This window comes from Oncorhynchus gorbuscha, linkage group LG20 (genome assembly GCF_021184085.1).
Source record: "Oncorhynchus gorbuscha isolate QuinsamMale2020 ecotype Even-year linkage group LG20, OgorEven_v1.0, whole genome shotgun sequence".
Classification (NCBI taxonomy): Eukaryota; Metazoa; Chordata; class Actinopteri; order Salmoniformes; family Salmonidae; genus Oncorhynchus; species Oncorhynchus gorbuscha.
In genome coordinates, this window is record NC_060192.1 from 37,364,217 (window position 1) to 37,425,164 (window position 60,948).

The following is a 60,948-nucleotide window of genomic DNA, read 5'->3' on the forward strand; positions in this document are numbered from 1 at the left end:
ACACTGTTGTAGTTCAGTCAGTCAGCTCTAGTCCTCCCCAGTAGAACACTGTTGTAGTTCAGTCAGTCAGCTCTAGTCCTCCACAGTAGAACACTGTTGTAGTTCAGTCAGTCAGCTCTAGTCCTCCACAGTAGAACACTGTTGTAGTTCAGTCAGTCTGCTCTAGTCCTCCCCAGTAGAACACTGTTGTAGTTCAGTCAGTCAGCTCTAGTCCTCCCCAGTAGAACACTGTTGTAGTTCAGTCAGTCTGCTCTAGTCCTCCTCAGTAGAACACTGTTGTAGTTCAGTCAGTCAGCTCTAGTCCTCCACAGTAGAACACTGTTGTAGTTCAGTCAGTCTGCTCTAGTCCTCCCCAGTAGAACACTGTTGTAGTTCAGTCAGTCAGCTCTAGTCCTCCCCAGTAGAACACTGTTGTAGTTCAGTCAGTCTGCTCTAGTCCTCCTCAGTAGAACACTGTTGTAGTTCAGTCAGTCAGCTCTAGTCCTCCACAGTAGAACACTGTTGTAGTTCAGTCAGTCAGCTCTAGTCCTCCACAGTAGAACACTGTTGTAGTTCAGTCAGTCAGCTCTAGTCCTCCCCAGTAGAACACTGTTGTAGTTCAGTCAGTCTGCTCTAGTCCTCCCCAGTAGAATACTGTTGTAATACAGTATGATTTACTGTTACTGCTACTGGTGGATCACTGACAAGCTGGCTGTGAGTGTGTGTAACTGAGTGTGTTACTGTGTGTGTATAACCTCACCTGTACCCGTAGCTCAGTGAGTTGTGAGAGGAGGTCCTGAAAGGCATGTCTGTCTACTGCAGGCAGTTCAGAGGACAGCACAACCCCTACGTAGGACCCGGGTATCCCCGCCATGGTGTCAGGAAACATAAAGATCCCAGAGGTAGACAGAAGCACTGGGGTGTCTGGAGTCAGGGGGTACAGCCAGTCACACACCTGCAACACACACACACACGTTAGGAAGGAGCACAGGGTGTCTGGCGTCAGAGGGTACAACCAGTCAGACACCTGCAACACACACACACACACACACACACACACACACACACACACACACACACACACACACACACACACACACACACACACACACACGTTAGGAAGGAGCACAGGGTGTCTGGAGTCAGAGGGTACAACCAGTCAGACACCTGCAAACACACACACACACACACACACACACACACATCCTCATCTGCACATTTATCACTCCAGTGTTAATTGCTAAATAGTCATTTCTTCGCCACCACGGCCTATTTATTGCCTTACCTCCTTTGCACACACTGTATACCGATTTTTCTATTGTGTTATTGACTGTATGTTTGTTTATTCCATGTGTAATTCTGTGTTGTTGTTTGTGTCGCACTGCTTTGCTTTATCTTGGCCAGGTCGCAGTTGTAAATGAGAACTTGTTCTCAACTGGCCAACCTGGTTAAATAAAAGGTGAAATTAAATACATTTAAATAAAAACACACACACGTTAGGAAGGAGCACTGGGGTTACTAGGATTACAGTGTGTATGCCAGAGGTATTCAGTGTGACCCTCGTCAGGGTTCAACCGAAACAACAACATGGATGTAGACTATATCACTGTTTGGCAGTTGGCATCGTCAGGGCTGGGAAACTGCTAGTTCAGACCCTATCCATGGTACATTACCACAGCCTGCAACACAACAGAACAGCAGAGTCATCTGTTAACTGGCCCCTATTGTACTGCTGGGACACTGAGCTACCCAGAACACAACAGGGTTAGAGTGAGACACCACAGGCCAGTCAACACACTGGGTTTAACACGTCTGACTAGACCACATCCCAAATGGCACCCTATTCCCTACATAAGGGTTAGAGCGGTGGACTAGTAACCGAAAGGTTGCAAGATCAAATCCCAGAGCTGACAAGGTTAAAATCTGTCGTTCTGAACAAGGCAGTTAACCACACTGTTCCCCTGAACGAGGCAGTTAACCCCACTGTTCCCCTGAACGAGGCAGTTAACCCCACTGTTCCCCTGAACGAGGCAGTTAACCACACTGTTCCCCTGAACGAGGCAGTTAACCCCACTGTTCCCCTGAACGAGGCAGTTAACCCCACTGTTCCCCTGAACGAGGCAGTTAACCCCACTGTTCCCTGAACGAGGCAGTTAACCCCACTGTTCCCCTGAACGAGGCAGTTAACCCCACTGTTCCCTGAACGAGGCAGTTAACCCCACTGTTCCCTGAACGAGGCAGTTAACCCACTGTGCCCCTGAACGAGGCAGTTAACCCCACTGTTCCCTGAACGAGGCAGTTAACCCCACTGTTCCCCTGAACGAGGCAGTTAACCCCACTGTTCCCCTGAACGAGGCAGTTAACCCCACTGTTCCCCTGAACGAGGCAGTTAACCCCACTGTTCCCCTGAACGAGGCAGTTAACCCACTGTTCCCCTGAACGAGGCAGTTAACCCACTGTTCCCCTGAACGAGGCAGTTAACCCACTGTTCCCCTGAACGAGGCAGTTAACCCACTGTGCCCCTGAACGAGGCAGTTAACCCACTGTGCCCCTGAACGAGGCAGTTAACCCACTGTGCCCCTGAACGAGGCAGTTAACCCACTGTTCCCCTGAACGAGGCAGTTAACCCACTGTTCCCCTGAACGAGGCAGTTAACCCACTGTGCCCCTGAACAAGGCAGTTAACCCACTGTTGTCTTTTGGGTGAACGGATGATCTCTGCATGTGTGGTTCCCACCGTGAAGCATGGAGGAGGTGGTGTGATGGTGCTTTGCTAGTGACACTGTCAGTGATGCATTCTGCAGCGATACGCCATCCCATCTGGCTTGCGCCTAATGGGACTATAATTTGTTTTTCAACAGGACAAGGACACAAAACACACCTCCAGGCTGTGCAAGGGCTATTTGACCAGGAAGGAGAGAGATGGAGTGCTGCATCAGATGACCTGGCCTCTACAATCACCCAACCTCAAATCAATTGAGATGGTTTAGCATGTGTTGGACCGCAGAGTGAAGGAAAAGCAGCCAACAAGTGCTCAGCATATGTGGGAACTCCAGGTGAGAGTGTAACACTCACAATTCCAGGTGACTTCCTCATGAAGCTGGTTGAGAGAATGCCAAGAATGTGCAAAGCTGTCACCAAGGCAAAGGCTGGCTACTTTGAAGAATATAAAATAGATTTTGATTTGTTTAACACTTTTTTTGTGTTATTTCATCATTTTGATGTCTTCACTATTATTCTACAATGTAGAAAATAGTAAAAATACAGAAAAACCCTTGAGTAGGTGTGTCCAAACTGTTGACTGGTACTGTATGTTTTTACGTGGTCCTTGTAACCGGATTTAGTGACCAACAGTTTTTACTGTGTAATTGGTTCCACGAGTTGAACCTCAGCATCATCAGGACTAGAAAAACTTCTCATTCAGCAGAACCTCCCACCATCCTCCTCTCATCTGCCTAATGGAGTGGCATGCATTGTGACCTCACCACTGGGAGAGAATTCTAGAATTCCATTTAGGTCTGGGAATTATTCGTTGTCATAGCAACACCAAACAAAGAGAAATGGACGGCAGGTTGCCTAGCGGTTAGAGGGTTCTAATAACCAAGTTGAAAAGGTGGAGAATATGTCTGTCTGTCTGTCTGTCTGTCTGTCTGTCTGTCTGTCTGTCTGTCTGTCTGTCTGTCTGTCTGTCTGTCTGTCTGTCTGTCTGTCTGTCTGTCTGTCTGTCTGTCTGTCTGTCTGTCTGTCTGTCTGTCTGTCTGTCTGTCTGTCTGTCTGTCTGTCTGTCTGTCTGTCTGTCTGTCTGTCTGTCTGTCTGTCTGTCTGTCTGTCTGTCTGTCTGTCTGTCTGTCTGTCTGTCTGTCTGTCTGTCTGTCTGTCTGTCTGTCTGTCTGTCTGTCTGTCTGTCTGTCTGTCTGTCTGTCTGTCTGTCTGTCTGTCTGTCTGTGAAATGCTTGAGCACTGGGTTGACACGGTATCAATCTATGGCATCTGCCATTCGTCTCACTAATCCTGAACTAAGAGGTATGGTTACACTTCGGTTAGTCTCACGCATCTGGAATAAGAGATATGGCTACACTTCGGTTAGTCTCACTCATCCTGAACTAAGAGATATGGTCTATGATGTTGCTTGTTCTGAGACAAGGGGAAACAACTTCATCTGTAAACAACAGATCTTATCTGGAGATAAGAGATCTGGGGCATATTCAGTAGGGCACAACGTACCAAAACTTTATGAAAACGTACAAATATGAGGTTTCAGACCATTGGGTGCCTAATGAACACAACCCTGAACAAGACTGAATCCAGACAACCCCGACCAGCCTAAAACAGTTAGATGAAACTACCTCAAGCTGCCACAACCACAGTCACCCTCAACTCTTTTCTCTACCGCTCTTCTACAAACAGGAGTTTCTTTTCCAGTCATTATGCAGTTACTCTCCATACACCTGGTAATACGATAGGTGTGTTGGAGACGATACACTATCTTCTATTGGTATTTTAAACACACGCACACACAAGCCAACACCCACCCTCACCCTCTCTCTCATACACACACACACACCAACACCCACCCTCACCCTCTCTCTCATACACACACACACACCAACACCCACCCTCACCCTCTCTCTCATACACACACACACACCAACACCCACCCTCACCCTCTCTCTCATATACACACACACACAAGCCAACACCCACCCTCACCCTCTCTCTCATACACACACACACACCAACACCCACCCTCACCCTCTCTCTCATATACACACACACACACACACACACACACACAAGCCAACACCCACCCTCACCCTCTCTCTCATACACACACACACACACACACACACACACACACACACACACACACACACACACACACACACACACACCCTCACCCTCTCTCTCATACACACACACACACACACACACACACACACACACACACACACACACACACACACACACACACACACACACACACAAGCCAACACCCACCCTCACCCTCTCTCTCACACACACACACACACACACACACACACACACACACACACACACACACACACACACACACACACACACACACACACACACACACACACACACACACACACACACACACACCATCTCTCTCATACACACACACCCCCCAGTGGTTTCCTCACGTGTAGGAAGGCTGATGCTCCTCCGTTGGCCATGTCTTTGAGCTGGCTGCTGAACCTGATGATGCGTAGATAACCCGGGTACGATGGGGCGCTCACCTGGCCATCCGACGACACAAAAAACATCTGCACCCCCCGAGGGAGGAACAAAAGCTCCTCTCCGTCCCCCCCTACCCCTCCCTCTGGCTGTGGAGGTCCCCCCACCCTCTGCCCCCCCAGCCCCAGACCCCCTCCTCCGGCTGGGCTATAAACCAGGCTGTGGTGCCCATCGGTGGGCTGGGGGGTGTAGGCTGGGGGCTGCTCTCCTGGGAGCCCCAGGGGCAGGGCAGGGAGGATGGGCAGGGAGGGGGCCATGGTGATGCATGTAGAGAGGCTGTCTGTTGGGGTAGCCCCGGGTGGCAGTGTGGGGTAGAGATGGGGGAGGGGGTTGGAGGAACCAGGCAGTGGCATAGGGGTCACCAATGGCCCCAGGGTGGGGTAGAGGCACTGGGAAGAGAGATCCACTAGATCCACCAACGCTGGGCCTCCCTGGCCCGCCATCCCCACCCCTGCTGTCTCCATGTTTGCTAGTCGGGTGCTGATGTTAGTTAGAGTCTCCCTCATCTTCTGCTGCAACTGCCTGGCCGTGTCCCAGGGGGCTCCCTGGTTCTGTGGCCCCCTGGTAGGGACCTCCAGGCCCAGGGTTAGGTGCTGCCGGCCCCTCCTGTACAGCTCCAGGGCCTGGGGCCCCTGCCCTGCCTGGTCAGCCGCCAGGCCCCTGGTCAGACACTCCAACGCACGGTCATACTGGTCCCTTATCAGCAGCAACTCTGCTGGCTCTGCCAACGACATGTCTTACTGCAGGCTGGAGATCTAGACAGAGGAAAGGAGAGGGGGAGGAAGAGAGGAAGAGAGGGAAAGAAGGGAAATGAGAGGGAGGAGAAAAGGATGAGACAGGGATGAGAGGAGAAACATGAGAGGGAAGACAGCGCAATGTGAGAAAAGAGGAGAAAAAAATAGTTGGTGAGATGAGGGCGAAGGACGGGAGGATGGAGAGGGGGAAATTAGAAGGGGAGAGAAGAGGGGGATAGAGGAGAGGTGAGGGGAAGCGAAGGAAATCAATAAGAAGGCCAATTGTCACTATTACTGTTTTGTATCTCTGTGAAACCAGCCTGGTCTCATAGACTAGACGTAGCATAGTGAAAGTAAATCCGAAACACTCAATTTAGCATGATATGTTACGTTTGGTTACACAAGACAGATGGTTACTTATTAAGGCAACAATTAAAATAGGGTGGTTTGTCGGGGTAAATGGGTGGGCATATAACGCAAACGTCTAGCAAGCCAAAGGTTGCGAGTCCGAATGTCATTACGGACAACTTTAGCAACTTTTCAACGATTTACTTCTTTTTAGCTACTTTGCACGTTAGTTACCCCTTCCCCTAATCCTTTAACCTAAATCGAAAACTTAACCCCTAGCCTGGCTAACATTAGCCACCTAGCTAGAATTCGTAACATATTGTACGTTTCACAAATTCTGGACATTTAATACGAATCGTAATTTGTAATATATCATACAAAATGGGTGATGGACATCCACAAATGAATACCTACTGTACCATATGGAACTCAACATATCATTCTAAATGGCGTGTATCGGGTTTTACATACAGAATAATACGAAATGCTCTGAGACCATGTTGGCCGCCTTTCGTTCCAGTTCTCTGCTGCCTGTGACTGGAACGAATTACAAAAATGGCTGAAGTTGGAGACTTTTATCTCCCTCAGCAACTTCAAACATCTGCTATCTGAGCAGCTAACCGATCGCTGCAGCTGTACATATTCTATCGGTAAATAGCCTACCCAATTTGACCTACCTCATCCCCATACCATTTATATTTATTTACTTTTCTGCTCTTTTGCACACAAATATCTCTACCTGTACATGACCATCTGATAATTTATCACTCCAGTGTTAATCTGCAAAATTGTAATTATTCGCCTACCTCCTCATGCCTTTTGCACACAATGTATATAGACTCTCTTTTTTTCTACTGTGTTATTGACTTGTTAACTGTTTACTCCATGTGTAACTCTGTGTTGTTGTCTGTTCACACTGCTATGCTTTATCTTGGCCAGGTCGCAGTTGCAAATGAGAACTTGTTCTCAACTAGCCTACCTGCTTAAATAAAGGTGTTCTCAAATAGCCTACCTGGTTAAATAAAGGTGTTCTCAACTAGCCTACCTGGTTAAATAAAGGTGTTCTCAAATAGCCTACCTGGTTAAATAAAGGTGTTCTCAACTAGCCTACCTGGTTAAATAAAGGTGTTCTCAACTAGCCTACCTGGTTAAATAAAGGTGTTCTCAACTAGCCTACCTGGTTAAATAAAAGTGAAATTTTTTAAAAGTTATAAAAAGAAAAGTGAAACCGGTTGTCAAATACACTCCCCAAAGAGAATGACAGTAGGTGCTATTAAGACGACACAATATTCAAATCTCTCATTTGATATTAAAATAAAAACAATCCAACACATGCAGCACTTTATTAGGTATTATAACTAGACATTACAGTTTAAAATTGTTTAGGAAGTAATCGTGACAGCTTTTTCCTCCAACTCCCTTAGCTATGCTTTTAGGGGGTTTGTCTGGCTGGTTCCACCTGTACGACAACATTCAACATATGTTTTGTAAAGCGTGATGTTTCTTTCAACAATAATGAAAACTCTTTGAATAGTTGAATAGTTATGTAGACTAATTCTTGTCTTTTTGAAAACAAAAAAATGCAGTTTTCTTAGAGTCAAATAACGACCGAGTAGGCTACTGTTGTCTACATAACTACTCAACTTTACGGACAGTCGAACACAAACCGAACCCCAAATAAACCTACCTTTAGCGACAAACCCGTGATTTCAAACTACTCCAGAAATGGAAATAAGACGACAATGTTAGTTGATGAGAAGTAACATTGTAGCCATTTATCAAAAATACGTTTTTCTTTCTCGGATCAACGTGCGCTTATCCTGCTGTGTCTCGCTGTCCCCAAACATACGCACATCTGACATTCGCGAAACGCTGACAGATTGAGGGTCGTCACTAGTTACCACAGCCACAAAGTCATAAACCCCGCCTATTTATACAATTGTATCTTCTTCAAATCTGATTTAAAACTTAACCCTAACCTTAACCCTGACCTTAACCACACTCCTGTCTAACACTAATGCTTGACATGGGATGAAAAACGCCCAGTAGACTGCATTCACACACAAATTCCCAAATGACATTATGCTATAGAGGCATGCGATTATTCCCTGTTAAGGGTTCATAGACATTTTGGCAGATGGAATTTCATGACTTCTCCATGACCAATAATTAGTGTTGTCTCTATATAGCCTACATTAAAAAGTCAGCATATGTGTCTTATTGACACTAGAAGGCTGCTCGGCCCTACCAAGCAAAAAGGCAGTAACTGCTCATTGGGTCAAAAAATGAGTTAATGTCATTTTTTGCCACATTAAATACATGCTTAATAATGTAGACAGGTACCCTGCCTCTATTGTATTGTGTTCAGGATAAATGTTAGCAGTAACTGCAGTGTGGTGTATTAGACCAGGGCTGATGTTTAGGCTACAGTGTGGACTATTAGACCAGGGCTGATGTTTAGGCTACAGTGTGGTGAGATAGACCAGGGCTGATGTTTAGGCTACAGTGTGGTGAGATAGAGCAGGGCTGATGTTTAGGCTACAGTGTGGACTATTAGACCAGGGCTGATGTTTAGGCTACAGTGTGGTGAGATAGACCAGGGCTGATGTTTAGGCTACAGTGTGGTGAGATAGACCAGGGCTGATGTTTAGGCTACAGTGTGGTGAGATAGACCAGGGCTGATGTTTAGGCTACAGTGTGGTGTAATAGACCAGGGCTGATGTTTAGGCTACAGTGTGGTGAGATAGAGCAGGGCTGATGTTTAGGCTACAGTGTGGTGAGATAGACCAGGGCTGATGTTTAGGCTACAGTGTGGTGAGATAGAGCAGGGCTGATGTTTAGGCTACAGTGTGGTGAGATAGAGCAGGGCTGATGTTTAGGCTACAGTGTGGAATATTAGACCAGGGCTGATGTTTAGGCTACAGTGTGGTGAGATAGACCAGGGCTGATGTTTAGGCTACAGTGTGGTGTAATAGACCAGGGCTGATGTTTAGGCTACAGTGTGGTGAGATAGAGCAGGGCTGATGTTTAGGCTACAGTGTGGACTATTAGACCAGGGCTGATGTTTAGGCTACAGTGTGGACTATTAGACCAGGGCTGATGTTTAGGCTACAGTGTGGTGAGATAGACCAGGGCTGATGTTTAGGCTACAGTGTGGACTATTAGACCAGGGCTGATGTTTAGGCTACAGTGTGGACTATTAGACCAGGGCTGATGTTTAGGCTACAGTGTGGACTATTAGACCAGGGCTGATGTTTAGGCTACAGTGTGGACTATTAGACCAGGGCTGATGTTTAGGCTACAATGTGGACTATTAGACCAGGGCTGATGTTTAGGCTACAGTGTGGACTATTAGACCAGGGCTGATGTTTAGGCTACAGTGTGGACTATTAGACCAGGGCTGATGTTTAGGCTACAGTGTGGTGAGATAGACCAGGGCTGATGTTTAGGCTACAATGTGGACTATTAGACCAGGGCTGATGTTTAGGCTACAATGTGGACTATTAGACCAGGGCTGATGTTTAGGCTACAGTGTGGTGAGATAGAGCAGGGCTGATGTTTAGGCTACAGTGTGGTGAGATAGAGCAGGGCTGATATTTAGGCTACAGTGTGGTGAGATAGACCAGGGCTGATGTTTAGGCTACAGTGTGGTGAGCTAGACCAGGGCTGATGTTTAGGCTACAGTGTGGTGTAATAGACCAGGGCTGATGTTTAGGCTACAGTGTGGTGAGATAGAGCAGGGCTGATATTTAGGCTACAGTGTGGTGAGATAGACCAGGGCTGATGTTTAGGCTACAGTGTGGTGAGCTAGACCAGGGCTGATGTTTAGGCTACAGTGTGGTGACAGACCAGGGCTGATGTTTAGGCTACAGTGTGGTGAGATAGAGCAGGGCTGATGTTTAGGCTACAGTGTGGTGAGACAGAACAGGGCTGGTGTTTAGGCTACAGTGTGGAGTGTTAGAGCAGGGCTGGAATAAAAGCCTGCACATCCAGTAGGTCTCCTGGACGACGGTTGGCCACCACTGAAATTAAAGGTTATCACATTAACCAAATACTTGTATGTCTTTATACAATGATTCACTCATTCTATGAATCAGGGATACAATGGTTACAGTAGGCTACTTCAAAGGAAGGCAGCTAACTAAAACATGTTATCTATAACTTTACAATACTAAAATATTAATGTTTCAGGGGAGATCTATGCACAGCATGGAAGTTATTTGTCAATTAGGCTTTTCTGAGAATATTTGTTTTATAGAACGGTGACAATGAGTCAATGGCATTAATGCTTAGGCCTACAGCTAAAAATACTGAATATAAACACAACATGTAACAATTTCAACTATTTTACTGAGCTACAGTTCATATAAGGAAAACAGTCAATAGAAATAAATTAATTAGGACCTAATTTATGGATTTTACATGACTGGGCAGGGGCACAGCTATGGGTGGGCATGGGAAGGCATAGGCCCACCCACTGGGGAGCCAGGCCCAGCCAATCAGAATGAGTCTTTGCCCACAAAAGGGCATTATTACAGGCAGAAAAACTCCTGAGTTTCATCAGGTGCCTGGGTGGCTGGTCTCAGATGACCCCGCAGATGAAGAAGCCGGATGTGGAAGTCCCGGGGTGGCGTGGTTATACGTGGTCTGAAGTTGTGAGGCCAAAATTCACTCAACTTATTGTGGGAAGCTTGTGGAAGGCTACCCAAAACGTTTGCCCCAAGTTAAACAATATAAAGGCAATGCTACCAAATACTAATTGAGTGTATGTAAACTTCTGACCCACTTGGAATGTGATGAAATAAATAAAAGCTGAAATAAATCCTACTATTATTCCGACATTTCACATCATTAAAATGAAGTGGTGATCCTAACTGACCTAAGACAGGGATTGTTTACTAGGATTAAATGTCAGGAATTGTGAAAAACTGAGTTTAAATGTAGTTGGCTAAGGTGTATGTAAACTTCTGACTTCAACTGTATGTTTTGAATTGGCTATATAGCTAGTCTATCATTATATAGGCTACCTGCTGTACACATGCAGATGCTGCACAGAGAGAGACTCGCTGAAGGATAGGCCTAATTCTGATCATGGTTCAAATGTAGAGTTTTTCAAAAGTGATTGATACTATCTTTAAAAAGGAAAAACACAATATTACAATTCCATGATTTTCTGACCATAAGATGGAACAGCACATCCTGCGCATTCAGGATGGCGCATTTCTCCATCTGCTCATTCTCCATCTTCTCCATCTGCTCATTCTCCATCTGCTCTCTCCATCTTCTCCATCTGCTCATTCTCCATCTTCTCCATCTGCTCATTCTAGGCTGTATACAGCCGTGTATTAATTTCCACAAAGTTTTCTGCTTCAGTGTCTTGAAGATATTTTTGTCAGATGTTACTATGAGCCCTAGGACCATGCCCCAGGACTACCTGACATGATGACTCCTTGCTGTCCCCAGTCCACCTGGCCGTGCTGCTGCTCCAGTTTCAACTGACCTGAGCCCTAGGACCATGTCCCAGGACTACCTAACATGATGACTCCTTGCTGTCCCCAGTCCACCTGGCTGTGCTGCTGCTCCAGTTTCAACTGTTCTGCCTTATTATTATTCGACCATGCTGGTCATTTATGAACATTTGAACATCTTGGCCATGTTCTGTTATAATCTCCACCCAGCACAGCCAGAGGGGGACTGGCCACCCCACATATGCTCTCTCTAATTCTCTCTTTCTTTCTCTCTCTCGGAGGACCTGAGCCCTAGGACCATGCCCCAGGACTACCTGACATGATGACTCCTTGCTGTCCCCAGTCCACCTGACCGTGCTGCTACTCCAGTTTCAACTGTTCTGCCTTATTATTATACGACCATGCTGGTCATTTATGAACATTTGAACATCTTGGCCATGTTCTGTTATAATCTCCACCCGGCACAGCCAGAAGAGGACTGGCCACCCCACATAGCCTGGTTCCTCTCTAGGTTTCTTCCTAGGTTTTGGCCTTTCTAGGGAGTTTTTCCTAGCCACCGTGCTTCTACAACTGCATTGCTTGCCGTTTGGGGTTTTAGGCTGGGTTTCTGTACAGCACTTTGAGATATCAGCTGATGTACGAAGGGCTATATAAATAAATTTGATTTGATTTGATTTGATTACAAGCATTTCATACGTGTCAAAGGCTTTTATTGACAATTACATGAAGTTGATGCAAAGAGTCCATATTTGCAGTGTTGACCCTTCTTTTTCAACACCTCTGCAATCCGCCCTGGCATGCTGTCAATTAACTTCTGGGCCACATCCTGACTGATGGCAGCCCATTCTTGCATAATCAATGCTTTGAGTTTGTCAGAATTTGTGGGGTTTTGTTTGTCCACCTGCCTCTTGAGGATTGACCACAAGTTCTCAATGGGATTTAAGGTCTAGGGAGTTTCCTGGCCATGGACCACAAATATCGATGTTTTGTTCCCTGAGCCACTTAGTTATCACTTTTGCCTTATGGCAAGGTGCTCCATCATGCTGGAAAAGGCATTGTTCGTCAACAAACTGTTCCTGGATGGTTGGGAGAAGCTGCTATTGGAGGATGTGTTTGTACCATTCTTTATTCATGGCTGTGTTCTTAGGCAAAATTGTGAGTGAGCCCACCCCCTTGGCTGAGAAGCAACCACACACATGAATGGTCTCAGGATGCTTTACTGTTGGCATGACACAGGACTGATGGCAGCGCTCACCTTGTCTTCTCCAGACAAGCTTTTTTTCCAGATACCCCAAACAATCGGAAAGGGGATTCATCAGAGAAAATGACTTTAGTCCAGTCCCCAGCAGTCTAATCCCTGTGTACCTTTTGCAGAATATCAGTCTGTCACTGATGTTTTTCCTGGAGAGAAGTGGCTTCTTTGCTGCCCTTCTTGACACCAGGCCATCCTCCAAAAGTCTTCACCTCACTGTGCGTGCAGATGCACTCACACCTGCCTGCTGCCATTCCTGAGCAAGCTCTGTACTGGTGGTGCCCCGATCCCGCAGCTGAACCAACTTGAGATGATCCTGGCACTTGCTGGACTTTGTTGGGCGCCCTGAAGCCTTCTTCACAACAATTGAACTGCTCTCCTTGAAGTTCTTGATGATCCAATAAAAGGTTGATTTAGGTGCAATCTTACTGGCAGCAATATCCTTGCCTGTGAAGCCCTTTTTGTACAAAGCAATGACGGCACGTGTCTCCTTGCAGGTAACCATGGTTGACAGAAGAACAAGCACCACCCTCATTTTGAACTCAATCAACATGACAGAGTGATCTCCAGCCTTGTCCTCATCAACACTCGCACCTGTGTTAAGGAGAGAATCACTGACATGTCAGCTGGTCCTTTTGTGGCAAGGCTGAAATGCAGCGGAAATGTTTTTGGGGGATTTAGTTAATTGGGGACTTTGCAATCATTGCAATTCATCTGATCACTCATAACATTCTGGAGTATATTAAAATTGCCATCATACAAACTGAGGCAGCAGACCTTGTGAAAATTAATATTTGTGTCATTCTCTATTTTTGTCCACGACTGCAGTGTATGAAATATACTAATTAGGGAAGGGGGGAAATCAGGAGAACATTTAGATACTAGGCTACTTGCAATATAGCCTAATAAAATTGTTAAATTGTCTTATCACACAAACTTAAGGCAATAGCCATCTACTAGACATTTATGAGTGCTTTTTTTTAAACACAAGCCATCATGTATTACAATGGTCAAATCGGGGACTGAGAGTATTTTGTTTTATAAATGTTTATTCACTTCCGAATCAGTTTCTTCAGTCCAGCGAGTGTGTTTATGAGCTGTTTTAACGAAGTGACTCGTGTCAGATTACATTACATAGCCACCGCTACTGAAGGCTGAAAAGTCCTGCCTATTTCCCCTCTTATTTCATTCGCCGAGAGGCCTGTCACTTCTTGGCAGAAAAATAAGCATACGTGCGTGAGGCTCATTTATAAAGTATAAACAGAACTCACATTCGGGACTGCAAAATTACTTTACCCATGATTAGTAAATGGTTTATTAATGTGTCAAACGAAGCACAACCCTGGTAATCTGCATCCACATAAACTAGTCCCGGCATCGTACTATGACAGGAAGTGTGGTTCCCCTGGTCTCAGGGTACCAGTGCTGTGGGAAAGGATGCTAGGCTTAGCAGAGATGGCTCAGATGTGATATGGCTAAAATGCCAGGGTTGGCTTTTTGTCCCAGTCTGACCCTGGTAGTCTACGCCAAGTACACGTTGACTGATGTCAACGTCACGTTCAACTATAGCTAGAGGTTTCAAATAAAACGGGTGTGGTGGGCGATATGAAGACACGCAACTGTAATTGTTCTTTGCTTTTCATTACAATCGGACAAATACGTCATCTTTATCAGGGGAAAACAGAAAGATAACCACGACTCCAATTCTGATGGAGCTTTTGCTGTTCTTTCTACGAGCGCGTCGTTTTCATTCCTTTTTAATGATTGATCATTTTGACTTTGTGGCTGTGGTAACTGTAGTGACGACCGCTGTATAGCACTTAAAATCAAGGCTGTGTATTGTGTAGGCTAAGCCTGGTATGACGTTGATAACCACGTAAATATTTTCCAGACAAGGTGTTTTAACGTAGTCTGAGCTATGTATAGTCAAATTTGCTTAGCGTCAAATTAGACATCATGCTAGACTACAAATCTACTAACAGGAATTGTCCAAAAAAAAGCGCTACAGTTCAGAAGTGTTCAAATTTAGGTAACAGGTCATCAATAGTCCATTGACTTGAGTCTGCAGTCATGGCATCTGTAGTTCTGAGCCACATTAGATGGGGGTTAAATATAGGCAAATAATGATTAGTCCTCTTGTCCGAGAGCTCAGTCAGCGCAAGTCTACATGAAAACAGCCATTAAGGGGCAAAATCCCCTGTGGGAAGACTGTTGGAACAATTACCCCATTGGCCCGCTGGGTTACGGCTTTTACTGTAGTGAGCTGCAGCCATCTATATGGGGACAGTGACAGTATGGCAGACAAGTGAGGATGCTGTGAAACCATTACTATGCTCCACTGGGACACGTTCAATATTGCAGTGTAGGAAGGTTCATTTTATGTTCTTCTCTTACCAATTATGAATGTAGCTAAATGTAATACAGCCAAATCCCCAGAGCAGTGGAGAGCCCACAGCCATGACCAAACTGATAGAAGGAAAGCATGAAAGCTCCCCGTGTCAAGGCTGAGGACTGAGAAGCGGAGTAATGCAATGCAGAGGCCAAACTATAGGCAACTTGTTTCCTTTAATCACATGATGCAACATACAAGATGCAGCCAGAGGTCCATGATTGTGTGGCAGTGACCAAAAGCAAAAATGACTTCGTACAGTAAAAACAAAGATTCAACCACCCGTTTTGAAAAAAAAAAGATTAAAAAAGGTATTGGTTAAGTCCTGAGCTTACAGACTAGTACTAAAACACTTGAAGTAGGCATTCTAGAGTTAAGTCAACAAGTTACTATTATCATTGCGTTTACTTGATAGCTACCTACACAAATAGCTAGCTAGAACAAAGTGTTAATAAGATAAATTCATTTAAAAAGATTAAAAGCAATACCAATAAGTTATCCAGTAGGCATCTACTGAGGGAGCTAAGAGCTGTGTTGTCAGTCATTTCCCAGCCACTTCAGTAAAAAGGCAGATCCCCAGGAGGACTTAGCATAGACACGTTGCCAAACCTGCAGAGAGGAGAGCCAATAGCAGATGTTCATGGTAGTATAAAAAATAACCTAAAAGTTTGGCAACAGGTGTTATTGGACAGGTTCAGGTAGTGAACACAACCCAGGAGTATTGCTGTGGCTAAAGACAGACATGGTTAAAGGTTAGACACCATGGTTAGGTTTAAGGAATTAAAGTAAAAAATAAAATAAAAATAGTACAGATTACCAACTCACTTTGAGCACTTGTACTTCTCCCTGATGGCCTGTTGGGGGCGACTGTAGGCACTGAGGTACATCTTGTGGAGGTCCTTGAGGCAGGGTACAATCTCTGCCAGGGTGTAGCCAGTGAAGGTGTACAGGGCGTCAGGCTGGAAAAACAGATGCCACACGGTGAGTTAAGCGAGTCAAACCAGTCTAACTAGGGAATCAGGTAGCCTAGCAGTTAGAGTAATGGGCATTAACCGAAAGGACGCTTTGCAAATACCCGAGCCGACAAAGTGAAAAATATGCCGATGTGCCCTTGAGCAAGGAACTCCACCCTATCTTGCTCCTGCGTGCCATACTAGGACTGACACTGTCAAACATGTCACTGCACCCACCTGGTGTAGAACTTTCTAAACTCAAAAAAAAGAAACATCCCTTTCAGGACCCGGTCTTTAAAGATAATATATAAAAATCAAGTAACTTCACAGATCTTCCTTGTAAAGGGTTTAAACAGTTTCCCAATATTGTTCAATGAACCATAAGCAATTAATGAACATCCACCTGGTCGTTAAGACACTAACAGCTTAGTGATAGGCAATTAAGGTCACAGTTATGAATACTTACGACACTAATGAGGCCTTTCTACTGACTCTGAAAAACACCAAAAGAAAGATCGCCAGGGTCCCTGCTCACCCCAGGGTCCCTGTGTGAACGTGCCTTAGGCATGCTGCAAGGAGGCATGAGGACTGCAGATGAGGCCAGGGCAATAAATTGCCATGTCCGTACTGTGAGACGCCTAAGACAGCGCTACAGGGAGACAGGATGGACAGACGATCGTCCTCGCAGTGGCAGACCACGTGTAACACCTGCACAGGATTGGTCCATCCGATCACCACAACTGCGAGACAGGTACAGGATGGCAACAACTGCCCGAGTTACACCAGGAACGCACAATCCCTCCATCAGTGCTCAGACAGTCCAGCCTATTGTGGACAGAGGGCTTGTAGACCTGTTGTTGCTGGTGAGGACCTGCCTTACAACGGTGCCTATGGGCACAAACCCACTGTCACTGGTCCAGGCAGGACTGGCAAAAAGTGCTCTTCACTGACGAGTCGCGGTTTTGTTTCACCAGGGGTGATGGTTGGATTCGTGTTTATCGTCAAAGGAATGAGCGTTACACCGAGGCCTGTACTCTGGAGAGGGATCGATCGATTTGGAGGTGGCGGTCCATCATGGTCTGGGGCGGTGTGTCACAGAGTCGTCGGACTGAGCTTGTCGTCATTGCAGGCAATCTCAACACTGTTACAGGGAAGATTTCCTCCATGTGGTACCCTTCCTGCAGGCTCATTCTGACATGACCCGCAATGCCACACTGCTCATTCTGTGCATGACTTCCTGAAAGACAGGAATGTCAGTGTTCTGCCATGGCCAGCGAAGAGCCCAGATCTCAATCCCATTGAGCACGTCTGGGACCTGTTGGATCGGAGGGTGAGGGCTAGGGCCATTCCCCCCCAGAAATGTCCGGCAACATACAGGTGACTTGTTGGAAGAGAGGGGTAACATCTCACAGCAAGAACGGGCAAATCTGGTGCAGTCCATGAGGAGATGCACTGCAGTACTTAATGCAGCTGGTGGCCACACCAGATACTGACTGACTTTTGACCCCCCCTTTCTTCAGGTACACATCATTCCATTTGTTATTTACATGTCTGTGAAACTTGTTCAGTTCATGTCTCAGTTGTCAAATCTCATTGCATTCATACAAATTTACACATTAAGTCTGCTGAAAATAAAACAGTTGACAGGGAGGATGTTTTTTTTTGATGAGTCTACTTATGAGAACAATGTCTAAAAGGGAGATTACTGATATCAGGAATGTGATTACCACACCAGGATAAAATGCATATACGAGTTGGTATTCTCGATTTAAGGTCAGAACAGGCACTAGTTCTAGGTGTGGGTGGGGGGGGGTTACCCCAGAGGGATGATGCAACAGTCAGCATAAGACCAATGGCCATCAGAGTACAGCAGACAGGCTTGTCTTACCCCAGAGTGATGATGCAACAGTCGGCATACAGCAGACAGGAATGTCTTACCCAGAGGGACTTGTTGAGGGTGTAGTTGGCCAGACAGAAAGCAGCAGCTGCCACCATAGAGGGGAAGTAGTGCAGGAATGGATCCACTTCCAGCATGCTCAGCTCTGCCACATACTGAGAGTAAGGTGACATTAACAACAAAACACTCCTGCACATTAAATTAATAATGTTGATAAGCCATTTAGTCAACTGGGGTGAAATACACTACACATCAGGCCTGGGCAATTCCAGTTCTCAGGGACCTGATTGGTGTCAATCTCCCCCAGCAAACACACCTGATAAACAAATTGCATTTTTTTAACTGAAGATCATGATTAGTTGATTTGAGTCAAGTGTGTTCTAGGGCGAAAGTGTTTCACCAATCAGGACCCCGAGGACTTGGGTCTCCCTACAGGGTTAACTCATTGGGTTTTATTTAACCAGGTGAGAATACATTCTTACAAGAGTGACTAAACGATTACACTTGGGTCAGAGTACTGAGTCATGTACCCTGATACCATGCTGCTAGCCTAAAGGCACATTTCAAAAACATGGCACAGCTATCAAGCAGTCAGACATGAGTATCCAGTTCTCTGTAAGTACCAGGGCAAGGCTCTCCGTCTTGAAGCAAACTGCTTGGACGGTGAGGAAATGGCGGAGGAACTGGTGTGTGGTTGGGGCGGTCATGTCGAAGGCCAACACCTTCAGCAGGAAGTGTTCCATACGAAGCAGCTGCTTCTTGGTGTAAGTGTCATCTGTGATGTACACAAAGTCATCCACCTCCGGAGGGTAGATCTCCTCGTATTTACTACCAGAGAAAAGGGTTAACACTAAAAAAGCCCATTTACCGCAGCTGAAAGTGAACCACCTTTCCTACAGATTACTAGTTCTGGCGTAGTCCTGCGACGAGTATTGTAAACAGATAAAAGAGTTAGTTTATAAAAATTCTACTGAATTTGTAAGGTGACTTACGCAGCCAGCAGCAGTGCAGCGGTGCCCACCAGCTGCAGCTTGCCCCGGAGTACAGACATGCAGGAGAGGAAGCGGTCCATGTAGTTGACAGCCAGGTAGATAGTCTCCCCACACAGCTTGTACTCCTGGCCGACCTCCACCAGCCAGTCCACCAGGATGACACGCATGCAGTTGGTGATATCCGGCTGCTTCCGCATGTAGCCAGACTTCGGATGGCACTTAATCTGGAACAGAGGGTTAGAAAGAGACTTAACCACCTTCAGTTAGAGCAATTTTTAAAAAACAGGCAAATCTAAAGAACATTTATATGTAGCTGGTGTGAGGTTAACAGCAGGGTAAATGTATACAAAAAGCCAGCCAAGCTACAACTAAAGTGCTGGCGTGTGAAGCCACAATGGCTGCTGTGCCTGATCCAGGTATTTTGGGGGGGGTGAACTGTGCATTTCATTTAACAGATGCCTTTAAGTCAGAAGCATAGAAGACATTTTAAAAAGTTGCCGTATTGCTTGAACGAGTGCGCACTTCACTCTTGCGTAAGTGTTTGTGGATGTCCTCAGAATATTCTGCCAGACACATGGCATTCTGAGTGGTGACAGCCTCGCTATCTGGCAGCGACTGCATAGAGGTGTCCATGCATGACCCTGCAAAAACAAAGGTTTACTATTAAATGAGTCGGTGCTGTGAACGTGAAGTGAAAGTTGACATGGTGATGTATCATGGCACCCTTGGTGTGTAAGGGCACCAAAGGCCGACCTCACCTGAGCTCAGGTCCAGGAAGAGACGCAAATCTCTATGTTGCATAGCAGCGGTTTCCTCATCCACCACCAGAGGCTCTGCAGCCACTAGTTCACCAGAGGCTGGGATGACGACCTCACATGGCTCATCCACATAGATGTCAGCGCTAGAGCTTGAGGGACAACCCAGGAGATTGGTGTGGGAATTGTCCAAAATAGAGCCACGTTTGGAAAAAATAACTCCCTAAAAAAAAAAAAAAATAACAAAACGGTGATTAGCCAATATGAAGAGACTTGACGCAGAAATAAATAAATTAAAAACTCAAAAACTACCTCACCTGACCAAAAGATCGACTGTGTTGTTCGTTTTCTGTTAAAACGCCGAGTATAGTCCTCTGTTTAGCCCGGTCCATACGGGACGAATCCATCCTGTTTGAGGCCAGAACATTTTCTTGGCTACTAAGACGGGCAACAGAGCTGAAGTTCATCTTTATAAAATAAAAATAAAAAGTTAAAAAACAACTATAAGTAGAGGGTATTATAGATCAGGAGGGTAAAAACAGACCTAAATGTACCTAGTGGATCTGTATAAACTGGCTGCCATGACTACCGTTCGCAGGTCGCCTTGAATTATTACACAAATAAAAACTTCAGCTGGCTTGTTAACTAAACTATTATCGCAAATTCAACCAAAACAAAGTTTTAAAAAATATATATATAAAAAATAAACAAACAGTGTGTGTTGCAACTCGTGCACACACACACTTTATTTTTTATATATTTTTTATAACAACTCGTTAGCCAACGCTTCAAATGTTTGGCTTTAAGGTAGCTTGCAATTGAAGAGTTTCAATTGATATTTTTGTATTTTATATATATATATATATAAATGCCACAAACCTTAGTTGCGTGTTACACAGCAGATGATGCACAAACTAGAGAAGACAAAATGATTTTGTCGTGGTATGACTAACTACCTCCCAGCGGTTTATATTGGCCTGTGCATGCAGGTTTGTCTCATTCGGATGAACGCACTGATCAGCTGCTGCTGTGTAAAACTCAGCTGTTGATGTGTAAAACTCAGCTGTTTCAAATGTTGATGTGTAAAACTCAGCTGTTTCAGATGTTACTGTGTAAAACTCAGCTGTTTCTGATGTTACTGTGTAAAACTCAGCTGTTTCAGATGTTGCTGTGTAAAACTCAGCTGTTTCAGATTTACACAAATATCAATCGACGTCCGAACCGCTCTCAGTCGCGCGGTCCAATCACAGTCAACGACGAGACCACGTGGTGGCGTTTCCATCGCAATGTGAAGACGCTCTCAGTTGCGCGGTCCAATCACAGCCGACGACGAGACCACGTGGTGACGTTTCCATCGCAATGTGAAGACGCTCTCAGTTGTGCGGTCCAATCACAGCCGACGACGAGACCACGTGGTGGCGTTTCCATAGCAACATGAAGACGCTCATAGTCTGCGCGCAGCTTGCGTATATGTTTACAAGCAATATTAGTCTACAATCTCAAAAGAAAACGTTGCCATGAACTGATCATTGATATTTTTTTGATCAAAATATATTAGTGTTTAAGAGAGGGAAAAAGATTTGCCTGGCTAGCCAAACTCATTTAGGGTTTTATTTAAACTGGCACCCGGTTGAACCGGGCAATGATCCGTCACGTGACCGAGCTGAAACCGGAGAGGGAGATGCACCCTGCTCGGGTCATGTTGTCAACCAAGCAGCAATGCAACTTCTCTTTTCCATAAACTATATCTCGGAATGTTCTAATTCCTTCTCATTGGGAAGGCAGATGAAGCGTTTTTTTTTAATCAAAAGCAATCGCTTTTAAATGTGAAAAACAGATTCCTACTTATTACTCCACATTCTAAAGTTAGTGAGTATGGCTGGGGGTGATTGGAAGTTGGACAATATAGCATTTTTCAAATAAAGATTAAACCAAAGACCAGGTAGGTTTTCCAATGCCTCGCAACGAAGAACACCGATTGGTAAAAAAAAAAAAACAGATATTGAATATCCCTTTGAGCATGGTGAAATTATTAATTACACTTTTGATGATGTATTAATATACCCAGTCACTACAAAGATACAGGCGTCCTTTCTAACTCAGTTGCCGGAGAGGAAGTAAACCACTCGGGAATGTCCCCATGAGGCCAATGATGACTTTAAGGGTGTTTTCACATTCAGTCCTCTTTAAAGTTAACTCTGGGGTAAAAATGCAACATATGTTCCCTGTCTATTCACACTTCCCTTGCCTTTATATGCTCAGCTCTCTTACCACTTCACTTCAACATGTTTGTGGTCTGAGTCCTCTTTGCATTCGCATTGCTATATTTAGAAAATAACCAATATATTTTTCCAACATTTACTCAATAGAGCCCCACAGTGGAGGGGAAAAGGCCACGTTAGCTACGGTTGGCGACACCGTGATTACAAGCAGCTCAATACACCGGCGCAGTAGACATTTGAACAGGTGTCGTACAGCCCAATCAGCCCCGCAATAAGGTATTGAGTGGCAACAAATCTGCCCAATTAGCTGAATCGCTTTCGCTACTGGTCATCATATAGAGTACCACAGTAGGAGTCATAATACTGCGATGAAACTGGTAGGGAGCAGGTCACGAACCCTCGACCTTCTAGCCCGAGGTCCGGCCCAGAAAATCTAATAGACACAGACCTTATTTTAAGTTTCTAAAATCGCCCATGGGAAACAATTAATGGGGGGAAAACGATTTTCCAATCGTTTTTCCACCATTCATTTTTTCCCATGGGCGATTTTAGAAACTTTAAAAAAAGGTCTGTGTTTCATTTAGGCTTACCCTGGCATGACGTTCTGATAAAAGTCACATTTGTCCTAGAGGGATTTACATGGTTATCAAAATGTCCCACCAGGGTAAACTTACATGAAACACTGCGCTTATTTGAAGTGTTTCTAAAAATCCCCCCATGGGAAACATGAATGGTGGAAAAATCATTAGAACCATTTCCTTGTTTGACTGCAATATTTCATGGGTATTATGACTCATTCTGTGCTACTCTATACACTCTGGCGTGTAAACACAGTGCAGGACAAGCCATACCATCAGAGCCTGTTATTGGACAGACAGCGATGTCATTACATACATTTTGGAAGCTAATAGTTAGCATTTAGTTCCAAAATAAGACATCCTTATATTAATCAAAATATAATATTTACATGTGAAAATGACTGGTAACAGAATAAATGACAAAAGAATAATAACAAATTAAATAATGCTTTAATTAAACATTTTATACTCAAATTTCTACCGCCAACCTGCACATCATCTTTTTGTTTTGTTTGTGGCACTAATGTGAGAGGCTACGCCAGGGGGAAGAGTACCACAGCAGCAGAAATCATGTCGAACAACAGTGAAGACATCAACACTATGAAATAACACATGTAATCATGTCGAATAACAGTGAAGACATCAACACTATGAAATAACACATGTAATCATGTCGAATAACAGTGAAGACATCAACACTATGAAATAACACATGTAATCATGTCGAATAACAGTGAAGACATCAACACTATGAAATAACACATGTAATCATGTCGAATAACAGTGAAGACATCAACACTATGAAATAACACATGTAATCATGTCGAATAACAGTGAAGACATCAACACTATGAAATAACACATGTAATCATGTCGAATAACAGTGAAGACATCAACACTATGAAATAACACATGTAATCATGTCGAATAACAGTGAAGACATCAACACTATGAAATAACACATGTAATCATGTCGAATAACAGTGAAGACATCAACACTATGAAATAACACATGTAATCATGTCGAACAACAGTGAAGACATCAACACTATGAAATAACACATGTAATCATGTCGAATAACAGTGAAGACATCAACACATGAAATAACACATGTAACGAATAACAGTGAAGACATCAACACTATGAAATAACACATGTAATCATGTCGAACAACAGTGAAGACATCAACACTATGAAATAACACATGTAATCATGTCGAATAACAGTGAAGACATCAACACTATGAAATAACACATGTAATCATGTTGAATAACAGTGAAGACATCAACACTATGAAATAACACATGTAATCATGTCGAATAACAGTGAAGACATCAACACTATGAAATAACACATGTAATCATGTCGAATAACAGTGAAGACATCAACACTATGAAATAACACATGTAATCATGTCGAATAACAGTGAAGTCTTAAAGTAGCCACCCTTTGCCTTGATGACAGAGTTTGGATACATTGACAAGTCCTGGATACTGTCCTGCTTCAATTACTCTAATAATCAAGTTTTTTATAATAAGGAGAGCACTTTAATATCTGTCCCCTCCTCCTCCCGCTCACACAGAGTAGCAGTGTTTCTGGACTGGTTGGCTGGAACACTGTCCTACTACAGAGTCATCTCTGACACGCTGACCCACCTGTACACATTCCACACAACATTCACTGAGCCCCTCTACCTAGGGTTTTATCCTGACACCTCAGTGACTATGATCGCCACTAACGCCACAGTGTTCTTTTGTCAGGTTAAACAGGTTTTTTATTTTGATTTATTTTAACCTTTATTTAACTAGGCAAGTGGGTTAAGAATTCTTATTTACAATGACGGCCTAGGAACAGTGGGCTAACTGCCTTGTTCAGGGACAGAACGACAGATTTTTACCTTGTCAGCTCAGGGATTCTATTCAGCAACCTTCCAGTTACTGGTCCAATGCTCTAACCACTGGGCTAACTGCCACCCCAATTTCCACAGTGTCACGAAGGGCTGCACGATTTTAACAACAAATCTAGGCCTTATTTTTTGTAAGAGGAAACATTGAGTGTTGCGACAGATTATAAGCTCCCACTCCCCTGGGAAACAACTGACCAACACTTTGGTCCCTACCCCGTTACAACAACACCTCCATAGAGATTCTATTACTATTCCAATTTCTTATTCTATGAATTCAAACAACGCTGTATTCAAAGTGCCCACTATTACATTCCAACTAGGCTATAGAGTTTGAATAGTTATTATATTTCCATGATTCCAACAGTTCACCAGTGTTTTGATCTAAATCGCAAGTGAAATCGTCATTGAAATACTTGGTTAAAAAATAAAGGGTTGATTTGTTGTCAAAATCGTGCAGCCCTACGTGGCAGTGAGAATACGATCTCAAATGAGAAACTTTTGAAGTTTGATTGAACAGTATAAAACAATCAGAATAGAGAAAGCCCCATTGAAAACATGTAATTTAGGTACAGCCTTAAGTGTATTAGGTACAGCCTTACAGTATATTAGGTACAGCCTTACAGTATATTAGGTACAGCCTTACAGTATATTAGGTACAGCCTTACAGTATATTAGATACAGCCTTACAGTATATTAGGTACAGCCTTACAGTATATTAGGTACAGCCTTACAGTATATTAGGTACAGCCTTACAGTATATTAGGTACAGCTTTACAGTATATTAGGTACAGCCTTACAGTATATTAGGCACAGCCTTACAGTATATTAGGTACAGCCTTACAGTATATTAGGTACAGCTTTACAGTATATTAGGTACAGCCTTACAGTATATTAGATACAGCCTTACAGTATATTAGATACAGCCTTACAGTATATTAGGTACAGCCTTACAGTATATTAGGTACAGCCTTACAGTATATTAGGTACAGCCTTACAGTATATTAGATACAGCCTTACAGTATATTAGGTACAGCCTTACAGTATATTAGATACAGCCTTACAGTATATTAAGTACAGCCTTACAGTATATTAGGTACAGCCTTACAGTATATTAGGTACAGCCTTACAGTATATTAGGTACAGCCTTACAGTATATTAGGTACAGCCCTGCTAGCCACCTCACCCACAAAAGAGACACACATTGATACACCCCCATAATCTCCTCTGACTGCAGCTGGAGAGGTTTGAACAGATAAGATTATGACGTTTTGAAATATCCCTGTTCTGATGTATATGGAAATTGATTTGTAAAATTACTGAAAGAAAATGTATGTCTCTTGACTTGACAAACTGTATTTTGTATTCATATGTTTTGCATTGAAAAAAACATGCTAATATATATACATATATATATATATTATATTTATATCATCAACATCAATATAACACGTTAACTTTCACATTTCATTTTGTCTGAGCATTTCCAGGTGTGCCACAAATCTATTTCATGCAGGTGTGTGTGTGTGTGTGTGTGTGTGTGTGTGTGTGTGTGTGTGTGTGTGTGTGTGTGTGTGTGTGTGTGTGTGTGTGTGTGTGTGTGTGTGTGTGTGTGTGTGTGTGTGTGTGTGTGTGTGTGTGTGTGTGAGAGAGATAATTTCATATATGACCAGCAGAGGGCAGCCTGCAGAAGGACTCCTCCCTGTCCTGCTCTCTCTCGGCGGACTGTCCTCGTTTGTTTTTGTTGTGTGAGAGGAAGGGAAGCATCAAGCCTACAGATTAAACATTTGTGGGGTATTTATAAATAATTTCCTCACTTAACTATATGACGTTGCGTTAGATCAGGTATCTATAACCGTATTATTTAATTAGCGTGTACCATCGTTTCGTGCAGAGACTCAGATCTATTAGAGGGAAGTGAATGTCAAGCTATTCGACTAGTTAGCTTCCAATTACATGCGAGTTAACTCACAACACCTTGCCAGCTACAGCAATAGATTACGGGACAGGCCACTTCTCTGGGCAACTGTTTTACCTTATCCCTTTTCTACAAAATCGTGGGGGGGGGATTAATTTGATCTAAATCATGAGTGAAGAGGAGAGTTCCACCTCAACGGGTAACAACAAGGACTCGAGCATTTCGCTCCTACTAACCAAGGACGGACAGACGTACTACGTTGACAAAAGCGGTGTTGTCGACTGCAGAAATGTAGTCACGCCGCAAGAATCGGACAATAACATGTTCTCGTACGACATGGATGATGCCGACGAGGAGAGCGACGTTTTAGACACCTCGGACCCGCGCGACAGCGCTGCGAGTCCCGAAGAGCTCAACGAGGAAGACGGATTCGGGGAGAACGAGAACGTGTCGAAAACGTGCACGTACGACGGTTGTACGGAGACCACGACCCAGGTAGCCAAGCAGCGGAAACCCTGGATGTGTAAGAAGCACCGTAACAAGATGTACAAAGACAAGTACAAGAAGAAGAAAAGTGACCAGGCAATGTCCAGCGGGAAACAAGATGTAAGAGTTTACCTGGCCGACAGACAAACACACACCGGGTGTAATTATTTCATCTGTTTTTCTATCATAGTCCAGGAAATGCACAATATGTGCATGGTTTTGTTCCAGTTTTGTTCGTTGAGTCAGGTTTGTTACGATAGGGCTGGAACAAAACCCTGGTGTGGTTCCTCAGGACTAGGACTGAAGAATACTGCTCTAGTCTAAAGGGGATATGTGTGATGGTTATATATTGATCTGCACTGTGTGTGTGTTGATCAGGAGAGCCTGGAGGAGAGGCCTGTGTCTGTAAACAAGCAGCGTCTTGGCACCGTGGGGGACCGTCCGGCCAGACCCTCCCTCATCGAACAGGTGCTCAACCAGAAGAGACTGGTGGGTCACACAGACAGACACGTATAGACACGGCAGTTAACACATCTTAGGTTGTTGAAATGTGCAGCATACCTACCAGTACCATGAATTCAAACAATGTATTACGTCACACTAGCGTCTGTGTGTGTGTGTGTGTGTGTGTGTGTGTGTGTGTGTGTGTGTGTGTGTGTGTGTGTGTGTGTGTGTGTGTGTGTGTTTTGTCCCCAGTCTCTGCTGAGGAGTCCTGAGGTCATCAGGTTTCTACAGCAGCAGCAGCGTCTCCTGACCACCCAAAGTCACAGCCAATCACAGCCTGACTTCCAGGGCTGCTAACGGGACAACCGGGGAGGGGCCAGCCACTCTCTGTGTCCACCTCCAGACACGGGTTCTAGAATGTAGAATGTTCTGGAATTATGCTAAGTCATTCTGGAACTATTCCATCTGTCACGATGGCAGGAGGACACAGTTGTTAGTACCTATCTAACTCATAGGGGTTAACCAACCCCTAACCTTAACACAACCCTGACATTACCCTAACTATCTTATGACTCGTTCACTTGATATATACGCATATTGTCAGGTGCACCGCTCAGACTGGTGCAGGACTAGGCCAATTAAGTGGGTTGATCCCCCCCCCCCCAAAAAAAACTTCGGAGCAGCCATTCTACGTGGTTTTCCCTCCCTGCTTTATTACGCGATGAATAATGTGGGCCTGTACCCCAAAAAACCATACAGAAACTGAAATCCTAATGTACTGTACTGCCCATCCGGTGAGGTGATACTGCATGGCCATGTAGTGACGCCCAGCGAAAAGATATTCAGGCTCGTTTACCTGAGTAGTAAAGACGGAATGGAGACTGTATTCTTATCAACATCAACTGTGCTTCCAATCAATCCATTCATCAATCAATCCAATCATCAATCAATCCAATCATCAATCAATTCAATCAATCAATCCATTCATCAATCAATCCAATCATCAATCAATCCAATCATCAATCCATTCATCAATCAATCCATTCATCAGTCAATCCATTCATCAATCCATTCATCAATCAATCCATTAATCAATCAATCCATTCATCAATCAATCTGTTAAATAGAATTCATGAAGTTGGTAAACAAACCGCATGCTTTAAATTTCACTGTCAGCTAGAAAAAGAAAAGGGAACTCACTTGTTTTAATGTTGTTTTTTAAAAATTTGTTTTGTCTGCTGTGTTAAACTAACATTTTGGCCCAATTTTTAGATTCGATTTTGAAAACAAGACTGTAGTAAACAGATAGATGTGACAGAGAATATCATTTTATACCCAAACTTCTGTTTAATAAATGGGTAGCATTGTGTGGTTGTTGTTAGATGACAGATGTATCAAGTCTGAATTCACTGTATCGGATTGCTATCAGTTTTTCTGTGATTACATGTGACAATGACAATCATGCTTCAGTGTGTGTGTGTGTGGGGGGGGCATAGCGTGATGTTTGAAGGGGGGGGGGCAGGGTGCTAAAAAGCTACTATGTGACTGTCTGCTCGGTTTTTAAATCAAGGTTGTGGTCAATTCCAGTCAGGAAGTAAACCTAATTCCTAAGAGAATTGGAATTTTCAATTTACTTTCTGAATTGAAATGGGATTAACCACAACCTTGGTATAATATATTTGTTGTGATGTGTAATCTGTAGTTTTGGGTAGAACCTGCAACCCTAACCACAGATCTAGGATCAGATTACCCTATGAACCGATCCTTAACCATTAAGTCCTATTTATACCAGGTTTGGGGTAGAACCTGCAACCCTAACCACAGATCTAGGATCAGATTACCCTATGAACCGATCCTTAACCATTAAGTCCTATTTATACCAGGTTTGGGGTAGAACCTGCAACCCTAACCACAGATCTAGGATCAGATTACCCTATGAACCGATCCTTAACCATTAAGTCCAGGTTTGGGGTCAATTCCATTTAAACTCAATTCACAAAGTAAAGTGAAATTCAATTTTCTTCAATGAGTAAAGATTGTAATTAGGTTTACTTTCTGAATTGATTGGAATTAGGTTTACTTTCTGAATTGATTGGAATTAGGTTTACTTTCTGAATTGATTGGAATTAGGTTTACTTTCTGAATTGATTGGAATTAGGTTTACTTTCTGAATTGATTGGAATTAGGTTTACTTTCTGAATTGATTGGAATTAGGTTTACTTTCTGAATTGATTGGAATTAGGTTTACTTTCTGAATTGATTGGAATTAGGTTTACTTTCTGAATTGACCCCAAACCTGATTAATACCAAATGCAATTAGCTAAGCAAAAATGGTTATCCTTCATAGATGCGCAGTGACAAATTGCAGGTCTAGACACGTTTGCGTACGGTTGAAGTAGTTTCCCTTATAGTCATCGACTGGTAACATCTGACCTTGGATCAGTGGTTAGTACGGTTGAAGTAGTTTCCCTTATAGTCATCGACTGGTAACATCTGACCTTGGATCAGTGGTTATAGGGTCAACTTCAATCTGGCATCTACCTACCACATGATGGTATTCCTCTCATCAGACTGCCTATGTAATGTCTATTAAACACTGTGTTTTGACTATGTGTCGAGTTTGTCTCGTTAACTGCTTTTTTAAGAAGCACTAGTGCAACATCTTAGTATAGCTTTCTCTGGGATTCAATCCAATTGCACAATTAGGCTACGATTGCACCTCTTTAAAAGCAATATTTCACTGTTGGCGGAGATCGGCGAATATGTCAAATCGGAAGTTACCGCGAATTAAATGTCAAGTGAGCTACATCGCGCAATCAGATCGAATCCCGGATTTATTCACCGAGAATGTTATTACAGATGTCATGTGTTCATGAGCACAGTTACTTCATGTATCGTAAATATACTACTCATAAAACTACTTCATGTATTGTAAATATACTACACACAAAACTACTTCATGTATCGTAAATATACTACACATAAAACTACTTCATGTATCGTAAATATACTACACACAAAACTACTTCATGTATCGTAAATATACTACACATAAAACTACTTCATGTATACACATAAAACTACTTCATGTAAATGTACTACACACAAAACTACTTCATGTATCGTAAAAATACTACACACAAAACTACTTCATGTATCGTAAATATACTACACATAAAACTACTTCATGTATCGTAAATATACTACACACAAAACTACTTCATGTATCGTAAATATACTACTCACAAAACTACTTCATGTATCGTAAATATACTACTCACAAAACTACTTCATGTATCGTAAATATACTACACACAAAACTACTTCATGTATCGTAAATATACTACTCACAAAACTACTTCATGTATCGTAAATATACTACACACAAAACTACTTCATGTATCGTAAATATACTACACATAAAACTACTTCATGTATCATAAATATACTACTCACAAAACTACTTCATGTATCATAAATATACTACTCACAAAACTACTTCATGTATCATAAATATACTACACATAAAACTACTTCATGTATCATAAATATACTACACATAAAACTACTTCATGTATCATAAATATACTACAAAACAAAATCCTTTCAATTCAAAAAAAATTATTTAATGAAATAATCAGAAACGCAGTCAGAAACAACAGTAAATACATGTTTATAATGTTTCCAACACGTAAAACACATTTTATACACTGACATATCTATTAGTAACTACTGTTTCCTTTGATCTCAAATGGTACCCTACTGCACTATATAGGGAATAGGGTTCCATAGGGCTCTGGTCTAAAGTAGTGCACTATATAGGGAATAGGGCTCTGGTCTAAAGTAGTGCACAATATAGGGAATAGGGTGCCATAGGACTCTGGTCTAAAGTAGTGCACTATATAGGGAATAGGGTTCCATAGGGCTCTGGTCTAAAGTAGTGCACTATATATAGGGTGGCATAGGGCTCTGGTCTAAAGTAGTGCACTATATAGGGAATAGGGTTCCATAGGGCTCTGGTCTAAAGTAGTGCAGTATATAGGGAATAGGGTGCCATAGGGCTCTGGTCTAAAGTAGTGCACTATATAGGGTGCCATAGGACTCTGGTCTAAAGTAGTGCACTATATAGGGAATAGGGTTCCATAGGACTCTGGTCTAAAGTAGTGCACTATATAGGGAATAGGGTTCCATAGGGCTCTGGTCTAAAGTAGTGCACTATATAGGGAATAGGGTGCCATAGGGCTCTGGTCTAAAGTAGTGCACTATATAGGGAATAGGGTTCCATAGGGCTCTGGTCTAAAGTAGTGCACTATATAGGGAATAGGGTTCCATAGGGCTCTGGTCTAAAGTAGTGCACTATATAGGGAATAGGGTTCCATAGGGCTCTGGTCTAAAGTAGTGTACTATATAGGGAATAGTGCTCTGGTCTAAAGTAGTGCACTATATAGGGTTCCATAGGGCTCTGGTCTAAAGTAGTGCAGTATATAGGGAATAGGGTTCCATAGGGCTCTGGTCTAAAGTAGTGCACTATATAGGAAATAGGGTTCCATAGGGCTCTGGTCTAAAGTAGTGCACTATATAGGGAATAGGGTTCCATAGGGCTCTGGTCTAAAGTAGTGCACTATATAGGGAATAGGGTTCCATAGGGCTCTGGTCTAAAGTAGTGTACTATATAGGGAATAGTGCTCTGGTCTAAAGTAGTGCACTATATAGGGAATAGGGTGCCATAGGGCTCTGATCTAAAGTAGTGCACTATATAGGGAATAGGGTGCCATAGGGCTCTGGTCTAAAGTAGTGTACTATATAGGGAATAGGGTGCCATAGGGGGCACACACCACTGTCTTTGAGTGAGTTAAAGGGTATTTAAACAAGAGCTATGTGTGGTTGAATACAGTATCTGTAGATTACAGTGAACAAAAAGGAGATTGAATGATAGTTGAAACCACAGTCTAATGACACTGAAGGGCTCGATTAAATCCATTCTGCCTTAACCCACAACTGCCTAGCAGTATCACTGTTTTTTGTTTAGGCGTTGTGGGAGAGGTGTACGGCGTTGGAGCTGCCTAGCAGCAACGGGCTCCCGGCGTTGTACCTGTGCAGGACATTGCCTTTGGATGGGATTGATTATGGGATGGATGGGATTGATTAAAGATGTGCTATTTCGACAGCTCCCATCACAGTTACACACGTCTGACATCACAGAAACAAAGAAAACACAATGAAACGGATATAGCGATGTCGGTTGACGCTGGAATAGCACCCGTACAGTAAAACTAGACAGCAGAGTAGCTAAAACAATGCAATATAGGCATCTGCATCACTGACACATTGTACATTGACTAACTGAAAGCTACAGTAACTTCTGTATGTATGATTGATTGTCATCAACTTCAATAACATTCGTAATGTTAAATGACGGTCGATTCCTGTCAGGAAGAAAAGGCTGCTATTTCAATAGCGTCAGTCGAGACAAGCATAGATCCATTAAGATGTGTGTGTGTCAGGATACAGAGGATGTGTGTGTGTGTTTTAGGACAGACCACATCTGTGTGTGTGTGTGTGTGTGTGTGTGTGTGTGTGTGTGTGTGTGTGTGTGTGTGTGTGTGTGTGTGTGTGTGTGTGTGTGTGTGTGTGTGTGTGTGTGTGTGTGTGTGTGTGTGTGTGTGTGTGTGTGTGTGTGTGTTAGGACACGGAGGAGATGGGGTTATGAGGAGAGCCCATCTGTGTGAGGACTTTGTCCAGCCACTGCAGAGGGCCGTGCAGGTGCACCTCTATCCAGCAGGGGGTGCTGGTGACATCCTGTCGGTGGTACTCTGCACCCCAGCCCTGCATAGAAGAAGAGGAAGTAAACACAACGTTTTCAGAGACATGTTCAACCGGACGTTTTGGAACCTTCGGATAGAAATATGTTATGTAGAACAAACATGCCTCTCAGACAAATATCACATCTGCTCTATTCATGGAATTTTTATGTGCAACATTCAATAACGTTTGGCAATTGAATGTGGCCCAGATGGGTCGTATAGATTAGTGCACACTGTAGCAAAACATCGCAAAATGGTTTGGCAACAGAAAACTAAAAAAAGTTTCTTATTGAACAAGTTCAGGTAGTTCCTCCCTGTAGTTCCCCACTGTAGTCCCCCCCTGTAGTCCCCCTCTGTAGTCCCTCCCTGTAGTCCCCCCTGTAGTTCCTCCCTGTAGTTCCCCCCCGTAGTCCCTCCCTGTAGTTCCTCCCTGTAGTTCCCCCTGTAGTCCCTCCCTGTAGTTCCTCCCTGTAGTTCCCCCCTGTAGTCCCTCCTGTAGTTCCTCCCTGTGTTCCTCCCTGTAGTCCCTCCCTGTAGTCCCTCCCAGTGTTCCTCCCTATTGTCCCCCCCTGTGTTCCTCCCTGTAGTTCCTCCCTGTGTTCCTCCCTGTGTTCCTCCCTGTAGTTCCTCCCTGTGTTCCTCCCTGTAGTTCCTCCCTGTAGTCCCTCCCTGTGTTCCTCCCTGTAGTTCCTCCCTGTAGTCCCTCCCTGTGTTCCTCCCTGTAGTTCCTCCCTGTAGTCCCTCCCTGTAGTTCCTCCCTATAGTCCCTCCCTGTGTTCCTCCCTGTAGTTACTCCCTGTAGTTCCTCCCTATAGTCCCTCCCTGTTCCTCCCTGTAGTTCCTCCCTATAGTCCCTCCCTGTGTTCCTCCCTGTAGTCCCTCCCTGTAGTTACTCCCTGTAGTTCCTCCCTATAGTTCCTCCCTGTGTTCCTCCCTGTAGTTTCTCCCTGTGTTCCTCCCTATAGTCCCTCCCTGTAGTTCCTCCCAGTAGTCCCTCCCTGTAGTCCCTCCCTGTGTTCCTCCCAGTAGTCCCTCCCTGTAGTTCCTCCTGTAGTTCCCTCCCTGTAGTTCCTCCCTGTAGTTCCCTCCCTGTAGTTCCTCCTGTAGTCCCTCCTGTAGTTCCCTCCCTGTAGTCCCTCCTGTAGTTCCCTCCCTGTAGTCCCTCCTGTAGTTCCCTCCCTGTAGTTCCCCCTGTAGTCCCTCCCTGTAGTTCCTCCCTGTGTTCTTCCCTGTAGTTCCTCCCTGTGTTCCTCCCTGTAGTCCCTCCTGTAGTACCCTCCCTGTAGTTCCTCCCTATAGTCCCTCACCGTGTTCCTCCCTGTAGTTCCTCCCTGTGTTCCTCCCTGTAGTTCCTCCCTGTAGTTCCTCCCTGTAGTTCCTCCCTATAGTTCCTCCCTGTGTTCCTCCCTATAGTTCCTCCCTGTGTTCCTCCCTGTAGTCCCTCCCTGTAGTCCCTCCCTGTGTTCCTCCCTGTAGTCCCTCCCTGTAGTTCCCCCCTGTAGTCCCTCCTGTAGTTACCTCCCTGTAGTCCCTCCTGTAGTTCCCTCCCTGTAGTTCCCTCCCTGTAGTTCCTCCCTGTGTCCCTCCCTGTAGTCCCTCCTGTAGTCCCTCCCTGTAGTTCCTCCCTGTGTTCTTCCCTGTAGTTCCTCCCTGTGTTCCTCCCTGTAGTCCCTCCTGTAGTTCCCTCCCTGTAGTCCCTCCTGTAGTTCCTCCCTGTAGTCCCCCCCTGTAGTCCCTCCCTGTAGTTCCCCCCTGTAGTCCCTCCCTGTAGTCCCTCCCTGTAGTTCCCCCCTGTAGTCCCTCCCTGTAGTTCCTCCCTGTAGTCCCTCCCTGTGTTCCTCCCTGTAGTCCCCCCTGTAGTTCCTCGCTGTAGTCCCTCCCTGTGTTCCTCCCTGTAGTCCCCTCCTGTAGTTCCTCCCTGAGATCTTCCCTGTAGTCTCTCCCTGTGTTCCTCCCTGTAGTCCCCCCTGTGTTCTTCCCTGTAGTCCCTCCCTGTGTTCTTCCCTGTCGTCCCTCCCTGTAGTCCCTCCCTGTGTTCCTCCCTGTAGTCCCTCCCTGTGTTCTTCCCTGTAGTCCCTCCCTGTGTTCCTCCCTGTAGTCCCTCCCTGTAGTCCCTCCGTGTTCCTCCCTGTAGTCCCTCCCTGTAGTCCCTCCCTGTAGTCCCTCCCTGTGTTCCTCCCTGTAGTCCTTCCCTGTAGTCCCTCCCTGTGTTCCTCCCTGTGTTCCTCCCTGTAGTCCCTCCCTGTGTTCCTCCCTGTAGTCCTTCCCTGTAGTCCCTCCCTGTGTTCCTCCCTGTAGTCCCTCCCTGTGTTCCTCCCTGTAGTCCCTCCCTGTGTTCCTCCCTGTAGTCCTTCCCTGTAGTCCCTCCCTGTGTTCTTCCCTGTAGTCCCTCCCTGTAGTCCCTCCCTGCGTATATACGTGCACGCGGGGTGTGTGTGTTGGTGTACGTGTGTGTAACAAGATACGACCGTGACCAATATGTGTGTGTGTAGTGGTCTTGGAACACTCTCACACCAGGCGGGAGCCAAATATCAGAACAACATGGTGTTGAGTTACCGTGGAAACAACGCTTTCAACATAATGACTTCTTTCAAATTTGTACAAATCATAAAACCATTTAGAAATATTTGGCAAACATAAAAAAAGATATTGAATGCCATCTGAAGTTTGTAGGCTGTTAACTATTACATCATTCTTTCTTGAAGCTCCTAAACAATGTCGTTTCTACAGAGCCAAGTATCAGAATAACATGGTGTTGAGTTACCGTGGAAACAACGTAGACATCTCAGTTCTCGTCTCTTCGCTCACAGACATCTGTTTAAATGTGAGTTTCAGTGCTACATTCACTGCCCATGCAGACTCTCTCATAACTCCACCCTATTAACACCTGACCCTTCACCATCTGACCTCTAACCCCACCCTCTAATACCTGACTCTTCACCATCTGACCTTTAACCCCTGACCCCAGTTACCTTGACAAAGCTCATGCGTATAGTACACATCTTGGTGAGTTCGTAGACCACCTCGAAGCCGTGGTTGACGGACTGAGAGAGGAGCTCGGCGAACAGCTGGTTGTTGAAGATCTTCAGACTACAGCCGCTGGGGATCTTACACACGGTGGTGGCATGGAAACCATGCTGATAGTTACAGTTACGACTCTGGACGAAGATACTGCTGTCACTCAGACACTCGGCGTACACCTCACCACCCACGTAGTAGAGATGGACACCTGGAGGGGGGAGGAGGGAGAGAGAGGAGAGTTAGGAATCTGGACAAAGATACTGCTGTCACTCAGACACTCGGCGTACACCTCACCACCCACGTAGTAGAGATGGACACCTGGAGGGGGAGGGAGGGAGAGAGAGGGGGGGGGAGAGGGAGCCAGAAGGGTTAAAATCCTTGAGCTCATTGCTATCTGCTATCGTCTTGGCAGAGAAGAGTCCGTACGGAGAGACATGAATAAGTAGACAATAAAATCACTCCAATAATATCATTATTTTCTAGCAGTGGCCTACAATAACAGTTTGCGTCTTTGAAAACTGACTATATTTATGGTTCACTCCCTGGTTCCTAGCAGAGTTTCTCAGTGTAATGTTTCCAAAGCTAGCTGTCGTGACACTATCATTCCAGTGTAATGGCTCTAAAGCTAGCTATCATTCCAGTGTAATGTCTCTAAAGCTAGCTATCATGACACTATCATTCCAGTGTAATGTCTCTAAAGCTAGCTATCATTCCAGTGTAATGTCTCTAAAGCTAGCTATCATTCCAGTGTAATGTCTCTAAAGCTAGCTATCGTGACACTATCATTCCAGTGTAATGTCTCTAAAGCTAGCTATTGTTATATAAATATTCATACACATAGCTCATATATTATACAGCACTAAGCTAATCCGCCTGACTCAAGTCATCTTATGTACCCCTGCTAAAACCGGAACTAGCTCACACAGCCAGCAATAAAACTACCCCCTAACACTATCCCCTCAGCTTGTTGTCTTACGACCCCAGGAAACAAAGACATTCCATCGCATGAACACATACACCCAGCCATAGTATACTGCCCCTCTACCTCACGAACCCCTGACACAAACATAAACAGTCTTCACCTCTTTTACTGGTCGGGTGCCCAGAACAGAAGACTGCTGTGCACCAATGGGGGCTCCTACTCTGGCTAGAGCGGGTCCGCCTCCAACCCTACGGGACCATTCAGAAGACGTCACGAGAAGACTCTACCTACTTTATTCTAGGTATAAAAATGAATGTAACCTTTGTATAAGTTCTCTTTTTCACCTGACCCCTCATCGGGTTATATGAACTAGATCCGTGCACGATGTAGAACAAGATATCTTTGACCAATAAACGGCCTTTTTGATACACCTGATTCCACTCTGTCCAGCGTCGTTGATCTGCATTCCCTCTCCAGTATGAAACACTAACACTATCGTAACACTATCATTCCAGTGTAATGTCTCCAAAGCTAGCTATCGTAACACTATCATTCCAGTGTAATGTCTCTAAAGCTAGTTATCGTAACACTATCATTCCAGTGTAATGTCTCTAAAGCTAGTTATCGTAACACTATCATTCCAGTGTAATGTCTCTAAAGCTAGTTATCATGACACTATCATTCCAGTGTAATGTCTCTAAAGCTAGCTATCATGACACTATCATTCCAGTGTAATGTCTCTAAAGCTAGCTATCATGACACTATCATTCCAGTGTAATGTCTCTAAAGCTAGCTATCGTGACACTATCATTCCAGTGTAATGTCTCTAAAGCTAGCTATCGTGACACTATCATTCCAGTGTAATGTCTCTAAAGCTAGCTATCATGACACTATCATTCCAGTGTAATGTCTCTAAAGCTAGCTATCATGACACTATCATTCCAGTGTAATGTCTCTAAAGCTAGCTATCATGACACTATCATTCCAGTGTAATGTCTCTAAAGCTAGCTATCATGACACTATCATTCTAGTGTAATGTCTCCAAAGCTAGCTATCATGACACTATCATTCCAGTGTAATGTCACCCAAAGCTAACTATCATGACACTATCATTCCAGTGTAATGTCTCTAAAGCTAGCTATCATGACACTATCATTCCAGTGTAATGTCTCTAAAGCTAGCTATCATGACACTATCATTCCAGTGTAATGTCTCTAAAGCTAGCTATCATGACACTATCATTCCAGTGTAATGTCTCCAAAGCTAGCTATCATGACACTATCATTCCAGTGTAATGTCTCTAAAGCTAGCTATCATTCCAGTGTAATGTCACCCAAAGCTAGCTATCATGACACTATCATTCCAGTGTAATGTCTCTAAAGCTAGCTATCATGACACTATTATTCCAGTGTAATGTCTCCAAAGCTAGCTATCGTAACACTATCATTTCAGTGTAATGTCTCTAAAGCTAGCTATCATTCCAGTGTAATGTCTCTAAAGCTAGCTGTCATGACACTATCATTCCAGTGTAATGTCTCTAAAGCTAGCTATCATTCCAGTGTAATGTCTCTAAAGCTAGCTGTCATGACACTATCATTCCAGTGCAATGTCTCTAAAGCTAGCTATCATGACACCATCATTCCAGTGTAATGTCTCTAAAGCTAGCTATCATGACACTATCATTCCAGTGTAATGTCTCTAAAGCTAGCTATCATGACACTATCATTCCAGTGTAATGTCTCTAAAGCTAGAGCGCAACTATCATGGGTGTGAATTCCAGTAGCCCTAATGTCATTCCAGTGTAATGTCTCCAAAGCTGTCAGTTTGTGATGACACTATCATTCCAGTGTAATGTCTCTAAAGCTAGCTATCATTCCAGTGTAATGTCTCCAAAGCTAATCATGCCAACTATCATTCCAGTGTAATGTCTCTAAAGCTAGCTATCATTCCAGTGTAATGTCTCTAAAGCTAGCTATCATGACACTATCATTCCAGTGTAATGTAAAGCTAGCTATCATCTATCATTCCAGTGTAATGTCTCTAAAGCTAGCTATCATGACACTATCATTCCAGTGTAATGTCTAAAGCTAGATCATGACACTATCATTCCAGTGTAATGTCTCTAAAGCTAGCTATCATTCCAGTGTAATTCCAGTGTTCTCCCCTAATCAAAAGCTAGCTGTTCCTTGTTTTGTATTCCATGACACTATCATTCCAGTGTGCAATGTCTCTAAAGTTATTCGGTTTTGACACTATCATTCCAGTGTAATGTGACACTATCATTCCAGTGTAATGTCTCTAAAGCTAGCTATCATGACACTATCATTCCAGTGTAATGTCTCTAAAGCTAGCTATCATGACACTATCATTCCAGTGTAATGTCTCTAAAGCTAGCTATCATTCCAGTGTAATCAAAGCTAGCTATCATGACACTATCATTCCAGTGTAATGTAAGCTAGCTATCATGACACTATCATTCCAGTGTAATGTCTCTAAAGCTAGCTATCATGACACTATCATTCCAGTGTAATGTCTCTAAAGCTAGCTATCATGACACTATCATTCCAGTGTAATGTCTCTAAAGCTAGCTATCATGACACTATCATTCCAGTGTAATGTCTCTAAAGCTAGCTATCATGACACTATCATTCCAGTGTAATGTCTCTAAAGATAGCTATCATGACACTATCATTCCAGTGTAATGTCTCCAAAGCTAGCTATCATTCCAGTGTAATGTCTCCAAAGCTAGCTATCATGACACTATCATTCCAGTGCAATGTCTCCAAAGCTAGCTATCATGACACACCTAGCTGAGTGTTTTATCCCTTGCCAAGACAGAGTGGTAATGGTCTCCTTATAAACCAGCCGTGTCTGGATAGATTCACTTCACTTGTGTCCGATCCCCTGTGTGTGTGTGTGTGCGTGCGTGCGTGCGTCCGTCCGTCCGTCCGTCCGTCCGTCCGTCCGTCCGTCCGTCCGTCCGTCCGTCCGTCCGTCCGTCCGTCCGTCCGTCCGTCCGTCCGTCCGTCCGTCCGTCCGTCCGTCCGTCCGTCTGGATAGTCCGTCCGTCCGTCCTGTGTGTGTGTGTGTGTCCGTCCGTCCGTCCGTCTGTCTGTCCGTCCGTCCTGTCCGTCCGTCCGTCCGTCCGTCCGTCCGTCCGTCCGTCCGTCCGTCCGTCCGTCCGTCCGTCCGTCCTGTCCGTCCGTCCGTCCGTCCGTCCGTCCGTGTGTGTGTGTGTGTGTGTGTGTGTGTGTGTGTGTGTGTGTGTGTGTGTGTGTGTGTGTGTGTGTGTATAATAGGGGGACTGAGGGATGTGGGTGGAGGCCCACACTTGGCTCCTCTCCCACCCCTCCGACCTCTCCTAGTTCCCAACACCACACCACACATGTTTTTGACAGCAGCCCATGGCAACGTTTTATCTTTATCCAATGTTGGCACGGCAACTATGATCTGACACCATGAGAAAAGCCAAAAGGCCGGGCTGTCCCAGGTCATATGGGCCTCTTTCACTCACTCACTCACTCACTCACTCACTCACTCACTCACTCACACTCACTCACTCACTCACTCACTCACTCACTCACTCACTCACACACACACACACACACACACACACACACACACACACACACACACACACACACACACACACACACACACACACACACACACACACACACACACACACACAGAGAGAGAGAGACCTACAACAGCCATGATACATGGTTTGTCGCCAGTCTAAGTGAGAGACCAGCAGGACTTTTCCTCTGTTACTGAACTCTCTTTAATAAAAGAAGAAGACATGTTACTATGTTTGCATCCCAAATGGCTTCCTATGGCTTCAAATGGCTCCATATCGCTTCCTATGACTTCCTATAGCTCCCTATAATATATAATAATAATATATGCCATTTAGCAGACACTTTTATCCAAAGCGACTTACAGTCATGTGTGCATACATTCTACGTATGGGTGGTCCCGGGGATCGAACCCACTACCCTGGCGTTACAAGCGCCATGCTCTACCAACTGAGCTACACAGAACCAACTCTCTAATGCCTTCAAATGGCTCCATATCGCTTCCTATGGCTTCAAATGGCTCCATATCGCTTCCTATGGATCCCTATGGCTTCCTATAGCTCTCTATGGCTTCAAATGGCTCCATATCACTTCCTATGGATCCCTATGGCTTCCTATGGCTTCAAATGGCTCCATATCACTTCCTATGGATCCCTATGACTTCCTATAGCTCTCTATGGCTTCAAATGGCTCCATATCGCTTCCTATGACTTCTTATAGCTCTCTATGGCTTCAAATGGCTCCATATCGCTTCCTATGGCTTCAAATGGCTCCATATCGCTTCCTATGGATCCCTATGGCTTCAAATGGCTCCATATCGCTTCCTATGGATCCCTATGACTTCCTATAGCTCTCTATGGCTTCAAATGGCTCCATATCGCTTCCTATGGATCCCTATGGCTTCCTATGGCTTCAAATGGCTCCATATCGCTTCCTATGGATCCCTATGGCTTCCTATGGCTTCAAATGGCTCCATATCACTTCCTATGGATCCCTATGACTTCCTATAGCTCTCTATGGCTTCAAATGGCTCCATATAACTTCCTATGGCTTCAAATGGCTTCCTATGGCTCCCTATGGCTTCAAATGGCTTCCTATGGCTCCCTATGGCTTCAAATGGCTTCAAATGACTTTCTATGGCTCCCAGAGGTCTCTGGGTCAAAAGGAATACACTATATAAGGGATTGAGTACCATCAGGGAGGCACAGTGGCAGATGACTAGTTGTTTACATTGTGAAACAAACACTCATAATGAATGAACACTTTATTTAAAATGGGTCATTTTCACTATGTTCCTTTGCGCCTCTGTATGTGCGTGTGTGTGTGTGTGTGTGTGTGTGTGTGTGTGTGTGTGTGTGTGTGTGTGTGTGTGTGTGTGTGTGTGTGTGTGTGTGTGTGTGTGTGTGTGTGTGTGTGTGTGTGTGTGTGTGTGTGTGTGTGCGTGTGCGTGTGCGTGTGTGTGTGTGCGTGTGTGTGTGTGTGTGCTTTCCGCCTCTGCGTGTGCCTTCTCACCTTTTCCTATGTGCCTGCGTGTGTGTTCGATGGTTGAGTTGCGGTTGACGTTAGACAACAGGCCGAGACAGAAGCGGTTCTTGTTGTTGGAGGGGTCGGTGAAGCCGTCCACCAGGACGCTACGGGACGAGGCGTGGAACGTCTCTCCAACACGATTATTCAGCTCGTAGTACGCCACTGAACACCAGTACTCTGGCTCCTCATAACACACAGGCCGTAGATCTATACAGAGAGGAAGGGGTTAAGGCGTCCACATGCTTCCAGGCCCAAACAGTTGAAAAATAACGCACCAAATCTCTTAGTTAGATGTACAATTGACTTAAGATCTCCATGGCAAAATAAAAAACGTCAAAATTAACGCCATATTTATTGAGTTATCTTTGATTAATTATGACTAGGAAGTGTATACTGGCTACGGCGTCTCAAGATGGACAAACAGTACTATTGCCGCGTTTTTTCTCGTTTTTTAAGGGAGTATGCGAGTACACTTGTTCGGTTCGGCAGCCAAACTGAAGCATGCTGACTGAAGCATTCCGAACTGAGGCATGCTGACTGAAGCATTCCGGACTGAAGCATGCTGACTGAAACATGCTGACTGAAACATGCTGACTGAAGCATTCCGAACTGAAGCATGCTGACTGAAGCATTTCGAACTGAAGCATGCTGACTGATGCTGACTGAAGCATTCCGAACTGAGGCATGCTGACTGAAGCATTCCGAACTGAAGCATGCTGACTGAAGCATTCCGGACTGAAGCATGCTGACTGAAGCATTCCGAACTGAAGCATGCTGACTGAAGCATTCCGAACTGAGGCATGCTGACTGAAGCATTCCGAACTGAAGCATGCTGACTGAAGCATTCCAGACTGAAGCATGCTGACTGAAACATGCTGACTGAGGCATGCTGACTGAAACATGCTGACTGAGGCATGCTGACTGAAACATGCTGACTGAGGCATGCTGACTGAAACATGCTGACTGAGGCATGCTGACTGATGCATGCTGACTGAGGTATGCTGACTGATGCATGCTGACTGAAGCATGCTGACTGAAACATGCTGACTGAGGCATGCTGACTGAAACATGCTAACTGAAGCATGCTGACTGAAACATGCTGACTGAAACATGCTCACTGAAACATGCTGACTGAGGCATGCTGACTGAGACATGCTGACTGAGGCATGCTGACTGAAGCATGCTGACTGAGGCATGCTGACTGAGGCATGCTGACTGAAGCATGCTGACTGAGGCATGCTAACTGAGGCATGCTGACTGAAACAGGTATTCAGACCCTTTGCTATGAGACTCTAAATTGAGCTCAGGTGCATCCTGTTTCCATTGATCATCCTTGAGATGTTTCTACAACTTGATTGAAGTCCACCTGTGGTATATTTAATTGACTGGACATGATTTGGAAAGGCATACACCTGTCTATATAAGGTCCCACAGTTGACAGTGCATGTCAGAGCAAAAACCAAGCCTTGAGGTTGAAGGAATTGTCCGTAGAGCTCAGAGACAGGATTGTGTTGAGGCACAGATCTGGGGAAGGGTACCAAAACAAGGACTCAAGGAAACAAGATTCTCTGGTATGATGAAACCAAGACTCAACTCTTTGGCCTGAATACCATACATCACTTCTGGAGGAAACCTGGCACCATCCCTACGGTGAAGCATGGTGGTGGCAGCATCATGTCTGGAGGAAACCTGGCACCATCCCTAAGGTGAAGCATGGTGGTGGCAGCATCATGTCTGGCACCATCCCTACGGTGAAGCATGGTGGTGGCAGCATCATGTCTGGAGGAAACCTGGCACCAACCCTACGGTGAAGCATGGTGGTGGCAGCATCATGTCTGGAGGAAACCTGGCACCATCCCTACAGTGAAGCATGGTGGTGGCAGCATCATGTCTGGAGGAAACCTGGCACCATCCCTACAGTGAAGCATGGTGGTGGCAGCATCATGTCTGGAGGAAACCTGGCACCATCCCTGCGGTGAAGCATGGTGGTGGCAGCATCATGCTGTGGGAATGTTTTTCAGCAGCAGGGACTAGGAGATTAGTCAGGGTCGAGGGAAAGATGAACGGAGCAAAGTACAGAGAGATCCTTAATGAAAACCTGCTCCAGAGCACACAGGACCTCAGACTGGGGCGAAGGTTCACCTTCCAAATTGACAACGACCGTAAGCACAAAGCCAAGACAACGCAGGAGTGGCTTTGGGACAAGTCACTGAATGTCTTTGATTGGCCCAGCCAGAGCCCGGACTTGAACCCGATCGAACATCTCTGGAGAGACCTGAAAATAGCTGTGCAGCGACGCTCCCCATCCAACCTGACAGAGCTTGAGAGGATCTCCAGAGAAGAATGGGAGAAACTCCCCAAATACAGGTGTGCCAAGTTTGTAGCGACATACCCAGGAAGACTCAAGGCTGTAATCACTGCAAAATGTGATTCAACAGAGTACTGAGTAAAGGGTCTGAATACTTATGTAAATATGATATTTAAGTTTTTTTATTTTGAATACATTTGCAAAATTGTCTAAAAACCTGTTTATGCTTTGTCATTATGGGGTATTGTGTCTATAATTATTAGGGGGGAAAAAAACAATTTAATCCATTTTAGAATAAGGCTGTAATGTAACAAAATGTGTAAAAAGTGGTCTGAATACTTTCCGAATGCACTCGGTGGGACTACCACATTTCACAGTCATAGTAAGTACATGTTTCTTCAATAAAGACGATATCAGCAGAGCCAGTAGTAGTAGGAAAAGAGTTTAAGTTTAAGGATATATATATATTTTTACCTATGTGCGGAGCTGAGAAGGTGAGCTTGTGTGTGGAGTCTCCAGGCTTGACATCCTCAGTTGGGACTGTCTCCATCATGCTATAGGGGGGAGGTGGGGTCTCTGCAGGGAGGAAGGGAACGGGGGTGGAGTGGAACAGAGGGGGAGTAGAGGGGTGGAGGGGTACAGAGGGGAGCGGAGGGGAACAGAGGGGGAGTAGAGGGGTGGAGGGGTACAGAGGGGGCGGAGGGGAACAGAGGGAGTAGAGAGGTGGAGGGGAACAGAGGGGGCGGAGGGGAACAGAGGGAGTAGAGAGGTGGAGAGGTACAGAGGGGGAGTAGAGGGGTGGAGGGGTACAGAGGGGGGCGGAGGGGAACAGAGGGAGTAGAGAGGTGGAGGGGAACAGAGGGAGTAGAGGGGTGGAGGGGTACAGAGGGGGCGGAGGGGAACAGAGGGAGTAGAGAGGTGGAGGGGAACAGAGGGGTCGGAGGGGAACAGAGGGAGTAGAGAGGTGGAGGGGAACAGAGGGGGGAGTAGAGGGGTGGAGGGGTACAGAGGGGGGCGGAGAAGAACAGAGAGGGAGGAGGGAGCATTACACTGTATTACACTACCAGTAGTAGTACTGTATTACACTACCAGTAGTAGTACTGTATTACAATATTAGTAGTAGTACTGTATTACACTACCAGTAGTAGTACTGTATTACACTACCAGTAGTAGTACTGTAGTACACTACCAGTAGTAGTACTGTATTACAATATTAGTAGTAGTACTGTATTACAATATTAGTAGTAGTACTGTATTACACTACCAGTAGTAGTACTGTAGTACACTACCAGTAGTAGTACTGTATTACAATATTAGTAGTAGTACTGTATTACAATATTAGTAGTAGTACTGTATTACACTACCAGTGGTAGTACTATATTACAATATTAGTAGTAGTACTAGTGCCATTGAAATTAGCCTAAATATTGTTTTGGTATCGATGGCTCCATCTTACCGTCCAAACACTTTGTATGCAGTCGGCAATACACTTGTACCGGTTCTTAACTACAACATTCTCCATTCAGGCTGCAAAGGCGTTGATTTCCTCCTGAACTAAATTTAATGGGATGAAGGGGGAAAAAACAGGGAAAATATGCGTACTTTCTTTATGAAACACCGTTTCGCACCACCATGTTAGTGGTTAATGCTACTTCCTGATGTTGCACCCTGCGTTCAGACAAGGGTAAACAACAAACTAGGACTAGCATTTCCTAGCCATTTCCTAGACAAGGTGGTGAAAAATTGTGTTTCCTAAAAGAAAGAAAGCATATTTTTTAGCGTTTTTCCCCCCAGCCTTGTCACCATTAAATCTAGTTTAAGATGAAATCGACACCTTTGCAGCCTGAATTTAGAATGTTTCAGGTATGAACCGGTACAAGGGGGATACGAGTGCATTGCCGGATATTTGCATGGCAAGATGGAAACGACTCAATATCGCCACCAGCTGGCATTTGGGCTACATTGCAGTAATAAGCTCAATAGAGATAATAGCAGCCTAAAGCAATACAGTCATCGCATTTCTACCTATAATGTGGTATGGGACGGCTATAGGACTGTAGTAGTAGTTTTGTAGTATTAAGTATACGTATGCATTTATTAGGTGTACCTGTGATGTGGTAGGGGCTGGTAGGTTCGGCTGAGCTGCTGGGAGAGTTGGGGTAGCTGGCGGAGGTGGGGGACTGGGTGAGAGAGGATGAGGAGGTGGAAGAAAAGGAGGCGCAAGGGAGAGGAGGGAAGGAGTCCGGGTATGTAGCGTTCTGGGGCATCAGGGGCTCGTTGTGGAGCGAGGCATTCCGGAATTTAGCCAGTAGACTGTGCTGGGGGTTAAACTCACTGTGGCGGGGGACCAACACTGGGGGAAGCACTGAGAGGGGAGGGGACAGACAGAGAGACAGACAGAGAAAGGGAGAGACAGATGGAGAGAGAGAGGTGGAGAGAGAGAAAAAGAGAGAGAGATCGACAGTGAAAGAGACAGACAGGCAGAGAATGGGGGAGAGCGAGAGAGACAAACAGACAGACAGAGACAGAGAGAGAGAGGAGGGAGAGGAGAGAGAGAGAGAGAGAGAGAGAGAGAGAGAGAGAGAGAGAGAGAGAGAGAGAGAGAGAGAGAGAGAGAGAGAGAGAGAGGAGAGAAACAGAGAGGAGAGAGGGGAGAGAAACAGAGAGAGGGGAGAGAGAGAACGAGGAGAGAAACAGAGAGGGGAGAGGAGAGAAACAGAGAGGAGAGAGAGGAGAGAAACAGAGAGAGTGGAGAGAGAACGAGGAGAGAAACAGAGAGGGGAGAGGAGAGACAAACAGAGAGGAGAGAGAGGAGAGAAACAGAGAGAGTGGAGAGAGAGAACGAGGAGAGAAACAGAGAGGGGAGAGGAGAGAAACAGAGAGGAGAGAGAGGAGAGAAACAGAGAGAGTGGAGAGAGAGAACGAGGAGAGAAACAGAGAGGGGAGAGGAGAGAAACAGAGAGGAGAGAGGAGAGAAACAGAGAGAGTGGAGAGAGAGAACGAGGAGAAACAGAGAGGGGAGAGGAGAGACAAACAGAGAGAGAGGAGAGAAACAGAGAGAGGAGAGAGAGAACGAGGAGAGAAACAGAGAGAGGAGAGAGAGAACGAGGAGAGAAACAGAGAGCGGGAGAGGAGAGAGACAGAGACAGAGAGATTGATCAGTCAGTACAGTTCTTCTCATATCAAATAACTGTAAATCCAGTTTGTCTCTGAACAGGACACAGTGCGGCTGTGATCAGGTTTCGTCCCACATCCCTCTACTGACCTCTATCTCAGATAATTAAAACACAGGAACAATAGAGAGACAGACAGACCACCGAGATGTGTCTGAAATGGTACCCTATTCCCTATGAGGGCCCTGGTCAACAGTAGTGCACTATTTATTGAATAGGGTGCCAATCCCGACTCAAGACTGGGTTAGATAACACAGGACAGTCTACTGAGTCTGGCAAAATCCCATCTCTGATTTAGATCTCTGATTTACATACTGTATATAGTAAAAAGGTATGCAATCAGTAAAAGGTAAGAAGAGTCTAGGCTACGTGTGACGTATTATATCATCCCGTATTGTAATACACCTGGTGTCTCTACCTGTCTGTAGGGGTTAATATAGCTTCACACCTGGTGTCTCTACCTGTCTGTAGGGGTTAATATAGCTTCACACCTGGTGTCTCTACCTGTCTGTAGGGGTTAATATAGCTTCACACCTGGTGTCTCTACCTGTCTGTAGGGGTTAATATAGCTTCACACCTGGTGTCTCTACCTGTCTGTAGGGGTTAATATAGCTTCACACCTGGTGTCTCTACCTGTCTGTAGGGGTTAATATAGCTTCACACCTGGTGTCTCTACCTGTCTGTAGGGGTTAATATAGCTTCACACCTGGTGTCTCTACCTGTCTGTAGGGGTAAATATAGCTTCACACCTGGTGTCTGTAGGGGTAAATATAGCTCCACACCTGGTGTCTGTAGGGGTAAATATAGCTTCATACCTGGTGTCTCTACCTGTCTGTAGGGGTTAATATAGCTTCATACCTGGTGTCTCTACCTGTCTGTAGGGGTAAATATAGCTTCATACCTGGTGTCTCTACCTGTCTGTAGGGGTTAATATAGCTTCATACCTGGTGTCTCTACCTGTCTGTAGGGGTTAATATAGCTTCATACCTGGTGCTTCACACCTGGTGTCTCTACCTGTCTGTAGGGGTTAATATAGCTTCATACCTGGTGTCTCTACCTGTCTGTAGGGGTAAATATAGCTTCACACCTGGTGTCTCTACCTGTCTGTAGGGGTTAATATAGCTTCATACCTGGTGTCTCTACCTGTCTGTAGGGGTAAATATAGCTTCACACCTGGTGTCTCTACCTGTCTGTAGGGGTTAATATAGCTTCACACCTGGTGTCTCTACCTGTCTGTAGGGGTTAATATAGCTTCACACCTGGTGTCTGTAGGGGTTAATATAGCTTCATACCTGGTGTCTGTAGGGGTAAATATAGCTTCATACCTGGTGTCTGTAGGGGTTAATATAGCTTCACACCTGGTGTCTGTAGGGGTAAATATAGCTCCATACCTGGTGTCTGTAGGGGTTAATATAGCTTCACACCTGGTGTCTCTACCTGTCTGTAGGGGTTAATATAGCTTCATACCTGGTGTCTGTAGGGGTTAATATAGCTTCGTACCTGGTGTCTGTAGAGGTTAATATAGCTTCACACCTGGTGTCTATAGGGGTTAATCTAGCTTCACACCTGGTGTCTGTAGGGGTTGATATAGCTTCACACCTGGTGTCTCTACCTGTCTGTAGGGGTTGATATAGCTTCACACCTGGTGTCTCTACCTGTCTGTAGGGGTTAATATAGCTTCACACCTGGTGTCTGTAGGGGTTAATATAGCTTCACACCTGGTGTCTCTACCTGTCTGTAGGGGTTAATATAGCTTCATACCTGGTGTCTGTAGGGGTTAATATAGCTTCACACCTGGTGTCTGTAGGGGTAAATATAGCTCCATACCTGGTGTCTGTAGGGGTAAATATAGCTTCATACCTGGTGTCTCTACCTGTCTGTAGGGGTTAATATAGCTTCATACCTGGTGTCTCTACCTGTCTGTAGGGGTAAATATAGCTCCATACCTGGTGTCTCTACCTGTCTGTAGGGGTTAATATAGCTTCATACCTGGTGTCTCTACCTGTCTGTAGGGGTTAATATAGCTTCATACCTGGTGTCTCTACCTGTCTGTAGGGGTTAATATAGCTCCATACCTGGTGTCTCTACCTGTCTGTAGGGGTAAATATAGCTTCACACCTGGTGTCTCTACCTGTCTGTAGGGGTAAATATAGCTTCATACCTGGTGTCTCTACCTGTCTGTAGGGGTTAATATAGCTTCATACCTGGTGTCTCTACCTGTCTGTAGGGGTAAATATAGCTCCATACCTGGTGTCTCTACCTGTCTGTAGGGGTAAATATAGCTTCACACCTGGTGTCTCTACCTGTCTGTAGGGGTTAATATAGCTCCATACCTGGTGTCTCTACCTGTCTGTAGGGATAAATATAGCTTCACACCTGGTGTCTCTACCTGTCTGTAGGGGTTAATATAGCTTCATACCTGGTGTCTCTACCTGTCTGTAGGGGTAAATATAGCTTCACACCTGGTGTCTCTACCTGTCTGTAGGGGTTAATATAGCTTCACACCTGGTGTCTCTACCTGTCTGTAGGGGTTAATATAGCTTCACACCTGGTGTCTGTAGGGGTTAATATAGCTTCATACCTGGTGTCTGTAGGGGTAAATATAGCTTCATACCTGGTAATATAGCTTCATACCTGGTGTCTGTAGGGGTTAATATAGCTTCACACCTGGTGTCTGTAGGGGTAAATATAGCTCCATACCTGGTGTCTGTAGGGGTTAATATAGCTTCACACCTGGTGTCTCTACCTGTCTGTAGGGGTTAATATAGCTTCATACCTGGTGTCTGTAGGGGTTAATATAGCTTCATACCTGGTGTCTGTAGGGGTAAATATAGCTTCATACCTGGTGTCTGTAGGGGTTAATATAGCTTCATACCTGGTGTCTGTAGGGGTTAATATAGCTTCACACCTGGTGTCTGTAGGGGTAAATATAGCTCCATACCTGGTGTCTGTAGGGGTAAATATAGCTTCATACCTGGTGTCTCTACCTGTCTGTAGGGGTTAATATAGCTTCATACCTGGTGTCTGTAGAGGTTAATATAGCTTCACACCTGGTGTCTGTAGGGGTTGATATAGCTTCACACCTGGTGTCTCTACCTGTCTATAGGGGTTAATCTAGCTTCACACCTGGTGTCTGTAGGGGTTGATATAGCTTCACACCTGGTGTCTCTACCTGTCTGTAGGGGTTGATATAGCTTCACACCTGGTGTCTCTACCTGTCTGTAGGGGTTAATATAGCTTCACACCTGGTGTCTGTAGGGGTTAATATAGCTTCACACCTGGTGTCTGTAGGGGTTAATATAGCTTCATACCTGGTGTCTGTAGAGGTTAATATAGCTTCACACATGGTGTCTGTAGGGGTAAATATAGCTTCATACCTGGTGTCTGTAGAGGTTAATATAGCTTCATACCTGGTGTCTCTACCTGTCTGTAGGGGTTAATATAGCTTCGTACCTGGTGTCTGTAGGGGTTAATATAGCTTCACACCTGGTGTCTGTAGGGGTAAATATAGCTTCATACCTGGTGTCTGTAGAGGTAAATATAGCTTCACACCTGGTGTCTGTAGGGGTAAATATAGCTTCACACCTGGTGTCTCTACCTGTCTGTAGGGGTTAATATAGCTTCGTACCTGGTGTCTGTAGGGGTTAATATAGCTTCGTACCTGGTGTCTGTAGAGGTTAATATAGCTTCATACCTGGTGTCTCTACCGTCTGTAGGGGTTAATATAGCTTCATACCTGGTGTCTGTAGGGGTTAATATAGCTTCACACCTGGTGTCTGTAGGGGTTAATATAGCTTCACACCTGGTGTCTGTAGGGGTTAATATAGCTTCATACCTGGTGTCTCTACCTGTCTGTAGGGGTTAATATAGCTTCACACCTGGTGTCTGTAGGGGTTAATATAGCTTCACACCTGGTGTCTGTAGGGGTTATTATAGCTTCACACCTTGGTGTCTGTAGGGGTTAATATAGCTTCACACCTGGTGTCTGTAGAGGTTAATATAGCTTCATACCTGGTGTCTGTAGGGGTTAATATAGCTTCATACCTGGTGTCTGTAGGGGTTAATATAGCTTCATACCTGGTGTCTGTAGGGGTTAATATAGCTTCATACCTGGTGTCTGTAGGGGTAAATATAGCTTCACACCTGGTGTCTGTAGGGGTTAATATAGCTTCATACCTGGTGTCTGTAGGGGTTAATATAGCTTCATACCTGGTGTCTCTACCTGTCTGTAGGGGTTAATATAGCTTCATACCTGGTGTCTGTAGGGGTTAATATAGCTTCGTACCTGGTGTCTGTAGGGGTTAATATAGCTTCATACCTGGTGTCTGTAGAGGTTAATATAGCTTCATACCTGGTGTCTGTAGAGGTTAATATAGCTTCATACCTGGTGTCTGTAGAGGTTAATATAGCTTCATACCTGGTGTCTCTACCTGTCTGTAGGGGTTAATATAGCTTCATACCTGGTGTCTGTAGAGGTTAATATAGCTTCATACCTGGTGTCTGTAGGGGTTAATATAGCTTCACACCTGGTGTCTGTAGGGGTTAATATAGCTTCACACCTGATGTCTGTAGGGGTAAATATAGCTTCATACCTGGTGTCTCTACCTGTCTGTAGGGGTTAATATAGCTTCATACCTGGTGTCTGTAGGGGTTAATATAGCTTCATACCTGGTGTCTGTAGGGGTAAATATAGCTTCATACCTGGTGTCTGTAGGGGTTAATATAGCTTCATACCTGGTGTCTGTAGGGGTTAAAATAGCTTCATACCTGGTGTCTCTACCTGTCTGTAGTGGTTAATATAGCTTCACACCTGGTGTCTGTAGGGGTTAATATAGCTTCACACCTGGTGTCTGTAGGGGTTAATATAGCTTCACACCTGGTGTCTGTAGGGGTTAATATAGCTTCACACCTGGTGTCTGTAGGGGTTAATATAGCTTCATACCTGGTGTCTGTAGGGGTAAATATAGCTTCACACCTGGTGTCTGTAGCTTCACACCTGGTGTCTGTAGGGGTAAATATAGCTTCACACCTGGTGTCTCTACCTGTCTGTAGGGGTTAATATAGCTTCGTACCTGGTGTCTGTAGGGGTTAATATAGCTTCATACCTGGTGTCTGTAGAGGTTAATATAGCTTCATACCTGGTGTCTGTAGGGGTTAATATAGCTTCACACCTGGTGTCTGTAGGGGTTAATATAGCTTCACACCTGGTGTCTGTAGGGGTTAATATAGCTTCATACCTGGTGTCTCTACCTGTCTGTAGGGGTTAATATAGCTTCACACCTGGTGTCTGTAGGGGTTAATATAGCTTCATACCTGGTGTCTGTAGGGGTTAATATAGCTTCACACCTGGTGTCTGTAGGGGTTAATATAGCTTCATACCTGGTGTCTGTAGGGGTTAATATAGCTTCATACCTGGTGTCTGTAGGGGTAAATATAGCTTCACACCTGGTGTCTGTAGGGGTTAATATAGCTTCATACCTGGTGTCTGTAGGGGTTAATATAGCTTCATACCTGGTGTCTCTACCTGTCTGTAGGGGTTAATATAGCTTCATACCTGGTGTCTGTAGGGGTTAATATAGCTTCATACCTGGTGTCTGTAGGGGTTAATATAGCTTCATACCTGGTGTCTGTAGGGGTTAATATAGCTTCATACCTGGTGTCTGTAGGGGTTAATATAGCTTCATACCTGGTGTCTGTAGAGGTTAATATAGCTTCATACCTGGTGTCTCTACCTGTCTGTAGGGGTTAATATAGCTTCATACCTGGTGTCTGTAGAGGTTAATATAGCTTCATACCTGGTGTCTGTAGGGGTTAATATAGCTTCACACCTGGTGTCTGTAGGGGTTAATATAGCTTCACACCTGGTGTCTGTAGGGGTAAATATAGCTTCATACCTGGTGTCTCTACCTGTCTGTAGGGGTTAATATAGCTTCATACCTGGTGTCTGTAGGGGTTAATATAGCTTCACACCTGGTGTCTGTAGGGGTTAATATAGCTTCATACCTGGTGTCTGTAGGGGTAAATATAGCTTCATACCTGGTGTCTCTACCTGTCTGTAGGGGTTAATATAGCTTCATACCTGGTGTCTGTAGGGGTTAATATAGCTTCATACCTGGTGTCTGTAGGGGTTAATATAGCTTCATACCTGGTGTCTGTAGGGGTAAATATAGCTTCATACCTGGTGTCTGTAGGGGTTAATATAGCTTCATACCTGGTGTCTGTAGGGGTTAAAATAGCTTCATACCTGGTGTCTCTACCTGTCTGTAGTGGTTAATATAGCTTCATACCTGGTGTCTGTAGGGGTTAATATAGCTTCATACCTGGTGTCTGTAGGGGTTAATATAGCTTCATACCTGGTGTCTGTAGGGGTTAATATAGCTTCATACCTGGTGTCTGTAGGGGTTAATATAGCTTCACACCTGGTGTCTGTAGGGGTTAATATAGCTTCACACCTGGTGTCTGTAGGGGTTAATATAGCTTCACACCTGGTGTCTGTAGGGGTTAATATAGCTTCACACCTGGTGTCTGTAGGGGTAAATATAGCTTCATACCTGGTGTCTGTAGAGGTAAATATAGCTTCACACCTGGTGTCTGTAGGGGTAAATATAGCTTCACACCTGGTGTCTCTACCTGTCTGTAGGGGTTAATATAGCTTCGTACCTGGTGTCTGTAGGGGTTAATATAGCTTCGTACCTGGTGTCTGTAGAGGTTAATATAGCTTCATACCTGGTGTCTTTAGGGGTTAATATAGCTTCACACCTGGTGTCTGTAGGGGTTAATATAGCTTCACACCTGGTGTCTGTAGGGGTTAATATAGCTTCATACCTGGTGTCTCTACCTGTCTGTAGGGGTTAATATAGCTTCACACCTGGTGTCTGTAGGGGTTAATATAGCTTCATACCTGGTGTCTGTAGGGGTTAATATAGCTTCACACCTGGTGTCTGTAGGGGTTAATATAGCTTCACACCTGGTGTCTGTAGCGGTTAATATAGCTTCACACCTGGTGTCTGTAGAGGTTAATATAGCTTCATACCTGGTGTCTGTAGGGGTTAATATAGCTTCATACCTGGTGTCTGTAGGGGTTAATATAGCTTCATACCTGGTGTCTCTACCCGTCTGTAGGGGTTAATATAGCTTCATACCTGGTGTCTCTACCTGTCTGTAGGGGTTAATATAGCTTCATACCTGGTGTCTGTAGGGGTTAATATAGCTTCACACCTGGTGTCTCTACCTGTCTGTAGGGGTTAATATAGCTTCATACCTGGTGTCTGTAGGGGTAAATATAGCTTCACACCTGGTGTCTGTAGAGGTTAATATAGCTTCATACCTGGTGTCTCTACCTGTCTGTAGGGGTTAATATAGCTTCATACCTGGTGTCTGTAGGGGTTAATATAGCTTCATACCTGGTGTCTGTAGGGGTTAATATAGCTTCATACCTGGTGTCTGTAGGGGTAAATATAGCTTCACACCTGGTGTCTGTAGGGGTTAATATAGCTTCATACCTGGTGTCTGTAGGGGTTAATATAGCTTCATACCTGGTGTCTCTACCTGTCTGTAGGGGTTAATATAGCTTCATACCTGGTGTCTGTAGGGGTTAATATAGCTTCGTACCTGGTGTCTGTAGGGGTTAATATAGCTTCATACCTGGTGTCTGTAGAGGTTAATATAGCTTCATACCTGGTGTCTGTAGAGGTTAATATAGCTTCATACCTGGTGTCTGTAGAGGTTAATATAGCTCCATACCTGGTGTCTCTACCTGTCTGTAGGGGTTAATATAGCTTCATACCTGGTGTCTGTAGAGGTTAATATAGCTTCATACCTGGTGTCTGTAGGGGTTAATATAGCTTCATACCTGGTGTCTCTACCTGTCTGTAGGGGTTAATATAGCTTCATACCTGGTGTCTGTAGGGGTTAATATAGCTTCATACCTGGTGTGTCTACCTGTCTGTTGGGGTTAATATAGCTTCACACCTGGTGTCTGTAGGGGTTAATATAGCTTCACACCTGGTGTCTGTAGGGGTAAATATAGCTTCATACCTGGTGTCTCTACCTGTCTGTAGGGGTTAATATAGCTTCATACCTGGTGTCTGTAGGGGTTAATATAGCTTCATACCTGGTGTCTCTACCTGTCTGTAGGGGTTAATATAGCTTCATACCTGGTGTCTGTAGGGGTTAATATAGCTTCATACCTGGTGTCTCTACCTGTCTGTAGAGGTTAATATAGCTTCATACCTGGTGTCTGTAGAGGTTAATATAGCTTCGTACCTGGTGTCTGTAGGGGTTAATATAGCTTCATACCTGGTGTCTGTAGAGGTTAATATAGCTTCATACCTGGTGTCTCTACCTGTCTGTAGAGGTTAATATAGCTTCATGCCTGGTGTCTGTAGAGGTTAATATAGCTTCATGCCTGGTGTCTGTAGGGTTAATATAGCTTCATGCCTGGTGTCTGTCTGAGGGGTTAATATAGCTTCATACCTGGTGTCTCTACCTGTCTGTAGGGGTTAATATAGCTTCATACCTGGTGTCTCTACCCGTCTGTAGTGGTTAATATAGCTTCACACCTGGTGTCTCTACCTGTCTGTAGGGGTTAATATAGCTTCATACCTGGTGTCTGTAGGGGTTAATATAGCTTCATACCTGGTGTCTGTAGAGGTTAATATAGCTTCATACCTGGTGTCTCTACCTGTCTGTAGAGGTTAATATAGCTTCATACCTGGTGTCTGTAGAGGTTAATATAGCTTCATGCCTGGTGTCTGTAGAGGTTAATATAGCTTCATGCCTGGTGTCTGTAGAGGTTAATATAGCTTCATACCTGGTGTCTCTACCTGTCTGTAGGGGTTAATATAGCTTCATACCTGGTGTCTCTACCCGTCTGTAGTGGTTAATATAGCTTCACACCTGGTGTCTCTACCTGTCTGTAGGGGTTAATATAGCTTCATACCTGGTGTCTGTAGGGGTTAATATAGCTTCACACCTGGTGTCTGTAGTGGTTAATATAGCTTCACACCTGGTGTCTCTACCTGTCTGTAGGGGTTAATATAGCTTCACACCTGGTGTCTGTCTGTAGGGGTTAATATAGCTTCACACCTGGTGTCTCTACCTGTCTGTAGGGGTTAATATAGCTTCACACCTGGTGTCTCTACCCGTCTGTAGGGGTTAATATAGCTTCACACCTGGTGTCTCTACCTGTCTGTAGGGGTTAATATAGCTTCACACCTGGTGTCTCTACCTGTCTGTAGGGGTTAATATAGCTTCATACCTGGTGTCTCTACCTGTCTGTAGTGGTTAATATAGCTTCATACCTGGTGTCTGTAGAGGTTAATATAGCTTCATACCTGGTGTCTCTACCTGTCTGTAGAGGTTAATATAGCTTCATGCCTGGTGTCTGTAGAGGTTAATATAGCTTCATGCCTGGTGTCTGTAGAGGTTAATATAGCTTCATACCTGGTGTCTCTACCTGTCTGTAGGGGTTAATATAGCTTCATACCTGGTGTCTCTACCCGTCTGTAGTGGTTAATATAGCTTCACACCTGGTGTCTCTACCTGTCTGTAGGGGTTAATATAGCTTCATACCTGGTGTCTGTAGGGGTTAATATAGCTTCATACCTGGTGTCTGTAGGGGTTAATATAGCTTCACACCTGGTGTCTGTAGTGGTTAATATAGCTTCACACCTGGTGTCTCTACCTGTCTGTAGGGGTTAATATAGCTTCACACCTGGTGTCTCTACCCGTCTGTAGGGGTTAATATAGCTTCACACCTGGTGTCTCTACCTGTCTGTAGGGGTTAATATAGCTTCACACCTGGTGTCTCTACCCGTCTGTAGGGGTTAATATAGCTTCACACCTGGTGTCTCTACCTGTCTGTAGGGGTTAATATAGCTTCACACCTGGTGTCTCTACCTGTCTGTAGGGGTTAATATAGCTTCATACCTGGTGTCTCTACCTGTCTGTAGTGGTTAATATAGCTTCATACCTGGTGTCTCTACCTGTCTGTAGGGGTTAATATAGCTTCACACCTGGTGTCTGTAGGGGTTAATATAGCTTCATACCTGGTGTCTGTAGGGGTTAATATAGCTTCATACCTGGTGTCTCTACCCGTCTGTAGTGGTAGGGGTTGATACAGATGTCTTTCTGTTTGGATCCGAAGGCGAATTCGCAGCACTCCAAGGCCTTGAGTTCGTGATGAGACTGTAGGTCGGGCCACCTCCACACTCTGCAGTAGATGACGTGGGGGAGACCCTTCCTGTGAGACACCTGGAGACGACCGTCCAGAGACCGAGGGATGGTCACACACTTACCTGTTGGAGGAGGTAGAGAGAGAGATTGGATCAGAGGAGTTTCAGAATAAGCTACAAGAAAGGTGAAGGGAACAGTTAAGGAACAGGTTGGTTCCTATGGATGTGTAATTCCTGTCTGTTATGGACACTGGACACAACACCATAATCCCAGACACACTGGACTCACTCCAACTCACATACAACTGATCCAATCTCTATTTCCCTCCACACTGCCCTTTCCCACTTGGACAAAAGGAACACCTACGTGAGAATGTTATTCATTGACTACAGCTCAGCATTCAACACCATAGTGTCCTCCAAGCTCATCACTAAGATAATAAGGACCCTGGGACTGAACACCTCCCTCTGCAACTGGATCATGGACTTCCTGTCGGGAAGCACCCAGGTAGTAAAGGTAGGCAACAACACATCCGCCACACTGTCCCTTAACACAGAGGCCTCTCAGGGGTGAGTGCTCAGTCCCCTCCTGTACTCACTGTTCAGCCACGTTATTACCTGGTACCTCCTGTATATAACCTAGTTATCACCGACTCAGTACTGGTACCCCGTGTATAGAGCCACGTTATTACCTGGTACTTCCTGTATATAGCCAAGTTATTACTTGGTACTTCCTGTATATAACCTAGTTATCATCGACTCAGTACTGGTATCCTGTGTATATAGCCAAGTTATTACCTGGTACTTCCTGTATATAGTCATCATTGACTCAGTACTGGTACCCTGGGTATGTAGCCAAGTTATTACCTGGTACTTCCTGTATATAACCTAGTTATCATCGACTCAGTACTGGTACCCTGGGTATGTAGCCAAGTTATTACCTGGTACTTCCTGTATATAACCTAGTTATCATTGACTCAGTACCGGTACCCCGTGTATATAGCCAAGTTATTACCTGGTACTTCCTGTATATAACCTAGTTATCATTGACTCAGTACTGGTACCCCGTGTATATAGCCACGTTATTACCTGGTACTTCCTGTATATAACCTAGTTATCATTGACTCAGTACTGGTACCCCGTGTATATAGCCAAGTTATTACCTGGTACTTCCTGTATATAGCCAAGTTATTACCTGGTACTTCCTGTATATAGCCACGTTATTACCTGGTACTTCCTGTATATAGCCACGTTATTACCTGGTACTTCCTGTATATAACCTAGTTATCATTGACTCAGTACTGGTACCCCGTGTATATAGCCAAGTTATTACTTGGTACTTCCTGTATATAGCCACGTTATTACCTGGTACTTCCTGTATATAGCCACGTTATTACCTGGTACTTCCTGTATATAGCCACGTTATTACCTGGTACTTCCTGTATATAGTTATCATTGACTCAGTACTGGTACCCACTGTGTATACAGCCAAGTTATTACCTGGTACTTCCTGTATATAGTTATAATTGACTCAGTACTGGTACCCACTGTGTATATAGCCAAGTTATTACCTGGTACTTCCTGTATATAACCTAGTTATCATTGACTCAGTACTGGTACCCACTGTGTATATAGCCACGTTATTACCTGGTACTTCCTGTATATAGTTATCATTGACTCAGTACTGGTACCCACTGTGTATACAGCCAAGTTATTACCTGGTACTTCCTGTATATAGTCATCATTGACTCAGTACTGGTACCCTGTGTATACAGCCAAGTTATTACCTGGTACTTCCTGTATATAACCTAGTTATCATTGACTCAGTACTGGTACCCTGTGTATACAGCCATGTTATTACCTGGTACTTCCTGTATATAACCTAGTTATCATTGACTCAGTACTGGTACCCTGTGTATACAGCCAAGTTATTACCTGGTACTTCCTGTATATAGTTATAATTGACTCAGTACTGGTACCCACTGTGTATACAGCCAAGTTATTACCTGGTACTTCCTGTATATAGTTATAATTGACTCAGTACTGGTACCCACTGTGTATACAGCCAAGTCATCATTACTCATTGTGAATTTATTTTTTTACATGTTATTACTTTTCTATTGTGTCTCTATTTTCTTTCTCTCTGCATTGTTGGGAAAGGCCCTGAGTAAGCATTTCACTGTTGGTCTACACCAACGCATGTGACAAATAAAATGTGATTTGATCAGACGGGGTTACTCACTGGGTTGTCCGGGACAGCTGAGGGCCTTCTCCAGCTCCTCCATCGCTCCCTTCTTCTTCTTTAGTTTCTTGACCAGAGAGTCCACAGCCTTCTCTGCCCACTTCTCCTCTTCATCCCCTTGTTTCCATCCCAGAAGCCTCTTCACTGCAGGGCTGGTGAAGGAGAAGAGGGACGTGATGGAGGTGGAGGAATGCATGATGAGGGAGGGAGGGTGCTATGTAGAGACGGATGGAGGGAGGGATGGTGCTATGTAGAGATGGATGGAGGGAGGGAGGGTGCTATGTAGAGATGGATGGAGGGAGGGATGGTGCAATGTAGAGATGGATGGAGGGAGGGTGCTTGGTAGAGATGGATGGAGGGAGGGAGGAGAACCACCACTTCGGGTGAAAGAGGGAGGGAATGTGATGAGAGGAGGTGAGAGAGGGGGGACAGGGAGATAGAAGAGGAGCGTGATGGATGGATTGTTTCCCAGATGGCTAAAGGAGAGCAGGAACGAGGGATCAGGGATGGAGCTCGAAGAGGAGTGTGAGGAGTCTATGTAAACAGAAACTGGGGTTCATTAGTTCCGTTGGTGCTTCCTGAAGAGACCAGGAGTAGGGAGGAAGGTCTGGAACGGAGGTG

The 60,948-nt window shown here is 44.7% G+C and overlaps 4 protein-coding genes across 6 annotated transcripts in view; 1 reads left to right on the forward strand and 3 right to left on the reverse strand.

Annotated features, from left to right (window-relative positions):
• sparta (spartin a) overlaps positions 1 to 8,208 on the reverse strand; it is a 17,219-nt gene extending 9,011 nt beyond the window's left edge. For all 3 annotated transcript variants that reach the window (XM_046317575.1, XM_046317577.1, XM_046317576.1), the window contains exons 1-3: positions 8,007 to 8,208; positions 5,144 to 5,992; positions 740 to 934 (exon numbers count right to left, since the gene is read on the reverse strand). In XM_046317575.1, the coding sequence (XP_046173531.1) occupies positions 740 to 934; positions 5,144 to 5,971 (1,023 nt within the window). In that variant the 5' untranslated portion in view covers positions 5,972 to 5,992; positions 8,007 to 8,208. The remainder of the gene's footprint in view (positions 1 to 739; positions 935 to 5,143; positions 5,993 to 8,006) is intronic.
• Positions 8,209 to 15,585: 7,377 nt separating this feature from the next.
• Positions 15,586 to 21,049, reverse strand: ccna1 (cyclin A1). The gene is made up of 9 exons (XM_046317814.1): positions 20,905 to 21,049; positions 20,343 to 20,492; positions 20,029 to 20,248; positions 19,793 to 19,911; positions 19,271 to 19,494; positions 18,902 to 19,106; positions 18,320 to 18,433; positions 16,254 to 16,387; positions 15,586 to 16,037 (listed from the first exon to the last, which is right to left on the reverse strand). The coding sequence occupies exons 2-9, from the start codon at positions 20,490 to 20,492 to the stop codon at positions 15,986 to 15,988; spliced, it is 1,218 nt and encodes a 405-aa protein (XP_046173770.1). The 5' UTR covers positions 20,905 to 21,049; the 3' UTR covers positions 15,586 to 15,985.
• Positions 21,050 to 26,430: 5,381 nt separating this feature from the next.
• LOC124007444 (regulatory factor X-associated protein) lies at positions 26,431 to 30,189 on the forward strand. Its single transcript, XM_046318007.1, has 3 exons — positions 26,431 to 27,253; positions 27,512 to 27,622; positions 27,830 to 30,189. Exons 1-3 carry the CDS (start codon positions 26,816 to 26,818, stop codon positions 27,932 to 27,934), a joined length of 654 nt encoding a protein of 217 aa, XP_046173963.1. The 5' UTR covers positions 26,431 to 26,815; the 3' UTR covers positions 27,935 to 30,189.
• Positions 30,190 to 33,145: 2,956 nt separating this feature from the next.
• smad9 (SMAD family member 9) lies at positions 33,146 to 60,607 on the reverse strand. The gene is made up of 7 exons (XM_046317258.1): positions 60,328 to 60,607; positions 57,993 to 58,208; positions 46,845 to 47,102; positions 45,212 to 45,313; positions 42,415 to 42,636; positions 36,354 to 36,610; positions 33,146 to 33,403 (listed from the first exon to the last, which is right to left on the reverse strand). The coding sequence occupies exons 1-7, from the start codon at positions 60,521 to 60,523 to the stop codon at positions 33,260 to 33,262; spliced, it is 1,395 nt and encodes a 464-aa protein (XP_046173214.1). The 5' UTR covers positions 60,524 to 60,607; the 3' UTR covers positions 33,146 to 33,259.
• Between the last annotated feature and the right edge of the window lie 341 nt (positions 60,608 to 60,948).

What these genes read in the sequence shown, in the direction of transcription:
- LOC124007444 (XM_046318007.1), top strand. Translation starts at nt 26,816, where the DNA reads ATGAGTGAAGAGGAGAGTTCCACCTCAACGGGTAACAACAAGGACTCG. An exon ending in TGTCCAGCGGGAAACAAGAT is followed by an intron (nt 27,254 to 27,511) that starts GTAAGAGTTTAC and finishes TGTGTTGATCAG; the next exon opens with GAGAGCCTGGAGGAGAGGCC. An exon ending in TGCTCAACCAGAAGAGACTG is followed by an intron (nt 27,623 to 27,829) that starts GTGGGTCACACA and finishes TTTTGTCCCCAG; the next exon opens with TCTCTGCTGAGGAGTCCTGA.
- ccna1 (XM_046317814.1), bottom strand. Translation starts at nt 20,492, where the DNA reads ATGAACTTCAGCTCTGTTGCCCGTCTTAGTAGCCAAGAAAATGTTCTG. An exon ending in ACAGTCGATCTTTTGGTCAG is followed by an intron (nt 20,249 to 20,342) that starts GTGAGGTAGTTT and finishes TTTTTTTTTTAG; the next exon opens with GGAGTTATTTTTTCCAAACG. An exon ending in GAGAAGTACAAGTGCTCAAA is followed by an intron (nt 16,038 to 16,253) that starts GTGAGTTGGTAA and finishes TCCTCTCTGCAG; the next exon opens with GTTTGGCAACGTGTCTATGC.
- smad9 (XM_046317258.1), bottom strand. Translation starts at nt 60,523, where the DNA reads ATGCATTCCTCCACCTCCATCACGTCCCTCTTCTCCTTCACCAGCCCT. An exon ending in CAGCTGTCCCGGACAACCCA is followed by an intron (nt 58,209 to 60,327) that starts GTGAGTAACCCC and finishes CTCCTCCAACAG; the next exon opens with GTAAGTGTGTGACCATCCCT. An exon ending in TACGCATGAGCTTTGTCAAG is followed by an intron (nt 33,404 to 36,353) that starts GTAACTGGGGTC and finishes TCTTCTATGCAG; the next exon opens with GGCTGGGGTGCAGAGTACCA.